The sequence below is a fragment of the Salvelinus alpinus genome, chromosome 7 (assembly GCF_045679555.1).
Source record: "Salvelinus alpinus chromosome 7, SLU_Salpinus.1, whole genome shotgun sequence".
Lineage (NCBI taxonomy): Eukaryota > Metazoa > Chordata > Actinopteri > Salmoniformes > Salmonidae > Salvelinus > Salvelinus alpinus.
The window spans coordinates 69,915,367-69,985,385 of NC_092092.1; the positions used below are offsets into that span (position 1 = coordinate 69,915,367).

Genomic DNA, 70,019 nt, shown 5'->3' on the forward strand with positions numbered 1-70,019 from the left:
GGAGAAAAGGCCACATGCATTTGCAATGTGCTTGTGCATTTGCAATATTATTTATTTTCCCTCTGGTGGGAATTTCCTAGACTGCGGAAAAATGACCAAAATGTGTTATTTTTATAAAACGGAAACCAAACGTCCGAGAGATTTAGTTTGATGACTTCCTGAAAGATCTCCCCCGCACACGGCCCGACGCCGTCTGCGAATTTTAGAAACGTTGCAGGACGTCTAGTAAGGGACCTTACATTTGCAATGTGCCGTTACTCACTAACCATATGGCGAGTGCTAAAATGTTCCCTTAAGGTATGGAAAGGCCATAAGTGTAAGCCAACATAATTCATTATTTTACATTAACATGTAATACATGCATTATGAAGAAAATGGTGTAATTTAGGCTCCACGAAATATGAAATGGGTTATGAAGAAAATCGTGTATGGTTGCCTACATGACAAAAAGGCGTTCTGATTACAAGTGCACCAGTATCCAAAGTATTAAGCGAAATCAAGCACAGAAAACAGCATTGGCATTAATAAAACAATATTTCCCACGAATTAAGTCGCAGGTAAATGTGCGTCTTTTCTCAAATTCTGTTCAGCAAGTCTAAAACAGTACATATAGGCATACAACGACACATTTTAAAACATGGTTAAACAAAGACAACATTTCTGTATATTCATGACGTTGAATTAGCCATTAAGAAGAACAAAAATGAAATACAAATTATCGCGTCTACATGGTTGTTGCAACGGCTTGTGTGTCACCTACTGGTTAAATTTGTGTCTTTTCGCACGAATTAAGTAGCACAGAAATTCGTGTATTTTCAAACGAATTGAACCACCCCAAAACACCCCAAAAATGCACAAAAACGCACGAAATCTGCTGAAATACATTTTGTACATATATGCGCGAATTGAATGTGAGACTGTGTTGGGCCATGGGTTAGTCTGAGAGCCTTAGCCATGACATCAATGATATTCTATGCTGCTGCGGTGCCACGGATGCAGAGATATGATTATTCAGTGAGGATTGGTAGACCTATAGGCTTACCTCGTCCGCAGGCTGGATTGGGAGAAAGTGTCTGGTGAACGAGATCCTTATAGGCTGTCATGTGGGCTATCATAGAATAATGATTCACAATTTTCTACAATAATGACTTGGCTAAACTGGTGCGTGGTGTACATTCATTGACATGATTTACATTCGTGTTTTAGCCTAACATTTAATGTAGCGTACGCCTTCACTTTATTCCATTCTATGAATAGCTACTTTATTCATTTGCTGTGCCAGTCTTAAATTGAGGCATTTCAGAGGGTGAGGTTTGGTGGAGGAATATTGGTTTGCAGACCAACGCGCCGTTTTCAGGCCCATTATTCATGCTGGTTAAATCCTCTTCAGGAGGGCAATGAAGGGGGAATGGTCTTTCTCCGCTGGATATTAATTGCGGGGGACGCTGCACAATGCGGTCTCCGCTGTGCTCTATCCACTTTTCATTGAAATAGAAATGGGGACCGGAGCTGCGGGGGTGCACGCTTTATGTGGGCGGGGACACACCCCTTTGCTCAAGCGCAATGCTACTAGTGCGGTTTGAATGAGATTCTTCCGGTTAACATCTGGTCGCATGGTCCGCTTGCCTGCCTCTGTAATTAGAGCAAATGTCTCGCTCCAGCAAACGACTCCCCACCCCGTTAATTCAAGTCGTGGCAAGAGCACCACGGGGTTCCTAAACACCTTTTAACGGGAGCAAGGCTAAATGTGTATCTTTAAACCAATGTGGGGTAAAAACTTGGAAAAGTATGTTATGGGAGAAATTACTTCAAAAATTATGTTGGGATGATATTATCAGAATGTAACTTGCCTAGCCCGGAATCCTGTGAAAGTAAACTGGCGTGTGTTGTGCATAGCCCATATTTGAATGACGCGTTACCTGTCTTAAAATTCATATATAATTTACTTTATGATCTGATTAAATAACATTTACGTATTATTTGCAACACAAACATCTGTCAGGGACCTGGCTCAATAGCTGTTAAGCCAACATTGGGTTTATCATTGTAGCAACTTCGAAGCTGAGGATGTTAGGGAGTCAATGGGATCAGTAGCGCCATCATGTGGTACAAAGTAGTGGTGTAGAACGCTAAAAAAGACAGACTTCCATTACATGGGCCTATATTATTTAGTGCTTTAACAGGCTGGGAAAACAATTTGTAAATATATGTTGTATAAGAATTATTCAGTGAATTTTCATCATTCACCATTAGTTTGATTTCTTTTGTCCCCAACTTCTAGACTAGCCATATTAAATAATTCATGGAATTTTAATAAGAGTTGCTGTGGCCTGAGGTAAGATTTTAGCCTGGTTGACACCAGACCACGTGGCAGAACTCAAGTTGTGTAATCACTGTTGTCTGAAATCATCCAGAGTCTGTCAATTTAGCCAGGAAAGTAACATTCTAGGCTTATGCATAAAATTAAAAAATATATAACACATCCCCCATGGCCCTGATAGCAATACATATTTCACTCACTCACTCATCCCAGTCACACTGGCTGGCTCATGGGGCACCAACAAAGTAATCACTTCTGTCGGTCTGTGGCCATCTTCCCCACAGTGCCCCAGCTCCAATACATGTATATGTTCCAAATAATGTCTAGAACATGCACTGTATTTCACTAGTGACCAGGAAAAAGATGGACAACAAAGCATTTAATCACAAAAAGAAAAACAATGTATTTATTCTAATAACAGCAACAGAAGTCACACTAACAAGCAGCTGCATACAATAAGTACAAAGGACAATAAGTCATTGGATTTATGGCGACATTGTTGGGTGAGTAGCAAAGCTCTGCGGCTGGATTCAGTGCTTTTCTTTCTCCCTGTATGTGTGTGCGTGTGCGTCCATGCCATCTGTTGGTCAGACCTTGCCCACAGCTAGGCCCTGAGCCCTCTGGTACTCTTGCTGCAGACTAGACAGGACCTCACGGTGCTGATCAGACTTCTTCTCCATGTCCTTTAGTAGAGTCTCATATCTTTGACTACAGTCCAAAACAGACAGAACAATGAGTTACACTTCTGGATGAAATACTTTATACTTTAGGCAATAAGCGGTTGTTATTTCAGACACCTTGTGCAGTTATTAAAATGAATAAACATTATCTTTCAGACTCACATCTCCCCATTTATGTATTCTAGCCTCTTTGCCACTGTGGCTTTGGCTTCCTCCAAGTCTTGCTTCACCAGAACTGGACCTATAAGCTTATAAACTGTGTTCTGGGTGTCCAACAAGTCCAACTCCTGAAAGACGGAAAGGAAGTGTATCATCAGCGGAATATATATTGGGATTCATTCATACTTACTGAACATCCCTTGTGAAACCTCAACGCCACTGTAGAAGGATAGAGATGTGTACTCACCTCTTTGACTATATTATTCTCTGTCACCTGAGCCTCCAGTTTCTGCCTGGCTGACATGCTCTTACTAACATCTAAAGGGAATAAAAGCAACGTTAGCAAATCAGTGTGGGTCTTGACATGCACATGTAAACAATGACAACTTTGGGTACACGAGGACCAGTGATACTGAGTGATGTAAATGGGACATAGCTAATATCCATGTCTATGGTAATATTATGCAATATAGGGTGTGCTGTATAGGGTGTAGCCAACTGTACAAACTATTGATCTTACGACGACCTATTATTGGGATGGAAGATCAGAGGGGTATACTACAAAGCAGGTTCGAGGTGTTAACCAGCTAGCTTGCTTGAATATTCTGAAACTGAAATAACATTTGTTTTTGTAAAGATACGCTTTAAATGGGTATGGAAGATCAGGTAGCAAAGGGCAGTTGTCTAACGTTAGATTTCAAGAAATAATGCACATTTTGCAAGTTACCTGTTACTTTACCTAATAGCTAGCTGTTACAGTATAACCAGACAGATGTCAATTTCTAGCTAGCTGCTGAGGTAACAATAAATGACCATGCCAGCAGAGATGTACCATGCATGTAACATTATAGCTATAGCTAACGTTAGCTAGTTAGCGAGCTAACGTTAGCTACATACCTTTTTGCATCTGCTGGTATTTTTCTAGCTCAGATTGTAATTTCTTCTGAATCGCCTCTGCCATGTCTACGGTGTTTCTTATCAAGGCTTTGTTTATTATAAACTGAAACAAAATCAGCTCCCTATATCTACCAGCAACAGAATATCGTGCGTGGCTAGCTCGAGAACAACCCTTCTTCTTCGATGAGATTTAGCGGCGATTGGCATCCAATAAATGTTGCATTACCGCCACCTACTAGATAGGAGTATAACTCCTTTATACTTGCTTGAAAATAAAAAATAAATAAACAAATACCTTACCATCTAACAGTACACTCACTAAAAACTCACCACCCTACTCCACTATTTACATCTATCTAGTCCTGCCTCAGGCCAAAAGACAGAAAGGACGGCATACCACTACTCTTCTGAAGTCAAGTCTCATACACCCAAATACCTCTCTGCAGCTGCCACCACAACCTCAATTTTCTGATACTTACGTACCATCCCTGCAGTACAGTAACCATTGCTATAAATATATCACTATCCTTCTGTACTGGTACATATCTACTACTCACACCACTCCTCTCAGGGTCCCTCCCCTTGACCCATCTTCCTCTACTTTCTTCACTGCCTCAGCATAAGACAACTTCTGCACTACTCTAACCCTGGAAACCTCAACCTGCCTCTCTCGCAGGTTGATCCCCAGCCCCATGAGCACCCCACCCCTACAACTAACATATACCACTACTTTCCCCATGCTACACATTCCTTTGTCTTCTGCACACTTCTCACACCTAGGAACCTCCCTCCTACACACTGCTGCCACATGCACATAAGCTTGACACCTGTAACAATGTAATGTATTCGGCAAAAAAGCTTGTACAGGATAATTTATATATCCTAACATCACTTTTTCGGGCAAGCATCCCTTCTTCTTCTTCTTCTTCTTTGTGATTGGGTTAGCGGTGGAACAACCCATTTTTGGAGAATAAAAGATTAAAGTAACTATTTCCAGGTAAAAATGTTTAAAGAAACTTTAGAATAGAAGTCCTTGTTTGAAAACTGTAAAGGAAGCAAAGATGATATGAAGTGAGGGTAGCATAATTCGATCCTAAATCAAACATATATTCAATGTATGCTCTGTAATGGACTAAAAAGGCTTTTAATTTCATAATCCATGAGATCAGAGAGGAAGAGGCGAAGGGTAAAGGTTTTACTCCGCCCAAAATCTTTCCACGAAAATAAATCCACGAAGTGAAGGATTTTTTAATGGAGGTCAATGAGAAAGTGTTGAATTTGGTCAACAAAAAATGGAATTGCTTATTTTCTATGTGAGGCTTATTTTGTCAAATAATAAGGTTGTTACGAATGAACTGATATAAGTAAACGCACGTGGCATTTTGGGCAAATAAAAAAAACTACTTCATATCTGAGTTGTGCCTGTTGTTAGAGAAAGATAGAGGACTCGTTTTAGTATGGACATTGCCATTGAAGGCTTCCACCATTTTAAAGTAGTCAACTGGGTGGGGATTCCTATGAGTTGGGAGAAATCAGCCAATAAAGAAGAAGGCATTTGACTACTTTGGGGAAATTATCAGGAGATGTAGTATTTAATTATGGATTTCATTTCCTTAGTGAGATTATAATATTGAGAACATTGGGTAGGTTTAGGCCTTCCGTCTCTGGTCTACACTCCAGTCCAGTTGGTTGCGGTAAAGCACCTTAAAGTTGGTTGCCATCCGACATTTAAAAAATCCCCAGAAGAAGAAGAAAAGCTCAATATCTCACTTCCGGGTTCATCTTCATCGCTTACGACATTTTGTAGCGACACTGTTCATTTCCTTTCTTTCCTCATGAAGATGGCTTCGTCTTTTTGGAAAGGTGTTGTATGTGTTGGTCTATTTGCCTTGGCTCATGCAGCTTTCTCCGCGGCGCAACGTAAGTGCGATATCAAAAAAGAAGATAAACATATCTGGGTTTTTATTTTGCTGTTTAGATCAAAATCCACATAGATATTAGCCATGCAGTGAACTGCGGCCTGTCAACTAGCGCGAGCTAGCTAGCTAATTTCCATTCCACATCAGCCAAAACAGTTTAGCAAGCAATGGAAATGAGTTAATATGCCAGACATGTCTAACTACTAACTAGCTATTTAGTTAGTTAGCTACTTAACATATCATATGATTGTCACTGCAAGCAGCTAAAGTAGCTAACAATGGGCTTTTCGACAGTGCAGGCGACTGCTGACTGATCTACAAATAAATAGTCATTGTTTGTAGATCAGTCAATGTCTGCTTGCCAACGCGATATGTTAGTACAATGTTAGCATAAAATATATATATTTTTTAAATTTACTAACTAAGCCTTCGTTAAAATGAAAACAAGGAAGCTATCCTCCCTAAGCCCAAGTAAGTTACTATCTAACAGTTATGCAAATTAGATTGCAACATCTGGGGTGTAATCATTAGTCCAAACAGTTCCGTTTTGCAAATAAAACTATTTGACAAATTCAGATAGGGGTCTCCCCATTTCGTTTGCTTCCGTTTAAGAAACGTTTAGCCACAAACCGCGGAGTGAATATACCCCTGTTATGGATGGAACTAGGCTACCAACTTGTTTTGGTCTTAACTGTAGCCACATTGCTTCGTGTGATAAATGTTATTCTCTTCTACCACCAGATCGATCCTACATGCGTCTGACAGAAAAAGAAAATGAAACCCTACCAGTAGATGTAAGTTATTTAATACTGTTGTAGCTAGTTACATTCTATTTATTTTATTCTTTGATGTTTATCTCTTGTATTCATTGTTCCGTTTGCTACATTGTTTTCATTTTGTTTTGCAGATTGTCTTACAGACTTTGTTAGCGTTTGTTCTGACCATTTATGGTATAGTCCACATCGCGGGAGAGTTCAAAGAAATGGATGCCTCCTCAGAGCTGAAAAACAAGTAAGCCACCATTTCATATTAGTCATAGACTTTCCTATATGGATAGCCCTATGTTATTGACCCATCTCACTGAAAACATAATGAGTATAGTTTAAACTTGACTCAATGCCCTCTTCCCGTTTCTCAGGACATTTGACACGTTGAGGAACCACCCATCTTTCTACATGTTCAATCATCGGGGTAGGGTGCTCTTCCGCTCCCCCGACCAAGAGGCTTCCGCTGTCCCGAACCCACAGGCCCTGCCCAACCCCCTGCGGCTTCGCAAGCTGGAGCATTTGCACTGAGACTGGCCTTCTCTGCCCACATGTCTTTATTTCTGTGCAGATGAGCTTATTGGTTAGATGGAGGGTAATTTATCCCACTTTTAATTTGTCTTTGTACATATATTAATATGCTGTACAAATTTGCATCTTTCCATAAATGTGGTTACCATATTTAACTCCTGACTGTGCCAACCAACCCCTCAGTTTTTCAGGCATATTTGTTTGTATATAATTGTTATTGCTTAGGAGTTGTAAGGATTTGACACCTCATCCCCTACCCCTTCCTAACAGCATGGGGGAAATGTTCCCCTTTGTTGGACAAGGGGCATAATAGAATGTTTTATGTTTGCCACACATATGTCTATCATGAGCAGCTGTCTGGAACTATTTATTTCATATTTTATCTGCAGATATGAGATTTGTTTTATGGAGTAAAAAGCCTTCACTTCAGTTAAAGAATTCATGACCATTCATTATGCCGATCTGTTGCAAAACGTTTCTTAAATGGAAGCAAATGAAGCGAGGAGGGACTAATCTGAATTTGTCCAATTGAAACACTCTTGTTTAAATGATTACACCCCTGATCTCCTGGAGTTTGAAATTAGGCTTTTGAGCTTATTCTGTATGCAATAAAGAGTTATTACAGTCAGAGTCACAAACGTCAAGCCTGAAGGGTGCAGCATGGAAAGCAGAGTAAGGCAGTGTTCCAGAAATGCTAATGATACTATGAACACTAAGTAGAGACTAATGGTACATTAATTTGAGGCAATGTATTTTTTTTCTTCATTTTACATTTTGGTTAAGATTAACTCCCTGTTTTTAAATTAATAAAATCATACTGAGATTTTATCAATGTCCGGCTGCATGTTCTTTTGATGCATTTTATTTCTGCATTTATTGGTCAAAGGGAACTAAATGCATGTAATGTCTTGCACATACACTACAGTTTATATATACAAAAGTATGTGGACACCCCTTTATATTAGTGGGTTTGGCTATTTCAGCCTCACCCATTGCATAAAATTGAGCACACAGCCATACAATCTCCATAGCCTAACATTGGCAGAACGGCCTTCCTGAAGAGCTCAGTGACTTTCAATGTGACACCGTCACAGGATGCCACCTTTCCAACAAGTCAGTTCGTCATATTTCTGCCCTGGTAGAGCTGCTCTGGTCAACTAAATTTTATTTGTCATGTGCCGAATACAACAAGTGTAAACGTATTTTAAATTTAACTAGGCAAGTCAGTTAAGAACAAATTCTTCCGAGGAACAGTGGGTTAACTGCCTCGTTCAGGGGCACAACGACAGATTTTTTACATTGTCAGCTCGGGGATTCGATCCAGCAACCTTCCTGTTACTGGTCCAATGCTCTAACCACTAGGATACCTGCTGCCTGACCATACAGTGAAATGCTTATTTTACAAGCCCTTCACCAACAATGCAGTTTTCATAAAAAATAATAATTAAAGAGCAGCAGTAAATAACACTAGCAGGGCTATATACAGGGGGTACTGGTACAGAGTCAATGTGGAGGCTATATACAGGGGGTACCGGTACAGAGTCAATGTGGAGGCTATATACAGGGGGCACTGGTACAGAGTCAATGTGGAGGCTATATACAGGGGGCACTGGTACAGAGTAAATGTGGAGGCTATATACAGGAGTACCGGTACAGAGTCAATGTGCGGAGGCACCGGTGTCGAGGTAATTGAGGTAATATGTACATGTAGGTAGAGTTATTAAATTGACTATGCATAGATAATAACAGAGAGTAGCAGCAGCGTAGAAGAGGGTGGGGGGAGGGCAATGCAAATAGTCCGGGTTGCCATTTGATTAGCTGTTCAGGAGTCTTATGGCTTGGGGGTAGAAGCTGTTTAGAAGCCTCTTGGACCTAGACTTGGCGCTCCGGTACCGCTTGCCATGCGGTAGCAGAGAGAACAGTCTATGACTAGGGTGGCTGGAGTCTTTGAGAATTTTTAGGGCCTTCCTCTGACACCGCCTGGTATAGAGGTCCTGGATGGCAGGAAGCTTGGCCCGGTGATGTACTGGGCCGTAGGCACTACTCTCTGTAGTGCCTCGCGGTCGGAGGCCGACAGGTTGCCATACCCCTTCAGGATGCTCTCGATGGTGCAGCTGTAAAACCTTTTGAAGATCTGAGGACCCATGCCAAATAATTTCAGTCTCCTGCGAGGGAATAGGTTTTGTCGTGCCCTCTTCACGACTGTCTGGTGTGCTTGGACTATGTTAGTTTGTTGGTGATGTGGACGCCAAGGAACTAGAAGCTCTCAACCTGCTCCACTACAGTCCCGTCGATGAGAATGGGGGCGTGCTTGTCCTCCTTTTCCTGTAGTCCACGATCATCCTTTGTCTTGATCATGTTGAGGGAGAGGTTGTTGTCCTTGCACCACACGGTCAGGTTTCTGACCTCCCTATAGGCTGTCTCATCGTTGACTGTGATCAGGCCTACCACTGTTTGTCAGAAAACTTAATGATGGTGTTGGAGTCGTGCCTGGCCGTGCAGTTATGAGTGAACAAGGAGTACATGAGGGGACTGAGCACGCACTCCTGAAGGGCCCCCGTGTTGAGGATCAGCGTGTCAGATGTGTTGTTACCTACCCTTATCACCTGGGGGCGGCCCGTCAGGAAGTCCAGGATCCAGTTGCAGAGGGAGGTGTTTAGTCCCAGGGTCCTTAGCTTAGTGATGAGCTTTGAGGGCACTATGGTGTTGAACACTAAGCTGTAGTCAATGAAAAGCATTCTCATATAGGTGTTCCTTTTGTCCAGGTGTGAAAGGGCAGTGTGGAGTGCAATAGAGATTGCATCATCTGTGGATCTGTTAGTACGGTATGCAAATTGGAGTGAGTCTACGGTTTCTGGGATAATGGTGTTGATGTGAGCCATGACCAGCCTTTCAAAGCATTTCATGGCTACAGACGTGAGTGCTATGGGTCGGGTAGTCATTTAGGCAGGTTACCTTAGTGTTCTTGGGCACAGGGACTATGGTGGTCTGCTTGAAACATGTTGGTATTACAGACTCACACAGTCGTCCGGGAACAGCTGATGCTCTCATGCATGTTTCAGTGTTACTTGCCTCGAAGAGAGCATAGAAGTTATTTAGCTCCTCTGGTAGGCTTGTGTCACTGAGCAGCTCTCGGCTGTGCTTCCCTTTGTAGTCTGTAATAGTTTGCAAGCCCTGCCACATCTGACGAGCGTCGGAGCCGGTGTAGTACGGTTCGATCTTAGTCCTGTACTGACACTTTGCCTGTTTTATGGTTCGTCGGAGGGCATAGCGGGATTTCTTATAAGCTTTCGGGTTAGAGTCCCACTCCTTGAAAGTAGCAGCTCTACGCTTTGTGAAGTGGAAATGTCTAGGAGCAACAACGGCTCAGCCGCAAAATGTAGGCCACACGAGCTGACAGAACGGGACCGTCGAACAGGACCACACGTAGCGCGTCAAAATCTTCTGTTGCGCTACCGAGTTCCAAACTGCCTCTGGAAGCAGCATCAGCACAATAACTGTTCATCGGGAGCTTCACAAAATGGGTTTCCATTGCTGAGCAGCCTAAGCCATGCTCAAAGCCAAGCGTCGGCTGGAATGGTGTAAAGCTCGCTGCCATTGGACTCTGGAGCAGTGGAAACACGATGACTCACACTTCACCATCTGGAAGTCCAACGGACAAATCTAGGTTTGGCAGATATTAGAAGAACGCTACCTGCCCCAATGCATAGTGCCAACTGTAAAGCTTGGTGGAGGAGGAATAATGGTCTGGGGCTGTTTTTCATGGTTTGGGCTAGGCCCCTTAGTTCCAGTGAAGAGAAATCCTAACGCTACAGCATACAATGACATTCTAGACGATTCTGTGCTTCCAACTTTGTGGCAACAGTTTGGGGAAGGCCCTTTCCTGTTTCAGCATGACAATGCCACCGTGCACCATGCGAGGTCCATACAGAAATGGTTGGTCGAGATCGGTGTGTGGAAGAACTTGACTGGCCTGCAGAGCCCTGACCTCAACTCCATCGAACACTTTTGGGATGAATTGGAACACCGACAGCGAGCCAGGCTTAATCGGCCAACATCAGTGCCTGACCTCACTAATGCTCTTGTGGCTGAATGGAAGCAAGTCCCCACAGTAATGTTCCAACATCTAGTGGAAAGCCTTCCCAGAAGAGTGGAGGCTGTTCTAGTAGGAAAGGGGGACCAACTCCATATGATTATGGAATGAGATGTTTGACGAGCAGGTGTCCACATACATTTAGTCATGTAGTGTATATCTGTGGGTCAGGATGCAGTAGTTAGGTTACAGATTGATACTTCAGGGCTCTCAGTCAAGGCTGTAATACATGTACGTCCCAATTGGCACCATTTTCCCTATATAGTGCAATACTTTAGACCAGAGCCGTATGGTCCCTTGACAAAAAGGGTGCCATTTTGAACGTAGACATGATTAGATGTACAAGTTTAAAATCAGAAACTTTCCCGACTGAAAGCTCAACGATAACCCAGACGACCGAACTTGTTACATTTTCAACAAGCAATTGGACATGACACAATTCCACTTACTAAGTGCACAACATATTTAATAATACACTTCATAGTACATTTTGTAATTTGTTTCTTTTATTTTTTGTTTATTTAAAAAAGAATTGTACATTTTCAATTTTATATATAACAGTTAACAAAATGGCCTTTATACAACTTCTACTCTCAAAATATTCTCTTTTTTTATGTTCTGGTATGAACACCATCCAAAAATAGTTTAGATTTATGAACAATAAAATACAATCTTTCATTTTAAAAAGAAACTTTGGGGGGGAAGACAAAAGAGAAATGGGTAGCTTGTGTTTGTTCTCTGAAATACAGAAGGTTGGTTGTTCCCCAGCTGTGCTAGTCCAGAAAAAGGTGACCGACGAACGGGGAGCAGAGAATCAATGGGGAGACTGTGACACTCGGGGCAGTTCCAGAATGGCACCCTATTCCGTATATAATGCACTAGAGTGCCGAGGAGAAGGCAGGGAGAGAGAGAGAGCGGAGACAGCAGGCCAGGCTCCAGTCCAGACCCTCAAGATGGACCCTAACAGCTGGCGTCCTCTCAGTGACTGCACCAATGTTTTATTGAACCAAGTCCACACGTTACTGAACATAGCCTACATGAAGTGTGCTATTGCTTTGAGGACAGCTCCCATGCTGGGACAGTTGATCCATGGAGGGCATCTTAGGTCAGTATGTCATTTGACATGGTATTATTTTCCTGCAGGCCCATGCAACACAAAATACCCACAGCACTCCAACACCTAGAAGACTTGAGGTAGATCAGATTTCTCATGTGAGCCACAACGCCTATGTAGTCAGTACACAGTGTGTTTCTTACATCAAATGTATATTTCTAGGCCAAACATAAATAGGCTAATGTTAAACCTTCTGATCAGTTGGCAGATATCCTTATTGCTCTAAACTGTAATGTGAGCACAGTTGTCCTACAGCTGTATTGTCAATAGTCATTACCAGTATTACTAGTAATTACACTACATGTAAAATTGCTGTAATAAGAGTTCCATTATTACATGCCTCACATGAAAAATCCTTCCTGTCCTATAATGACTAATCAGAACTGCACTACAGTGTGTGCAAGACCTGATTCAAAAGGTGTGTGTGTGTGTCAGAGATAAATAGAGAACTAGTTCCCAAAAGCCAGTTTGAGCATGGGCAGCGCCATTAAGGACTTTCACCATTTTGAAGTAGTCAACTGGGTGGGACTACCTATGGGTTAAGGAAGGATCACATGAAGGGACAAGCCAAATAATTACACTTGTGAGCAAAACGTTGGCTTTATACCTGTTCAAACAACACACTCTAGAGGACAGTATGCGCCCTTTCAGTTTGTTTACCAACTCATAGAAGTAGTAGAATAAGAAAATGGGCTACTTCAAAATGGAGATGGCCTCAATGGCACTGCCCATGCTCTCACAGACGGCATAAAGAGACAGATACAGTGATGCGATGTCTATCTAAGTCTATGGTGTGTGTGTGTGTGTGTGTGTGTGTGTGTGTGTGTGTGTGTGTGTTTTTGTGTGTGTGTGTGTGTGTGTGTGAATGAATCAATGTCTGTGGACAAACTGAATTAGCCATATGGTCAGCAATGGCATCAGTCACTAATGGAGTGGATTACATCCAGAGTCTCTTAACTTATCCCCACATTGGTCTGGCTCTGGCCCTACCCTCCTCCTCCCTCCCGAATTATAACCCCTGACCCTTCCATCTCCATGTGTGAGTGCTGTTGAGGCACAATGTCACAACACATAGATAGGGAGGGACCTCAGCTCTCTGTCGTCTCCTATATTGCCTCCTTCTTTCTCTCCATTCAACACCCAACTTTACATCCTATGGGGTGTTGTTGGACCATGTGTAAGTCATGTCTTGTGAAGGAGAGTACCCTGTTCCTGTCCATGTCTTGTGAAGGAGAGTACCCTGTTCTTGTACATGTCTTGTGAAGGAGAGTACCCTGTTCCTGTACATGTCTTGTGAAGGAGAGTACCCTGTTCCTGTCCATGTCTTGTGAAGGAGAGTACCCTGTTCCTGTACATGTCTTGTGAAGGAGAGTACCCTGTTCCTGTCCATGTCTTGTGAAGGAGAGTACCCTGTTCCTGTACATGTCTTGTGAAGGAGAGTACCCTGTTCCTGTACATGTCTTGTGAAGGAGAGTACCCTGTTCCTGTCCATGTCTTGTGAAGGAGAGTACCCTGTTCCTGTCCATGTCTTGTGAAGGAGAGTACCCTGTTCCTGTACATGTCTTGTGAAGGAGAGTACCCTGTTCCTGTACATGTCTTTGTGTTTCTGAGCAGGGACCTCTGCAGGCCACTTCTTCACTATCTACCATGGTCGTTGTAAAGGCGGACAGCAGGGAGCTGCAGCTCCTTCTCCTCAATCAACTCCAGAGCTGTCTCCAACTGCTGGATCAGCACCCGCTTCTTAAACCTGGGAGGAGAGGAAAGAGAGAGAGAGAGAGAAAGAGAGAGAAAGAGAGAGAAAGAGATAGGGGGGGAAAGGGATGGAAAGAAATAAGTACAGAGGAAAAATGGAAGGAAACAGAGGCCATGAGGTTTGCAACTGCATTGCAGTGGAGGTGTTATACGACCGGATGCAACGACTGCTTTGACGAAGCAGAATAATGACTGCAATGTACTTATGGCCCACAATTTATGTCTGCAGTGTACAGTGTACTGACAGCACTAAACCTGGGGAGGAATCGCAGATAGAGCTCTAAATGGGTAACAGCAGTGAAGTAAGTAGGTTACTATGCTTTCAAATCATTTTGAGCATACTTTCAAATTAAGAATTACTATGCTTTCTAATTAAGAATTACTATATGGTAAATTAATAATTATTATGCTGTCAAATTAAGAATTACTATGCTTTTAAATTAATAATTACTATGCTTTTAAATTCAGAACAGTGTCCTTATCTTAAGTTGGACACTAGCATTTTTTATTTCCAAATATCACACAGACCGATGTAACCACCCTTGCTGAAAATTAATATAATGAATGAATGATGAAAGCAAGATTGCAGCAATATTCTCCTACACAGTGGAGCTTAGTTACACTGTGTTGTTTTCATTGTTCTCAGTCTGTACTGTGGGTAGTCTGGTGTAGACAGACAGACGGTGGGTCAGTCTGTACTGTGGGTAGTCTGGTGTAGACAGACAGACGGTGGGTCAGTCTGTACTGTGGGTAGTCTGGTGTAGACAGACAGACGGTGGGTCAGTCTGTACTGTGGGTAGTCTGGTGTAGACAGACAGACGGTGGGTCAGTCTGTACTGTGGGTAGTCTGGTGTAAACAGAAAGACGGTGTGTCAGTCTGTACTGTGGGTAGTCTGGTGTAGACAGACAGACGGTGTGTCAGGTTGTACTGTGGGTATTCTGATGTAGACAGACAGACGGTGTGTCAGTCTGTACTGTGGGTAGTCTGGTGTAAACAGAAAGACGGTGTGTCAGTCTGTACTGTGGGTAGTCTGGTGTAGACAGACAGACGGTGGGTCAGTCTGTACTGTGGGTAGTCTGGTGTAGACAGACAGACGGTGGGTCAGTCTGTACTGTGGGTAGTCTGGTGTAGACAGACAGATGGTGGGTCAGTATGTACTGTGGGTAGTGTGTTGTGGACAGACAGACGGTGTGTCAGTCTGTACTGCGGGTAGTCTGGTGTGAACAGACAGATGGTGGGTCAGTCTGTACTGTGGGTAGTCTGGTGTAAACAGACAGACGGTGTGTCAGTCTGTACTGCGGGTAGTCTGGTGTGGACAGACAGATGGTGGGTCAGTCTGTACTGTGGGTAGTCTGGTATGAACAGACAGACAGACAGACAGTGGGTCTCACCTGGCAGCCTCCTTGATCGCGTGATGGATGAAGTACCTCTGGACCGTCACAGACCCCTTCACCTCCTCCAGCAGCCTGAATATGGTCTCATAGTCTGGGAACAAGGACAGGCACAGTCAGGGGTCAGTGGAGGTGGTCCAGCAGATGGAAGATAAGGGACTTCTCTACACTATAAAGGGAATAGGGTGCCCTTTGGGACACGACTCAGCACTCTTCTAAGTAGTATGTGTATCACGACTCAGCACTCTTCTAAGTAGTATGTGTATCACGACCCAGCACTCTTCTAAGTAGTATGTGTATCACGACTCAGCACTCTTCTAAGTAGTATGTGTATCACGACTCAGCACTCTTCTAAGTAGTATGTGTATCACGACTCAGTACTCTTCTAAGTAGTATGTGTATCACGACTCAGTACTCTTCTAAGTAGTATGTGTATCACGACTCAGTACTCTTCTAAGTAGTATGTGTATCACGACTCAGTACTCTTCTAAGTAGTATGTGTATCACGACTCAGCACGCTTCTAAGTAGTATGTGTATCACGACTCAGTACTCTTCTAAGTAGTATGTGTATCACGACTCAGTACTATTCTAAGTAGTATGTGTATCACGACTCAGTACTCTTCTAAGTAGTATGTGTATCACGACTCAGTACTCTTCTAAGTAGTATGTGTATCACGACTCAGTACTCTTCTAAGTAGTATGTGTATCACGACTCAGCACTCTTCTAAGTAGTATGTGTATCACGACTCAGTACTCTTCTAAGTAGTATGTGTATCACGACTCAGCACTCTTCTAAGTAGTATGTGTTTCACGATTCAGTACTCTTCTAAGTAGTATGTGTATCACGACTCAGTACTCTTCTAAGTAGTATGTGTATCACGACTCAGTACTCTTCTAAGTAGTATGTGTATCACTACTCAGTACTCTTCTAAGTAGTATGTGTATCACGACTCAGAACTCTTCTAAGTAGTATGTGTATCACGACTCAGCACTCTTCTAAGAGGTATGTGTATCACGACTCAGCACTCTTCTAAGTAGTATGTGTATCACGACTCAGTACTCTTCTAAGTAGTATGTGTATCACGACTCAGCACTCTTCTAAGTAGTATGTGTATCACGACTCAGCACTCTTCTAAGTAGTATGTGTATCACGACTCAGTACTCTTCTAAGTAGTATGTGTATCACGACTCAGCACTCTTCTAAGTAGTATGTGTATCACGACTCAGTACTCTTCTAAGTAGTATGTGTATCACGACTCAGCACTCTTCTAAGTAGTATGTGTATCACGACTCAGTACTCTTCTAAGTAGTATGTGTATCACTACTCACTGCGGCCAGGTTTGCGGACCTCCTTGATGACCCGTGTGCGCAGCTCAGCATTGCTGCCATCTAGTGGGGCTATGGTGACCGCCTCAGGCTCAGCTTGGTCTGCTCCATTTTCATCTCCCTCCAGCTCTCCCTCCTGGTCCCCCTCACAGCTTTGCTGCTGTCTCTCTGAGGGGGGAAGCTCATCCAGGCCACCCTCCCCCAACCTGTCCTCCTCCACGCCACTGTCCTCCCCACTGTCCCCCGCACACATCCCAGGCCTCTCACTCTCTTTCTCCTCCAGGATGAGTGCATTTGTGCCCCCTCCCACACCGTCCACCACCATTCCAGGCCAGCCGTCCCCTGATTCAGGCCCCACACCCCCCTCCCCGTTACTCTCTGTGCCCAGCACGTTGTTCCCCACTGCTCCTGTGGGGGGCAGAAGAGCACATTTCATGACATTATCAAGATGATGAACACCCTCAACAGGGAAACTGTTTTAAATGAAGATCCATTTTATATTGAGGTTAAAGTTTTATGTCTGCATGTCATTTTCTGACCACTAACTAACACTTTCAGTAGACTGAGATCTGCCATTTCCATACTGTATGTGTCCAGTTCTATTACACTCATATAGCAATCAATACAAACTGAAATCCATGAGCATACAACATATCATTAAAAACATTATTTAAACAAAAACAAATGTTTAAGTGTCAGTCAGGATGGAAGGGAATTTCTCTGGGAGTTGATGCAGTTCAGATGGTATCGAGAGAAGAAGAAGTGTTGATGGTCTCGGAGGGATCCAGTCAGTCGGCATCAGAGAGACAGTCAGGTCCGAAGCCTCAGCAACTCACCCCTACCTTTGTGCAGTGGGATGGGCTTGATGATGCCATCCTGGCCCTGGGCCCCGTTCCCATTGGACCCCTTCCCCACTACATGGTTGGTGATGATTGGTGGAGTCTGGGGCCGACGCAATAAAGGGGACATACTCCGCCTTCTCTTCAGAGCAGCCCCCGAGTTGGGGTCCCCCGTAATGCCTCTCTTCTTGCTTTGGGGACCCGTTACAAACTCATCTGCCTCATCAATCATCATCCCCTGGGATCAAGAACAAACAAACCAAGTGGTTGTAGAATGATGATGTCACACTATTATCACTGCTGTTTTTGCTGATCTCTGCTGTGTGTGTGTGTGTATGTTTGTACCTTCTTGTCCTGTTTGAATGGGTTGCCGAAGGTGTGCAGGCGTTTGGGTTGGTCAGGGTCGATCTCTCTCAGAGGAGACGGCATCATCTTTAGATACTCCTGATAGTTGCCCATCTGAACCATGGGTATACTGTGAAGGTAGTCTAACAACCAGCACATACTCAATGTCAAAACAAATTAATTTAATTTCAATCAGCATAAAAGCCCACTGTTGTATTCATTCATTTACCATATAAATACATTCTTAGGGTGGCTAGTATCAACAGTTCGTGACATTTTTCCACTTCTTACATAATCTTTTCATACTGTAGTCAATAGACTGACAAGAATAATCTAACTGATGATTCATTCTTTAGATTCTAAACCGTTGGGGGAGGGGGGGAGGGGCACTAAGCTGACATATGGAATTTTACTATGGATCATTTAGCTGTTTGATTTTGAATTTTAGGACCTCTTTAGGTATAAATAATAATATAAAACAATGTTTTGATAAAATATAGATGTTGGCCTTTACTACTATAGCCCATAGAAACACATTGAATAACACATTCATTCATTTCAAAATGACAGTCACAAAATAAATCATAAGAAGCAAGGTTTTGAAGTGTCTGTCCTAAATCTAAGGAGATATATATATATTTTTACACATATTTAACCCCTTTTTTTTGGGTAGGAACAAAACTACCGTCATACTTCCATTTCTTTTTTTTTTTAAATGTACCGGTTAATTTCAGACAAGTCCCATGACACTTGTGGGGGTCGTAGAGCAAAAACAGAGAACACCATCATGTTCATGAGAATCTCCCCTTTCCACAATGGGGTTTGTAGCCCAAATGGTTCGGACGCTACCAAACAGAAGGTGGCACATCGTCGGTACCGACAACTCTCCTGACACTTGGTGGGGGCCGTAGAGTAAAAGTTTGTAGGTCAAACCATTCAGACGTTTACATGAAAAGACTGATTTTCAGGATGTCTCATGGTCTGACAAACACCGCTCTAGCTCTGTCACCTTTCACCTCAGATGCAGAAGTGCGACACTGGCGGGCAGATGCGGTGGATTGAGAAGCATCCAATGCAAAAAAACTGATATCTCTAGCTTAAACTGACGGATTTTGATGGGGATTTTTTTGTTATGTAACTTAGATTGACGCACCAGTGCATCAACCGACTCTAGGGGGTTAAGCAGCTTTCAAGCCTGCCTACCTTCATCTTGTCCTCTGATAAGTTTCTGAGTAGTCCTCAGAAGGTTGGAGCGCATCCGTGTCAGCTGATCCAGAAGGTTCCGTCTTGGGATGTCATAGGCGTTCCGATACGCCTGAGGCTTTAGATCCTGAGGAGATCGGAAGTAATGAGATACAGAAACCCTGTCTGCCACTTCAATCTAGGAACATCGTCTGCGTCCCAAATGGAACCCTATTCACTGGGCTCTGGTCAAAAGTTGTGCACTATATACAGTGGGGAGAACAAGTATTTGATACACTGCCGATTTTGCAGGTTTTCCTACTTACAAAAATCCAGAAAATCACATTGTATGATTTTTAAGTAATTAATTAGCATTTTATTGCATGACATAAGTATTTGATCACCTACCAACCAGTAAGAATTCCGGCTCTCACAGACCTGTTAGTTTTCCTTTAAGAAGCCCTCCTGTTCTCCACTCATTACCTGTATTAACTGCACCTGTTTGAACTCGTTACCTGTATAAAAGACACCTGTACACACACTCAATCAAACAGACTCCAACCTCTCCACAATGGCCAAGACCAGAGAGCTGTGTAAGGACATCAGGGATAAAATTGTAGACCTGCACAAGGCTGGGATGGGCTACAGGACAATAGGCAAGCAGCTTGGTGAGAAGGCAACAACTGTTGGCGCAATTATTAGAAAATGGAAGAAGTTCAAGATGACGGTCAATCACCCTCGGTCTGGGGCTCCATGCAAGATCTCACCTCGTGGGGCATCAATGATCATGAGGAAGGTGTGAGGGATCAGCCCAAAACTACACGGCAGGACCTGGTCAATGACCTGAAGAGAGCTGGGACCACAGTCTCAAAGAAAACCATTAGTAACACACTACGCCGTCATGGATTAAAATCCTGCAGCGCACGCAAGGTCCCCCTGCTCAAGCCAGCGCATGTCCAGGCCCATCTGAAGTTTTCCAATGACCATCTGGATGATCCAGAGGAGGAATGGGAGAAGGTCATGTGGTCTGATGAGACAAAAATAGAGCTTTTTGGTCTAAACTCCACTCGCCGTGTTTGGAGGAAGAAGAAGGATGAGTACAACCCCAAGAACACCATCCCAACCGTGAAGCATGGAGGTGGAAACATCATTCTTTGGGGATGCTTTTCTGCAAAGGGGACAGCACGACTGCACCCTATTGAGGGGAGGATGGATGGGGACATGTATCGTGAGATCTTGGCCAACAACCTCCTTCCCTCAGTAAGAGCATTGAAGATGGGTCGTGGCTGGGTCTTCCAGCATGACAACGACCCGAAACACACAGCCAGGGCAACTAAGGAGTGGCTCCGTAAGAAGCATCTCAAGGTCCTGGAGTGGCCTAGCCAGTCTCCAGACCTGAACCCAATAGAAAATCTTTGGAGGGAGCTGAAAGTCCGTATTGCCCAGCGAAAGCCCCGAAACCTGAAAGATCTGGAGAAGGTCTGTATGGAGGAGTGGGCCAAAATCCCTGCTGCAGTGTGTGCAAACCTGGTCAAGAACTACAGGAAACGTAAGATCTCTGTAATTGCAAACAAAGGTTTCTGTACCAAATATTAAGTTCTGCTTTTCTGATGTATCAAATACTTATGTCATGCAATAAAATGCAAATGAATTACTTAAAAATCATACAATGTGATTTTCTGGATTTTTGTTTTAGATTCCGTCTCTCACAGTTGAAGTGTACCTATGATAAAAATTACAGACCTCTACATGCTTTGTAAGTAGGAAAACCTGCAAAATCGGCAGTGTATCAAATACTTGTTCTCCCCACTGTATGGCATAGGGTGCCATTTGGGATACAGTTATCCTCTCAGGCATCTCAGAGTTTCACCCTGCCGGTTCTGTACCTTGTTGAGCAGTGCAATCTGAAAGCCGGCAAACTCCTTGAAGTTGATGTCTGCAAGGCGGAGGGACATCTCTCCGGTGATACCCTGCAGCAGCTGCTTGAAGTCTTTGCGGTGGGCCAGGGACAGGGTGTTGGAGTGGTTCTTCACCTTTATCCCAGTCTCTTGGGGAGCCTTCTTCCCTACAGACACGATCAGGCGATCCGACTCCATCTTTGCCTGCAGACAGAGAAAGAGACAAAGACAGGTTCTTTATTCACTAATTCACACCAGCTGGGTGTGCTCCTAAAGTGTATTCAGACCTACATAAGTGACCCTTGTTAAACACGTATCACGTTGTATGTACAAACTTTGAAAGCTATAGATATATACTAAGTCTAGGTGTGCATCCCAAATGGGACCCTATTCCCTATATAGTGTACTACTTTGGGCCCTGGTCAAAGTAGTGCACTACATAGAGAATAGGGTGACCTTTAGGATGCTACCCAGGTGAAGGGAAGCCCCACCTGCTGGCTAAGCTTCTTTAGGTAGGAGATGACACTGTAGCTGAGGCCACAGTCCATGTTGTCGGAGATGAGGTTGGGCGCTCCCATCATTCTCAGTGCCTTCTTCAATGGCTGTATGGAAACACAGAGAGCCCATAGAGAAAGTGCATCACCATCAAACAAACATGAAATACATATAGCACATATGGATACAAATATATATTTACATATATGACATTGACCAAGAACAGTACATTACCAAGAGAAAGTAAGGAGGCATGGTCTTCAGGTAGATCTCAAAGGCCTGCCGCCACTTTAGGTTTGGCTTCAGTTTGTGCACTTTAAACAGGTCATCTGTGAAGACAGCAGGGTTGGGGGTTGGGAAGAGGAAAAAGACCTGAGACAAGCATAATCATCCAAGAACACCCAGAGATTGGCAATCAGAAAGTATCTTGTTACAAAATACCCTAAAGACCAATGTATCAGAATAATCTACACAAAACTGCGTATTTTTTATTTATTTAATTGAAATACATACATTTGCACGTAAAACAACCTGTGACCTTCGGTTTACATGCTATGAACAGTACCAATATCCCACTTCATATATTGTTAGTCTTCAGAGCTTTGTGGCCCCTATTACTCAACATACACTGCATTGGTGTCAGAAATGAGATTCCATGCCTTACCATGAGTATCATTTAATCAGAGGTGCAGATGGAGGCATAAAGGGGTTTGACATAAAGTTGAGGTACAGGAATCACTTCCCAAATGACAGAGAGTGTAGTGATAGTATGGCAATAACAAAAAACAAGAGTTCACTTCCACCTTTGGGACCATATTCACGGCACTATCCTCGCTCCTCCTCCACCAATACCTCTCAGGGCAACACGATAGTGACCTAACATTTCTTAAACCAATGCAGCAAATTTGGGGTGATATGGGGCATCAAAATTCTGAAGCATTATAATATATTTTGAAAATACAAAATACCATTCTCTGAAGTATGTTCTTCCAAATACATGGGGATTTTGGTCAGGTTACTCAGGCCTTCCAAATACATGGTGATTTTAGTCAGGTACTCAGGCCTTCCAAATACATGGTGATTTTAGTCAGGTTCTCAGGCCTTCCAAATACATGGGGATTTTATTCAGGTTCTCAGGCGTTCCAAATACATGGGGATTTTATTTAGGTACTCAGGCCTTCTAAATACATGGTGATTTTAGTCAGGTACTCAGACCTTCCAAATACATGGTGATTTTAGTCAGTTCTCAGGCCTTCCAAATACATGGGGATTTTAGTCAGGTACTCAGGCCTTCCAAATACATGGTGATTTTAGTCAGGTTCTCAGGCCTTCCAAATACATGGGGATTTTATTCAGGTTCTCAGGCGTTCCAAATACATGGGGATTTTATTTAGGTACTCAGGCCTTCTAAATACATGGTGATTTTAGTCAGGTACTCAGACCTTCCAAATACATGGTGATTTTGGTCAGGTACTCAGGCCTTCCAAATACATGGGGATTTTGGTCAGGTACTCAGGCCTTCCAAATACATGGTGATTTTGGTCAGGTACTCAGGCCTTCCAAATACATGGTGATTTTGGTCAGGTATTCAGGCCTTCCAAATACATGGGGATTTTATTTAGGTACTCAGGCCTTCTAAATACATGGTGATTTTAGTCAGGTACTCAGACCTTCCAAATACATGGTGATTTTAGTCAGTTCTCAGGCCTTCCAAATACATGGGGATTTTAGTCAGGTTCTCAGGCGTTCCAAATACATGGGGATTTTAGTCAGGTACTCAGGCCTTCCAAATACATGGGGATTTTAGTCAGGTTCTCAGGCCTTCCAAATACATGGGGATTTTAGTCAGGTTCTCAGGTGTTCCAAATACATGGGGATTTTAGTCAGGTACTCAGGCCTTCCAAATACATGGTGATTTTAGTCAGGTTCTCAGGCCTTCCAAATACATTGATGATTTTAGTCAGGTTCTCAGGCCTTCCAAATACATGGGGATTTTAGTCAGGTACTCAGGCCTTCCAAATACATGGTGATTTTAGTCAGGTTCTCAGGCCTTCCAAACACAAATGACAAAATACTCAAAAGTAATTTAAATACCTATTTCAAATACATATAACAGAAACACCCCACAAATGTCGCTAATGTATGGCTGTATACTGTTACAGCTTCAGCATAGAAGACATCCACAATCTCACTTACCAAGGAGTGGCAAAACAACTGGGTAGTTGTAAGGCATAACAAAGAGGTTGACACAGGAGAGAGTGGTGCTGGCCTTCAGGTACCCAAAGGGCTGGGCTAGGTCACTGTGCTTTCCACTACTGTTCACAAAGACCTGCAGGGAAAGAGACAGAGAGAGAGAGAATGGGGGGGGGACAGCGAGAGGGGAGAAACAGGAAGAAAGAGAGACAGAGAGACAGGGGGGGGGGGCAGTGAGGAGGGTAGAGAATGAGAGAGAGAAAGACAGAGAGACAGAGAGAGAGAGGGGAGCGAGAGACAGAGAGAAAGAGAGAGCATGAGAGAGAGAGGGGGGGAGCGAGAGACAGAGAGAGACAGAGAGAGAAAGAGAGCGTGAGAGAGAGAGAGAGAGAGAGAGAGAGAGAGAGAGAGAGAGAGAGAGAGAGAGAGAGAGAGAGAGAGAGAGAGAGAGAGAGAGAGAGAGAGAGAGAGAGAGAGAGAGAGAGAGAGAAAGATAGAAAGGGGGAGCGAGAGACAGAGAGAAACAGAGAAAGAAAAAGAGAGGGGCAGAGAGAGAGAAAGTGAGAGAGGGCTCAGCACAAACAACATCCCACAGCATAACTAGAAATACAAACACCATAACTCCTTGAGGTTGTGTGTGGGAGCATTTCTCCTACCTGCCAGCACATGTGTGGAGACTTCCTCTCCAGGATGTACTGGGTGAGTGGCGAGGGCTCCAGTTCGTACTTGTCAAAGGGTAGCTTGTCAATCACCATGGGCTCACAGTCCACACAGGTGAAACGCACCATGGGGTGAGCAGAGCGAGGAGGCTAGTGGTGGGCAAAGGGAGAGAATGACAGAGAACATTTAGAGCATTTCATACAATGCTGTCCTTGTTGAGGAGAAATAAACATCCTGAAACTATACCAATGCCATGCCGACACCACAGGAACTACTGTGTGTGTGTGTGTGGGGGGGGGGTTGAAAAAGAGAGTAGAGACAGAACATTAAACAGTAGGATGGAGCTGGCAGACTCTAGTCAGTCAGCATCCACCCTGACCCTCTGTCCTTGGCACTGCCCCAGTAACACTACAGATAGTCAATATACAGAGAGAAAGAAAAACACAGAGAGAGTCCTAAGCAAACTTCACCCCCAGTTCTTGGCAATAAAGACACAGTGAGGAGCAATCATTCACAGGATGCCAAGGGCCAGGACAACTATAGGTCTCAAAGGCCAGGTCTACAGGTCCCGGGGGACCAGGACAATGTCAGGTCTCAGAGGCCAGGACTACAGGTCCCAGAGGGCCATGACTACAGGTCCCAGAGGGCAGGACAACTACAGGTACCAGAGGGCCAGGACAACTAAAGGTCCCAGAGGGCAGGACAACTACAGGTCCCAGAGGGCAGGACAACTACAGGTCCCAGAGGGCCAGAACAACTATAGGTCCCAGAGGGCCAAGACAACTATAGGTCCCAGAGGCCAGGACAACTAAAGGTCCCAGAGGCCAGGACAACTAAAGGTCCCAGAGGGCCAGAAAAACTACAGGTCCCAGAGGGCCTGGACAACTACAGGTCCCAGAGGGCCTTGACAACTATAGGTCCCAGAGGGCCAGGACAACTATAGGTCCCAGAGGCCAGGACAACTAAATGTCCCAGAGGCCAGGACAACTAAAGGTCCCAGAGGCCAGGACAACTATAGGTCCCAGAGGGCCAGGACAACTATAGGTCCCAGAGGGCCAGGACAACTACAGGTCCCAGGGGGCAAGAGTGCAGAGCCACATTTAACACTAAGTACTGGATTTAAGAGGAGCATAATGCTTAACTCTCATCCTCTTTCACTTGACCCATTAACTGACTGCTTAATAATCACACAAACAATATCTTAGTATTTCAAAATGGAGGGACTAATGAGCTTGCGTTAGTGTTACTGCATCAGTAACTGTGGGGTTAATGGCATCCTCTCACCAGAGCGGGGGAGTTCTGGTCCGGCCAGAAGGACTCAGGGATGGGCCAGTGGCCTACAGGCACCCCTGTCTTGGGGTTGGGTCGCACGTAGATGAGCTTGTGGCAGCTGTGCCAGGGCTGTGGGCTGAAGGACAACACGGGCCGGCTCGGGTCAACCATACCATCTGTAGAAGCAAACAACATGAGGTGTCCATTTCTCAACCGAACACAAACAGAAGAACAGCCAGAAGCAGCTGTTTGGAACACATCAGTCAAGCGCTGTCAGAGAGAGTCACCTTGAGACCATCAGAGGACACTTCATCATTGACACGCATAGTCATACACAAGAAGTTAGAGCGCATTCCTGTTAGGACATACCTTCGCCTACCAGAGGCGGATCTGGCCCTGTCTTTTCAAAGTTAATGACGACACCACTCAGAACCTTCTGGACCAGAGAGTCCAGACACTGGTTCAGCATCCTCTGAGTCCGTACACAGTATGACCGACCTGGAGAAAGAAAGAGTGGGAGGGATGAAGAACAAAGACAGAGAGATGGAGAAGACCTGTTATTAAGGGCTATAATGATACCAGTATTGCAATATCTTTTCCATGACAAAAATTAAAACAAGAAGCAGTTATTTTGTCCTTTAAAAACCGTCTGTATGTAAATTATTGTGTGACTCTAGATGACAACATAACGATGTTTGTTTCCAACATTAGGGCTGTTTTCCTAAAGAGGTTAAAGCCACTTCGTGTTTTCTTTCCTTGCCATGATACTAAGGAGTATGGTGATACTGGTATCGTCCCGGCATTAGTGTTATTCTGCATGTACACTCTCAGTCAAAAGTTTGGACACCTAGTCATTCAAGGGTTTTTCTTTATTTTTACTATTTTCTACATTGTAGAATAATCGTGAAGACATCAAAACTATGAAATAACACATATGGAATCATGTAGTAACCAAAAAAGTGTTTAACAAATCAAAGTATATTTTAGATTCTTCAAAGTAGACACCCTTTGCCTTGATGACAGCTTTGCACACTCTTGGCATTCTCTCAACCAGCTTCACCTGGAATACTTTTCCAACAGTCTTGAAGGAGTTCCCACATATGCTGAGCACTTGTTGGCTGCTTTTCCTTCACTCTGCGGTCCAACTCATCCCAAACCATCTCAATTGGGTTGAGGTCGGGCGATTGCGGAGGCCAGGTCATCTGATGCAGCACTCCATCACTCTCCTTCTTGGTCAAATACCCCTTACACAGCCTGGAGGTGTGTTGGGTCATTGTCCTGTTGAAAAACAAATGATAGGCCCACTAAGCCCAAACCAGCTGGGATGGTGTATCGCTGCAGAATGCTGTGGTAGCCATACTGGTTAAGTGTGCCTTGAATTCTAAATAAGTCACAGACAGTGTCATCAGCAAAGCACCCCCACGCCATCACACCTCCTCCTCCATGCTTCACAGTGGGAACCACACATGCGGAGATCATCCGTTCACCTACTCTTGAGTCTCACAAAGACATCGGAACCAAAAATCTCAAATTTGGACGCATCAGACCAAACAAATCTCTTCTTATTATTGATGTCCTTTAGTAGTGGTTTCTTTGCAGCAATTCGACCATGAAGGCCTGATTCACGGAGTCTCCTCTGAATAGTTGATGTTGAGATGTGTCTCTTTCTTCAACTCTGTGAAACATTTATTTGGGCTGCAATCTCTGAGGCTGGTAACTCTAATGAACGTATCCTCTGCAGCAGAGGTAACTCTGGGTCTTCCTTTCCTGTAGCGGTCCTCATAAGAGGCAGTTTCATCATAGCACTTGATGGTTTTTGCGACTGCACTTGAAGAAACTTTCAAAGTTCTTTACATTTTCCGGATTGACTAACCTTCATGTCTTAAAGTAATGATGGACTGTTGTTTCTCTTTGCTTATTTGAGCTGTTCTTGCCATAATATGGACTTGGTCTTTTACCAAATAGGGCTATATTCTGTATACCAACCCTACCTTGTCACAACACAACTGACTGGCTCAAACGCATGAAGAATTAAATAAATTCCACAAATTAATTTTTAACAAGGCACACCTGTTAATTGAAATACATTCCAGGTGACTACCTCATGAAGCTGGTTGAGAGAATGCCAAGGGTGTGCAAAGCTGTCATCAAGGCAAAGGGTGGCTACTTTGAAGAATCTCAAATATAAAATATATTTTGATTTTAACACTTTTTGGTTACTACATGATTCCATGTGTGTTATTTCATAGTTCTGATGTCTTCACTATTATTCTACAATGTAGAAAATAGTAAAAAATAAAGAAAAACCCTGGAATGAGTAGGTGTTTCCAAACTTTTGACTGGTACTCTATATCTTCCAGAAAGTATTGACAATACATAGATAGTTGCAGATTTCATTTCCAGTCTCTGGAAACATTGCAAATGTTAAATGATACATAGCCTGGACCCTGAAGAAGGTACTCTGTGCCCAAATGTTGGTTGACCCATTAAATTGTTGAGAGCATATATAGACTGTGACCTTGTGTCTGTGTTTTTATACATTACACATTTTGACATCACAACAGACACAGTCCCACCCCAGAGCCAGTTAGAATGAGTAGAATGGGCATCTCCATTGAAGTCAATGGTGCCATAATGGGTGAACTGGCAGACATTTGTCAGTGTACACATAGGACTAGGGCAGGAAGTAAAAGCAGGACGTTAACTATTTCTATGGGGGGCATCCTACCTCCAGTGACCTCACACATCTGGGTGATGGCAGACTCGTCGTTGGGGACGCTGCCCAGCTGCTCGCTGTCGGGCGTGGCTGCCCCAGGGAGACGCAGCACCAGGGCGAAGAGACGCTGGTCCCACCGGAATGGCTCCTTGGTCAGCTCACTGCCTGGAAGTGGAGAGGTCAGGGGCAGGTGGAGCTGGAGACAGGGAGAGAGGAGCACAAAGGAGGGAGAGGGGCATGTTAGAGGTGGCAGCAATTAGCCTAGCAGTTATGAGCATTGGGCCAGTAACAGAAAGGTTGCTGTTTCAAATCCCTGAGCCGACTACAGTAGGCAACATCAAAAAAATGACAATGTGCCCTTGAGCAAGGCACTTAACCCTAATTGCTCCTGTAAGTTGCTCTGTATAAGAGCGTCTGCTAAATGACTAAAATGTCAAATGTAGAGGTGGGGAAGATGTGAAAATTGGATTAGCATTTAATTTGTCTTGTTACTGGACTTGTTACTGGACTTGTTAATTTGTCTTGTAATTGGGCCCAGGTGAGTTGGTTTCTTCTTATATAGTGTAATAACGATTTAGACAATGTGAGTCATCTGAATAACATACAGCTCATGAAGAATCATATGTCCTGGAATTCTCTGCCTGCTTCAAATGTGGGCTCTCTTTAACAGCCTCACTTACTAGCCAGGACCACAGTAGAACTCTACTAGCTGGAGAGTGAAACTGTTCCTTCTTCATTAGACCTCGCCAGGACCACAGTAGAACTCTACTGGCTGGAGAGTGAAACTGTTCCTTCTTCATTAGACCTCGCCAGGACCACAGTAGAACTCTACTGGCTGGAGAGTGAAACTGTTCCTTCTTCATTAGACCTAGCCAGGACCACAGTAGAACTCTACTGGCTGGAGAGTGAAACTGTTCCTTCTTCATTAGACCTAGCCAGGACCACAGTAGAACTCTACTGGCTGGAGAGTGAAACTGTTCCTTCTTCATTAGACCTAGCCAGGACCACAGTAGAACTCTACTGGCTGGAGAGTGAAACTGTTCCTTCTTCATTAGACCTCGCCAGGACCACAGTAGAACTCTACTGGCTGGAGAGTGAAACTGTTCCTTCTTCATTAGACCTCGCCAGGACCACAGTAGAACTCTACTGGCTGGAGAGTGAAACTGTTCCTTCTTCATTAGACCTCGCCAGGACCACAGTAGAACTCTACTGGCTGGAGAGTGAAACTGTTCCTTCTTCATTAGACCTAGCCAGGACCACAGTAGAACTCTACTGGCTGGAGAGTGAAACTGTTCCTTCTTCATTAGACCTAGCCAGGACCACAGTAGAACTCTACTGGCTGGAGAGTGAAACTGTTCCTTCTTCATTAGACCTAGCCAGGACCACAGTCCACTGCTTTTAAACCTGGGGCCATATGTATCAAGCTTCTCAGAGTAGAAGTGCTAACTTAGGATCAGTTTTTCCTTAATAAGATTACATGGACAGGGGGACCTGATCCTAGATCAGCACGTTTACTTTGAGACGCTTTATGAGCACGGCCTCTGACTTATATTTAACCAGTCAGAGGAACGGCCAGTGTCCTCGCTCACCTCATCCGGCACCCCAGAGGTGTGAGTCAGCTTGTTCCCATCCGTGATGGTGATGATCACCGACGGCTCCAGAAAGAACGGGTTACGGCCCTGAGGGTAGACAGGGAAGTTCATGGGTTAAAAAACGGTTTGCTGTTGGTCAGGCTGAGAGATGATTGTAGTTGTGGTACTCTGTGAGGACAGAGGGGAGGACAGCTAATACTAATGGCTTGAATGGAGCCAATGGAATGGCATCAAACACATGAAAACTATGCGTTTGATGTATTTGATACCATTCCACGAATTCCGCTCCAGCCATTACCACAAACCCGTCCTCCCCAATTAAGGTGCCATCAACCTCCTGTGATATACAATACAACTTTATTGTCCGGATGTTGCAGAGAACCACAAAATATTGTCTTGTGTTCTCAGCCCCCCACCGCCAGACACCAAACAGACAGTTGAGACGAGTACAGGGTTGTGGGGTTAAGGGCATTGCTCAAAGGCCCAACATTAGGGGAATGTCTTGAGGGTGTGAACCCAGAGTAGCCCTCAAGTTGCCAGATTAATTCCACCCTTTTTCTAGCGCCCGGCCCGGGAATCGAACCGGACACCTTTCGGCTACAGGTCCAACTCCTTAGCTGCTGAGCTTCCTACCGCCAGCATTCTCTTATTTACACACAAACACACACACTAACAGGGAGTTTTTTTTTTATTTTTTTTTATTATATATATTTTTATTTATTTAACCTTTATTTAATTAGGCAAGTCAGTTAAGAACAAATTCTTATTTACAATGACAGCCTACCGGGGAACAGTAGGTTAACTGCCTTGTTCAGGGGCAGAATGACAGATTTTTACCTTGTCAGCTCGGGGATTCGATCCAGCAACCTTTCGGGTAGTGGCCCACCGCTCTAACCACTATACTACCTGCCGAGAAACACTAAGAAGATTTACATACTCCCGATGCTCACCGCTAGCCTAGCCCGAATGGTCTAATGCTGCTCATATTGGCTGATATACACAAATACATACACAAACGGAATATTCCTCAAATCTATATGCACTGTATTGCATGCTATTGTACAAAATGCTTGTGCATAATAATATGTTTAAAAAAGTTAACTATTGCCTGATATTCCATATGATTTGTTGGGGGGAAAACATGCTATTTCTATGACCTGGGTGATGTACTTTATACTAAGGTATGTTATATTTAAAGGTGTAGAGGGGTGAGTGTCAGGAATACCTGTCCATAGTTGTCGATGCCAGAGACAAGGCGGTTTAGGTTGAGTAGGTCAAAGGCCGCGCGGAGAGCGTGACCCAGAGTGGTCAGTCCAGACGCCTGCAGGTTCTTCAGTTCACTCATAAATGTGGCATGGTTCTCCTTCCAGCCCGCCTGAAATACACACAGGGATAGTGTGTCACATACACACACACCATATGAAGGGAATGCAATACATTGCATACTCAGGCAGACAGAGGGAGTCTTGCGTCATCACAATACACTGCATGATCAACCCACATAAACACCAGTCATGAAAGTGGACACAACACACACACGCTCACTCTTACACACACATACACAGACAGTATTACATTACATTGACCCCAGAGCACAGAGGCATGTTTGCACGTACAAACAAACACACTGACTCATATTAAACATATTAGTGCTGGGTTAAAGACAACTACACACTGACTCACATTAAACATATTAGTGCTAGGTTAAAGACATACATTAACAGCTCCATACTCATATAGGCTAAAGAAAATATGTATTATCACAACAGATGAAAGATATTGATCATACATTAGGCTCTATATTAAAGGGTTAGTTCACCCAAATGGCAAAATACTAATTGGTTTCTTTACCCTGGAAGCAGTCTATGGACAAGGTATGACAGCAATACATGCTTTGGTTTAGTTTCGCTGGCACGGTTTCCACATGCTCACGTTTAAGCATTTGTGGCACAAATCCCATTCAAGTCATGGGACCAAAATTAGCATTTTTCACGGATCATGTTAAAATCATTTATAAGTGACTTTGCTGAGCTTCACAATCAATTTTAGATACTTTTAGCTAATTTGGATATGATGCGCAAAAAATGCTAATATCGGTCCCTTGACGTGAATGGGATTTGTGCCAAAAATGCTAAAACGTTAGCATGTGGAAACAGTGCCAGGGAAACTAAACCAAAGCATAGATTGCTGTCATACCTTGTCCATAGAATACTTACACAGTAAGGAAACCAGTGTGCAATTTTGTAATTTAGGTAAACTATCCCTTTAAATAATATGTTTATGATACTATGAAGCTACGAGATTACATCTTCCTTAGGTTATGCCTTTAGAGTGCTTGGTTTGAACATGGTAGGTCTATTTGTAATGTAGAAAATATCTCAGAAAACACTAAGTAATGGACACTATTGGCTCTTGCTGAAGCACTTCCTGAAGCTGCTCATCCCATGAGACCAGGGCTTTCCTATGAGACCAGAGCTTTCCTATGAGACCAGGGCTTTCCCACGAGACCAGGGCTTTCCCATGAGACCAGGGCCTTCCCACGAGACCAGGGCTTTCCCACGAGACCAGGGCTTTCCCGTAAGAGAGCAGCCTAGTAGGGGAGTGTGAGTGAGTGGCTGCTTTCGCTCTTTCCTCCACTGAGGTCAAGCACCTTACTGTTACAGCATTATGCTTAATCTACGGATGACCTGCAGGCTTACCAGCCCCACCGTAAGCGGTACCATGCTTCCTATAGAGAGAGAGGAGAAGGAGGAAGAGAGAAATAGAGGGTGGGAGTTTGGAGGTGACATGGACACTGAGCAGGAAAAATACAACAGGACAGAGTTGGCTTAACTTTTAAGTGTTTGTAGTCCTTGGATACAAGGCATGGGTTATTATATCTAACCTCTAGAATGTGTTTACTCCAATGTACTTATGAAGTAGTGAAAAATAGCATAAAACAATGCTAAAGCAATTGTATATGTGAAGTAGCATGTTGCATTCCTTCACTGTAGAAGAAATGCAATTGGCCCAGCGTCCTCCGGGTTTGGCCGCTGTAGGCCGTCATTGTAAATAAGAATTTGTTCTTAACAGACTTGCCTAGTTAAATAAAGGTTAAACAAAAAATAAATAAATAAAGAAGGCTGTAGAAGTTAAGACAAAACCCTACTGGCAGGCTCTAGAACTGAAGACAAAGCCCTACTGTCAGGCCGTAGAACTGAAGACAAAGCCCTACTGTCAGGCTGTAGAACTGAAGACAAAGCCCTACTGGCAGGCTGTAGAACTGAAGACAAAGCCCTACTGTCAGGCCGTAGAACTGAAGACAAATCCCTACTGGCAGGCTGTAGAACTGAAGACAAAGCCCTACTGTCAGGCCGTAGAACTGAAGACAAATCCCTACTGGCAGGCTGTAGAACTGAAGACAAAGCCCTACTGGCAGGCTGTAGAACTGAAGACAAAGCCCTACTGTCAGGCCGTAGAACTGAAGACAAAGCCCTACTGTCAGGCTGTAGAACTGAAGACAAAGCCCTACTGGCAGGCTGTAGAACTGAAGACAAAGCCCTACTGGCAGGCTGTAGAACTGAAGACAAAGCCCTACTGGCAGGCTGTAGAACTGAAGACAAAGCCCCACTGGCAGGCTGTAGAACTGAAGACAAAGCCCTACTGGCAGGCTGTAGAACTGAAGACAAAGCCCTACTGGCAGGCTGTAGAACTGAAGACAAAGCCCTACTGGCAGGCTGTAGAACTGAAGACAAAGCCCTACTGACAGGCGGTAGAACTGAAGACAAAGCCCTACTGGCAGGCTGTAGAACTGAAGACAAAGCCCTACTGGCAGGCTGTAGAACTGAAGACAAAGCCTTACTGGAAGGCTGTAGAACTGAAGACAAAGCCCTACTGGCAGGCTGTAGAACTGAAGACAAAGCCCTACTGGCAGGCTGTAGAACTGAAGACAAAGCCCTACTGGCAGGCTGTAGAACTCTTAACTCACACTCAATAATTCAAACGAAAGAGTAATTCAATTTTACCCGCCCAACCTTCTTTCCCCCCCCTCCAAATCAACAATTCATTAAAGGCTGTATAAGTGTGCAACCAGAGTCCCTTGTTTTAACACAACCTTGTCTGGTGGGTGGGGTGGGAAAGGGAGGGAAAACAGGTGGAGGGAGACATGAAAAAGAGTGAAAAGAGGGTCAAGGATGTATGCATTAGAAAGAAATGTGCTCCACTATGCTGATGTTGTGACGTTTGGGGAAGGGTTAGGATATTGAGACTGGATTGTCAACATTATATTGTGGTAGGTGATTTATTTGTGGGCTGTGCTTCATGCCATGTGGTGAAACAGGAATACAACATGACACAAGCCATAGAGCTAGCCTACATCCTGAATGTAGCACTGACATCATCGTCTTCAAATGTCTCTCGGCAACCCAGACACCAAGTTAGAGTGCCAAGAAAAAGACAACATCAAATTCACAATGAAAAAAGTGATTACGTCATCATGAATGATTTATTATCAAACATTTTTATATGTACTTGTGTCTGTATATAGCTAAGCCCCCCCACCCCCAATTTAACAGTGGTAGTCTATGAGCCAGGGTATAGCAGCTGAATATAGCTAGGTCCCCCCACCCCCGATAGAACAGTGGCAGTCTATGAGCCAGGATACAGCAGCTGGGGCCTAGGCTAAGTCATGCTGGGTTCCTGCACACACTGACTGCAGGACAAGAGACCGCTTTCCATAAACAGACAGATAACAACTTGTTCCACGCAAAAGCCCCACTTATGAGAAAGCAGACTCCTATAAATAAAAAACATTAAGTTCCCATTATCTTTTAGTTAAGGAGCAGAACCAAAATGTGCCAGGTTGAAGGCACGTGATGCATCATGTCATTGTGCATTTCTGACTCAGAAGGGTGGTGATGAACTAACTGGTCATGAGAGCAGGAGATGAGAGCACCGTGAGCATGGTAGAAATCAGAACTATCACTGCAGTGAAAGCTAGGCTGCTTAACAAGCCCAAAGAGCTGTGATCATATGGAAGGCAAAGGGAAGGGGTCACAGACTCACAGCCAGTGAAGCGGAGTAGGTTTCAGACACGAGTACAGACCCCGCTACAGGTCCCGCTACAGACCCCGCTACAGGCCCCGCTACAGACCCCGCTACAGGCCCCGCTACAGACCCCGCTACAGACCCCGCTACAGGCCCCGCTACAGACCCCGCTACAGGTCCCGCTACAGGCCCAGCTACAGCAGGCCCCGCTACAGACCCCAGTGGGAGTCAAGTCCTTAGTAGACAGGGTCAAGGAATGACTGTTAGGATGTGTGGCCCTAAACCAGAATCCCATAAGAAGAGGGCAGAAGTATACCTTATATGCACATTATATTACTGAATGACAACCCTGGATGTACCGGTCAGACATGTGAATGACAGCCCTGGATGTACCGGTCAGGCATGTGAATGACAGCCCTGGATGTACCGGTCAGGCATGTGAATGACAGCCCTGGATGTACAGGTTAGGCATGTGAATGACAGCCCTGGATGTACCGGTCAAACATGTGAATGACAGCCCTGGATGTACCGGTCAGGCATGTGAATGACAGCCCTGGATGTACCGGTCAGACATGTGAATGACAGCCCTGGATGTACCGGTCAGACATGTGAATGATAGCCCTGGATGTACTGGTCAGACATGTGAATGATAGCCCTGGATGTACTGGTCAGACATGTGAACGACAGCCCTGGATGTACAGGTCAGACATGTGAATGACAGCCCTGGATGTACTGGTCAGGCATGTGAATGACAGCCCTGGATGTACCGGTCAGACATGTGAATGATAGCCCTGGATGTACTGGTCAGACATGTGAATGACAGCCCTGGATGTACAGGTCAGACATGTGAATGACAGCCCTGGATGTACCGGTCAGGCATGTGAATGACAGCCCTGGATGTACTGGTCAGACATGTGAACGACAGCCCTGGATGTACCGGTCAGACATGTGAATGACAGCCCTGGATGTACTGGTTAGGCATGTGAATGACGCCCTGGATGTACAGGTCAGACATGTGAATGATAGCCCTGGATGTACTGGTCAGACATGTGAATGATAGCCCTGGATGTACTGGTCAGACATGTGAATGACAGCCCTGGATGTACAGGTCAGACATGTGAATGACAGCCCTGGATGTACCGGTCAGGCATGTGAATGACAGCCCTGGATGTACTGGTCAGACATGTGAACGACAGCCCTGGATGTACCGGTCAGACATGTGAATGATAGCCCTGGATGTACAGGTCAGACATGTGAATGACAGCCCTGGATGTACCGGTCAAACATGTGAATGACAGCCCTGGATGTACCGGTCAGACATGTGAATGATAGCCCTGGATGTACTGGTCAGACATGTGAATGACAGCCCTGGATGTACAGGTCAGACATGTGAACGACAGCCCTGGATGTACCGGTCAGACATGTGAATGACAGCCCTGGATGTACCGGTCAGACATGTGAATGACAACCCTGGATGTACCGGTCAGACATGTGAATGATAGCCCTGGATGTACAGGTCAGACATGTGAATGACAGCCCTGGATGTACCGGTCAGGCATGTGAACGACAGCCCTGGATGTACTGGTCAGACATGTGAACGACAGCCCTGGATGTACCGGTCAGACATGTGAATGGCAGCCCTGGATGTACCGGTCAGACATGTGTAAACACAAGCCTGAATGATTATAACACAATGTTAAACATTTGGAGTCATTCCACAAAAAGACTGCCTTTTGCATCCCTTTGTTATTTTAAGTATAAATTGTGCAAAAATATTTCATTTTAAAAGCCTGTTATATTAAATGAAGTGCCCTGTAATATAGACCACATGGATTATTCAATTAATCCGATTTTTTTATATGAATAACGACTTGCTAAAATGCCAAAATTCTGCATATTGGCATGTCCCCCCATGCACCTTCTGTGACTTCCAGGAAAATTGTAACCCACTTAACCCCAACATTTCCAAAAGTTTTCACTATCATTATAAAGCCCTAGTTATCTTGCTTTGACAAAGTCTTTCCTGAACATTATTATCTATTTCATGTGATTAGTGATTCATTTGCGTCTGTGCTATTACATGAAGTGAACTCTCGTTTTAATGTGGTGAAACTATTCCTTTTACTAAATGTTTTTTCAAAAGAAACATTGAACATCTAATAGTCAAATCATAGTGTAAAAGCAGGTACTTTTTTTGGCCATTTTGTGATGGAAAACTGAGTGGGTTGAGCATAACACGTCAACCCTGTTACCCATAGATAGACAGGCTAGAAATGTTTTAAAAATGAACTCAATTGCCACTCCTTGTTGAACACAACAAGACTCCATTCCTCCTGTAAGAAGGGGATTTATAGCTGATTTAAGATGAAATTGTCAACCCTTTTACGGTCAACCCTGTCACGTTTTTTTATGAAGTTGAACATGTGCTCTTTATGACAGAACGTGGATGAACTGCTTCAGCATGCATAGCGTACACACAGTACACATCTTCTGCCTAATAACATGTCATTCTAGAGAGGAAAGGAGTGTGAAAGAGAAAAACAAAATCAAAGTGAGAAAAAAAATGTCAGCGCTGGGGCAGGAGGAGGAAGAGAAGAATGACCTTCCCCTCGACGGTCCAGGAACGGGACAACAAGTGAAGTCAGAGTGAGGAGGAAAAGACAGCATTGTCTTTATCCAGCAGCATCTCCATGGAACTCCTCTCTTATTGGCGGCTGAATAGCTTATGAATAATAAAACAGGGCTAAACAGCCACACTGCTCAGTAGAGGTGCAGAAGTTCAGTAGTCAGATTCCATCTCTCACCAGGCAAGGTAGGCAAGACATTACAGGCTGGGTTATTGTTGGGCAAACTCTGTTCGTCTGGTTGTCAAAACCTAACACAGGGAGGAGCTTTCTCTCCAAAGTGCCTAGAACAAACAAGGGACATTTCAGTAGCCATGCAGTTAGCTAGTTATTTCCCAGAACGCTTAGCACTTCTGCTTTTGAATAGTTTCATCAAAAGTCCCTTGATAATAATCCATTAATACGCAACAAATCAGGAAAAATGCCCTCAAGGAAAATTCTGAAGACAAGTAAGGTTTATAGGCCTATCTGGTAATTTAATACAGAAACAGAAACTGAACAAGCTCTGACACCAAGGAATGTGAAATGGAATAGCTAATGAACCACCACCTATCCTTGGATGGAGAGGAAGAAGACCTGGAGAAGGAGGAGGGGATATGTGTATGCATTGGAGGGAGGTGTAGAAAAGCCCTGGGAGGATGTCTGGCCACCTGCCAGAGAGACAAAGCTAATGAAGTGCCAGGGAATAAGCCACTCTACAGTACTGTCACTGTCAAACCACACAACTACAGCAGCATACACTGATGCAGGCACACCTTCCGCACCTCGGCAACGTTGCACATGAAAGAAGCAACAATGCAGTTTCATACACTTGGCCTTTACACATTCATTATAACATAGGCTACATGCAATGCACTTCAGCACTACTCATTTGACTACTATACAAAATATGTGCCCATCCCCCAACAAGAGTGCATGAATAGACATGTGACAGGGAATTCATACAGGATTAATACATGGTTATCTTAAGATGAATGCACTAACTGTAAGTCACTCTGGATAAGAGTGTCTGCTAAAAGACTAAAATGTAAAAATGCTGTCAGATACTTGACAGCAAGTTAGCCCCAACTGCTTATTCATGTTCCTAAGTCTGGTGTAATGTTACACTGACATCCCGATGATAAAGCTAGCTGCTGCTGTGACTGCAGGATTCATATGGGTTCATTCGAACAGTCACATCTAATTGTTTTGTAAACTGAGATAACTTTGTCATTGAAATATTATTTCCATGTTTGAGAGCTTTGGTGTTAGCTGCCTCTCACATACTCTAAAATGGAGAACATATTTCACTCCATCTTTTCCTGCTTTGGGGCAGAGTTGAATGGGATATCAAAACAAAGCAAATTGTATTTGTCACATGCCTTATAAACAACATGTGTAAACTAACAGTGAAATGCTCATTTACGGGCCCTTCCCAAATTGCAGAGAGAAAAAAAATCAGAAATAATAGAAAAGGTAAAACATGTAATAATAAAAGTTATAATAAATACACAATGAGTAACGATAACTTGGTTATATACACGGGGTACCAGCGCCAAGTCAATGTGCAGGGGTACGAGGTAATTGAGGTAGATATGTACATATAGGTAGGGATATAGTAACAAGGCAACAAGATAGATAACAAACAGTAGTAACAGCAGCATATGTGATGAGTCAAAAAGAGTTAGAGCAAAAAGAGTCAATGCAGATAGTCTGGGTAGCTATTGGTCAACTATTTTAGGCCATGCAGCCGAAACGCGTCGGTTTTTAAACAACTTTGTTTCTATTGAACATGCCATACTAATAAAGGCATTTTAATTAATTATATGAAGAGTGCCTTGGTCCTCCTTTCTTTTTGATGACCAATTTACACCTTTTACCAAAGAGCACCTTCTATCTACCAAAATATACTATAGTGTACCTTAGTAGCGCTTCCCTTCCTCCTCTTTCTATTTTTACAAACTATTTAGCAGTCTTATGGGGGTAGAAGCTGTTCAGGGTCCTGTTGGTTACCAGACTTGGTGCACCGGTACTGCTTGCATGGTGGTGGCAGAAAGAACAGTCGATAACTACCCATAAGGCAGAAGTCTTATGCGCTTATGTGCCTATGCCACATTATTACATGAAATTTGATTTGATAAAATTCGATTTGGTAAACATTACATCCTGCTGCCTCTGCTTGTTGCTTAATTATTGGCATGGGTTAGGGTGTTTTATTCCATTTGAGAAGGCCCTGTTTATAGCAAGAAAAGGGACCCTGTTTATACTATGAGTGCAAGGCCGAGGGTGGGGGCATTGGGAAATGGTCATCTCTATCCTGATCCTTGAGACCTCCCTATCCTAACCTTTAACCTTCACATTAACCATTTTAATGATGATGGTGTGTATAGAGACTGGGGGAGGTTATGATGTTGACACTTTACAAGGGCATTTGATCATTATGAAATTATGATAGTGTAAACTACAGAATGGGCACCTTACGGTATAAACTCAGATTTAGATGAAAATATTGAGTGTCGTGTGAAATTATCATGTTCTATGATAAAGGGGGTTTTATCAAATCAAATAAGTTTGAGTCGCCCAGTCCACATTGGCCAATGCGAGTGCATAGAGTTCAGCCACAGAACGAATGCAACAGGAGGACTCGTGAAGAGGTGCAGGCCAGTTGACCAATCCAGGATGAGTTAGCCCACATAAATAGAGACGTCACGATAGATAATATATCTCTCCGCCTCCATCTCAGCGCCCGAGAGCTCTCCCAACACAAAAGCAAAATGTCCGCCATGTTCAGAGGCAGCGCTGCACCGGTCTGCGGGTATTTTTTACAAAAATTTGCCGTTTTCGCCACCGGGAGGCCGCCCAACCCGCAGCTACAAACCAGAGGGACAGTACAGTCTCACTGTCAGCAAAATATCCGCGCCTTAATCACATATAAAACAATTGAACAGTATTTATTTACCTTAACTCCGTATGGTGGATCATCGAATGTAACTAGCATGTACCTGTCGCCTCTACTAGCCGGGTCTCGGGCACGCAGCTGTTAAAGAAAACGAAACAATACATGTTAATTTCGACTGAATATGTCAAAGGGACCCTCAACACTATCAAGGCAAATAGTAAGCTGAAAAAAATTGGGGTAAAATTATTCTTTACCTTCATAAAGATCTCAACCGCGCCTTTAGCAATGTCCAGATACGTCGTACCCAAATAAGTGCGCTGATTCATAGAAGCGGACGTGTCTATCAGGAAAAGTAAAATAGGCATCTTAAATGTATAGATATATAGCTATATGCTTTCTAAAATAACTATTATCGTCATATGACCTATCTTGCGGCCGGGGCATGCATATATGTGTGTATATTTTTTTTGTAATAATCAGACCCCCCCAAAAGAGGGTCGTACAGCCACCCCTTGCCGCTGCCTGACTCTATCTGTCTTTCCTAAACACTGCTGGGTTAGCGCTGTTAGAGAAGTTATCTTCCGAACAGAGTGAAACGCCTTCCTTTCACCGCTGCGATCGTATTGGTTGAGCCTGACCACAGTGGCCACTCCCTGTCGTGCATAAATATGTAATAATAAGGTCGAGATGATTTCTCGCTTCTGTTCTGCTAAACAGAGGATCATTCAGAGAGGGGATCCATGTACTTTTGCAAGAAGATACATTAATACAAATATTGATGATATGGCCATTCTATTCTGCATAGTATAACGTTGTAATGACTTCACATACATACAACATATACTCAAAAAGCAATATGACCTCATAATTTGCGAGTATGAATTAGTGGTATGGGATAGTTGAACATAAAGGACGACGACCCCCCATCCCTCGTTCCCGTTTTACTGTCTTGGTGGGGGAGGGTGCGAGAGAGTCGCATCACCGTACGATTTTGATAATAATCGTGCCTTCCCTCACCTTCCCCTCCATGTTAATCTCTGTGCAAGCAGCACCTCGAAGCGCCATATTGCAAAATGCAAAATCTCCAGTGCGAATGCGTGCTTGCACGAAGGTGAATGTTCTGCTGCTGCCTCATCATGGCTCCTTATCTTATGTTTCTGCTACTTGGGAATCGTTGTGTAATTTCTGTAGAACACGTTTTAAAGACAGTAGGAGCACACTGTTTACCAAAACCTTTTAGTTTTTTGGGTCAGGGACATATGCAGCGACCGCCCCTCTGCCTGTTTGGGTCGTCACTAGTTAACACAGCCACAAAGTCCTAATTATGGCTAAACCCCGCCCATTTCTACCATTTATCTTCTTACAATTCGATTTATCTAACCATACCACACTGCTAATAAGCTTATTTTGTCGTTGCCAATTTTGACTTTGTGGCTGTCTTAACTAGAGACTCGTGTACTTGGCTGAATATGACGGAGAGGGAGGGTTGTCGACTTGCTGTCCTTAACCTAAACGTAGCAGGCAGTAAAATAAACTGCTGTGATAGCTGCCAGTACATTTACATGCAGATTTACGGTAGATCCTTTTATCGGTTACAGGAAGTGAGCAATCTTGCATAATAATCACTGATGACACAACACACAAACATCACTTTATGGGCTACAGAGTTTATGAACAGTGTATGCATTTTGCAAGCCTGATGTTTCAATAAGTCTCAATTAATAAAAATGTTGACATTTGTTGACTCTCTATATTGTTCAACACAAATGTTGAATGTTTTCAACCCTGGCCTATAAAACGTTTACATATCAATGCAGGCACATTGACAGGTGCATGGACCTGTCACCTGTTCAGAATCATTTGTGCACTACACAAGTGGTCTAGAGTGTAATAACCAATATATATATATAAAGGTTGTTATTAAAGCAAATAATATGTGACTTTAAGATACCATTATTAGTAGTATTAGTATTATAATTGCACCAGTACTGAGTAAGCTTTCAGACTTTGTCAAGAGTTAACTGAATCTAGGCCTGCTCTGAGGCTCTAAGTAGACCATGTGGTCCAGCCACATGACAGCATGCAACAAAATAATGCAATGAACTAACTCAATCAAGAAAAATAGTGCTTGACAAGGAATCAAGTCTTGCCCAGTTGACACATTTTATTTAATGTGGCTTTAACAGCAGGTAAATACAGTGTGTCCATACTCCATATTATAATGTCATGGTAGGAACACTGATGACGTAATTAATCTACTCTGGCGGAATTCCTTCTCCCTCCGATATCCCAGAATTCACAGCGTGACCTGCAGTATTGACAAAGAAAAGAACGACAGAAAACAGGGTGGGCTCTGCAAAACAATACCCCCACAAATTGACGACAATAAGGTAAAACACTACTATTTGCAACAGTTCCTATGAATTATTCAGATACAGATGCCATTTTTGGAATGACATTGCTTGTGTCAGCTAGCCTGTCACCAAAATAGCTACGGTTGCCAGTGTGGTTCGCTTGCTAGCTAACGTTAATGCGTCTTTGTTTTGATGGCTAACGACGTTATTTGGCAGATCATGGTGTACGTAACATTAGCTATATAAACATCTGGTGTACAGTCAAGTTGGAAAGCGTTCACCCCCCCAATCACTCAACTAGCTACCTAACTACTGTGTTATGTTGATAGCTAACTATCTTGTTATTGTTATGAAATCCGTGTAGCTAGTTAGCAAGCCAAACATAATTTGGCATTAATCAGCAACACGTCACTAGCATGGATTGACTAGAGTGCAATATATTTAGTCTCGGCTATTTAGCTAGATCGTATAATGTCGTATGTAACGTTACCTTTGGATTTGTAAAGCAACTAGTGAACTAGCTAAGATTACTGTTTAAAATGTTGCTATTCAGCTAACATATTTTGGAACAAAAAGTGCCTAGCTACAGTAAAGTTTTCAGTGTTAGTAATTTAATTAATCACTTCGTCGATATATTGTCCTCTGGTGCGTTATTCAAAGTTCACAAAACTATTGCGAAACAATTTCACACAGGAATGTGTTTCGTCCAGTTCTGAAATTCTCCAAGTAAACAAAACATGTTCACGTGATTAGCCATGTTGATGCAGACTTTAAAGCATTTGTGGTGTGGTCACAAACGTATTTTCATTTGATTTGAAATGGCAAGAGTCTGTAAATATTAGTCAGACTGTATGTAAATAGTATCTTAATAATAGCCTATTGATGGGGGTGGGTGTTGGGGGTGATACAGTAGCTTAAAATCTGCAGTAGGTCCATATGGATTCTCTCTTTCAATAACATAGCTAGTTAACCTGTTTTCCCATTGTATTGTACACAGGTCCTGGCATTGGTACAATGGAATAACCTCCAACTCTAAATTAATACAGTCTCCCTTATCATATTACATGAAAAGTTAATGAAGGGATGAAATATGGATTATAAATATTTACCATAATCATATACAGTACCAGTCAAAATTTTGCACACACCTACTTATTCCAGGGTTTTTCTTTATTTTTACTATTTTCTAAATTGTTGAATAATAGTGAAGACATCACAACTATGAAATAACACATGTGGAATCATGTAGTAACCAAAAAAGTGTTAAACAAATAAAAAAATATTTTATATTTGAGGTTCTTCAAAGTAGCCACCCTTTGCCTTGATTCCTTCCTTCTTGGCATTCCTTCAACCAGCTTCATGAGGTAGTCACCTGGAATGTATTTCAATTAACAGGTGTGCCTTGTTAAAAGTTAATTTGTGGAATTTCTTTCCTTCTTAATACATTTGAGTCAATCAGTTGTGTTGTGATAAGGGTATTTTTTTATTTAATTTTTTTATTTCACCTTTATTTAACCAAGTAGGCCAGTTGAGAACAAGTTCTCATTTACAACTGCAACCTGGCCAAAATAAAGCAAAGCAGTGTGACACAAACAACACAGAGTTACACATGGGATAAACAAAAGTACAGTCAATAACACAATAGAAATGTCTATATACAGTGTGTGCAAATGTAGTAAGATTAGGGAGGTAAGGCAATAAATAGGCCATAGTGGCGAAATAATAGGGGTGGTATACAGAAGATAGCCCTATTTGGTAAAATACTAAGTCCATATTATGGCAAGAACATCTCAAATAAGCAAAGAGAAACAACAGTCCATCATTACATTAAGACATGAAGGTCAGTCAATGCGGAATATTTCAAGAACTTTGAAAGTTTCAAGTGCAGTCGCAAAAACCATCAAGCGCTATGATGAAACTGGCTCTCATGAGGTCCGCCACAGGAAAGGAAGACTCAGAATTACCTCTGCTGCAGAGGATAAGTTCATTAGAGTTAACTGCACCTCAGATTGCAGCCCAAATAAATACTTCACAGTGTTCAAGTAACAGGCACATCTCAACATCAACTATTCAGAGGAGACTGAGTGAATCAGGCCTTTATGGTCGAATGCTGCAAAGAAACCACTACTAAAGGACGCCAATAAGAAGAAGAGACTTGCTTGGGCCAAGAAACACGAGCAATGGACATTATACCGGTGGAAATCTGTCCTTTGCTGGTGACACTGTCTGATTTATTTAGAATTCAAGGCATACTTAACCAGGATGGCTACCACAGCATTCTGCAGCTATATGCCATCCCATCTGGTTTGCGCTTAGTGGAACTATCATTTTGTTTTTCAACAGGACAATGACCCAACACACCTCCAGGCTGTGTAAGGGCTATTTGACCAAGAAGGAGAGTGATGGAGTGGTGCATCAGATGACCTGGCCTCCACAATCACCCGACCTCAACCCAGTTGAGATGGTTTGGGATGAGTTGGACCGCAGAGTGAAGGAAAAGCAGCCAACAAGTGCTCAGCATATGTGGGAACTCCTTCAAGACTGTTGGAAAGCATTCCACATGAAGCTGGTTGATAGAATGCCAAGAGTGTGCAAAGCTGTCAAGGCAAAGGGTGGCTACTTTGAAGAGTCTCAAATATAAAATATATATATATATTTTTTTGGTTACTACATGATTTCATATTTGTTATTTCATAGTTTTGACGTCTTCACTATTATTCTACAATGTAGAAAATAGTAAAAAATAAAGAAAAACCCTAGAATGAGTAGGTGTGTCCAAACTTTTGACTGCTACTTTATAACTATACACAATTAGTCATTAATCTGTGGTGTACTTGGTTGGAATGAAGTCTCACCACTGAGACTGTTGTTGTTTACCAGGGTGCAGCCCTACGTTATGCTGCTAAGGAGCTGAGGGTGAGTGGGAAGGGCCATCTGCACGTGAGGGGAGGTTACAAATCTGCAGAGCTTCCAGGGAGAGGGCCCTGCCAGACACATCTGCAGAGCTTCCAGAGAGAGGGCCCTGCCAGACACATCTGCAGAGCTTCCAGAGAGAGGGCCCTGCCAGACACATCTGCAGAGCTTCCAGAGAGAGGGCCCTGCCAGACACATCTGCAGAGCTTCCAGAGAGGGCCCTGCCAGACACACCTGCAGAGCTTCCAGAGAGAGGGCCCTGCCAGACACATAGGACGAGAGAAAGGGACTGGGGAGTGAGCTCAGCTGGAGCCAATGCAGCAGCAGAGTGGACAGCCTGAGCTAGTGGAAGGAAGCCTTCCCGTGTTCGTGTTCCCCACAGAGCTTGTCTTCTACGCGGACGAGCAGACCTCCCACAAGCAGGTTCTCACCCTCTACAACCCCTATGAGTTCGCCCTCAAGTTCAAAGGTAAATAAAACATTGGGTTTCAAGATAACAAGGTATTGATATAAGAACCATTTTAGCCATCAATTAAGGATTCAAGAGAACCACATTGATACTGTAGAGTATACACTACTCATTCACATTTTATTTTCTCGGTCAGTGCTATGCACAGCGCCCAACAAATATACCGTGGTGGATGCCACCGGAGCCGTCAAACCACAGTGCTGTGTTGACATGTGAGTAATAAGCTTACTATTACATGTCATAACTAGGACTATCAGTTACCCTCCTTTAAGGCATATTAATGAAGGACATGATGTGCCCCTGCAAGCCTGAGTGCAACTTATGAAATAGCAAGCAATAATAGAGAATTATTTAATTGGAAGCAAGCTTCTGCTTAGAAAATGCAGTCATTCCAGTCAAATATTCTTATCGTTCCTTTGTATTTTCCTCTGTGTGTCTGTCTGTTCTCAGAGTGATTCGACACAAAGATGTGCGGGCATGTCACTATGGGGTGTCTGATAAGTTCCGGCTGCAGGTGTCTGAGCAGAGCCAGAGGAAGGCCCTGGGCCGGAAGGAAGTGACGGCCACTCTGAGGCCCTCGGCTGCCCAGGAGCCCCCCGGCCCCCGGCCCCAGGAGGAAGAGCGACAGATGAGGGAACAGCTAGCAGACAGCGTCTTCTTTGAGCAGACCACCTTCCAGACAGGTAGGAGTATGACTCGCTGCTGAAAAGGGATATCTCGCCCAAACATAGCTATCAATACCTATTAAGTGTGTTATGTACCCTGAGACCAAAAATATATTAGCCAACATTATGCAGGCTACATTTGTTGTTTAGGTGAACTAACTCAAATGGAGGCACTGCATGTCATTATATTGTCCTGACACTTGGTGGTGCCAGACACCAATACAAGACAGGAGTGATCAAGTGAGAGCAGTGGATTGTTATGGTGTGTGGGTGTGTGTGTTGTACAGAGAGCCGCTCTCAGTCTGGGGGCCCAAGCCTGCTGACGGTGCTGTTGGGGTTGGTGTGTATGGCTGCCCTCATGCTGCCCACACTGGGGGAGCAAGAATCCACCGTGCCTGTCTACCTCCACTTAAGTGTTACCAAGAAACTTGTAGCTGCTTACGTTCTAGGTGAGCAAACCCTTGATGAACAATTGCATGCTCGCTATGTTTCATTCTATCACCAATTTCAATGGATATGAATTGATAATACTTCATGGGAGTCACTCAGCACACACACGTTGTCTTCTACGTCCCAAATGGCACCCTATTCCCTATATAGTGCACTACTTTTGACCAGAGGCCTATAAGCCCTGGTCAAAAGCAGTACACTAAACTATGGGGTTTGCTTTGATTACTCTTATTCTATCCATTCTGTCTGCACGATACTGCTGGAGCATAATCCTGCTGAGAATTGATTGTTTATCTATGTTACAGGTCTTCTTACAATGGTTATCCTGCGTACATGAAGTGCTATGGGGGCTGGAAAGAGAGAACGAGGAGAAGAGGATACAAAAGAGAAGAGAACATTCATTCACCCAAGGCAACTACATGCTTGAAAGGGTAGTGTTGAGGGGGAGGGGGTATCCGGTCAATTCCCCCTTCCTCTGTCCCAAAAACATACATTTAATTGTTTTGAAATAAAAACATAATACTGACTGATGCAGCGGGCACAGAAATAACATTGTGGATGGAGGGCATTGTGTGGGTCTGCAGCCGTGGGAGGAAGCGTTTGTATAAAAACATGGGGGTCATTAAATTGTGTTTGACTTCATATCCTGTGTCGAGTTCCATGGCCATTAAGTAACAGATAATGGTAAAGTTGTTAAGTTGGCGATTTGCTGTTACACATTAGGGCAATTTGAAGTTGTGATTTCATGTACATAAAGGTGCAATATGTAGAAATCGCTCTGCCATTTCCTGGTTGCTGAAATTCAAATCGTTTGCCTAATTTGTTTGTGACAAAACAAACCATGTTTAGTGTAGAGAATCATTGTTCCATTGAAACCGCTGTGAAATATATTTTCAGCTGTTTGAAGCTGGTGTATAAAACCTAAATTAAGACAAACTTACCGGGAAGCATAGAAATAGTGCACATAGAACAGATCTACCGCTTCAGACTTTCAGTGAGTGACAGCTATAACTCACATTTCAATGTGAATTTGGTTAGGTCACCTAAAAAGTTACATATTGCAGCTTTGTCATTAAAAAGCTTTTATGGTCTTCACCTGAAACCACATCTTAATATTGTCTGCTTAGAATAAAACAATGTACTCTTTTGTAGCTAGTATTGACTGAATCTGACTAAATGCAGTTACATGCACGTGTGGATACTTATCTGAACGGAAGTGTTACTTTTCCAGACGCAATATACAAAACAAAAAGATTTCAAATGTGACCAAAGGAAATGTCCTCTTCCGATGAAAGACATGTTTACTTGCTGTACAATGTCAATGTTGTTCCATCAAATGCCTAATAAAAAATCTTGAATCAGCACAAGATAGTAAGGCGATCTCTTTATACAAGTCTGATCAGTTCACCCACTCAGCACTTGTGAGCCAGTGATGAGGGGTCCACAAGTGACTGGAAGCTTGGGACATGGCTACAAGGCCAAACACATTATGAAGAAATGGGCAGCAACAACTCCCTCCTGCATAGACTTCCACCATACGTCATTAACTCAAATACGTTTTTTTTGCACCTTACTCTGAAATTTGATGAATCGGTGCTGCTAGAGCAGGGAGCATCAACTTGATTCAGCCGCGGGCCAATTTTTTTCTTGAACAAATTGCAGATTGACCGCAAGAACCCCAAACAGTTGTTTGACTAAAACAATAATTTCAAACCTTGCTTACACATTTATCTGATATTTTTTGCTCAACTTAAACCAAAAAGCCTTTTTACTGAATGTTTTTCTTTGATTGCGTTGCTTTGTGTACACAGGGCTCATCTGCAAAATAGACTTGTCTCAGCAGGACTCCAGTAAATAGGTTAAATTGAAAAAAAACTCCATTGTTCTGAAAAAAAAATTGTCAATTATGAAGAGGCCAAAGAGATGAGCAAAACATTTAAACATTGCCAACAACCAGAAGTCATTGAATGGAAATAGACAATTTATTTACCCTTGTGTTCAAATTAAAATTAAAAGGCTCAGGGGGGAAAACTTTGGCAAGCAGTCTAACAACTCTCCCACCTGCCCATATACACTTAATTTACTTTGCCGATCTCATGCCCTAGACATTCAGACAAATTGAAAAATGAACAGGATATAATCAAAAATATATTTTTTAAAAACACCAATTACATTGACAGCAGTGCAAGCATACCTGATCGACCAGCTTGCAGTTTCTTTAAAGACACTCAGTATTCATAACGCTGTTTCATTTACATATATCAATGAAAATGTATAATCACTTTTGTACATGAAGTCTCCCACTCCCTTTGTAAAGACACCATACCCCGAACGAGGGGAAAATATCAAATTTAAGAGTTGAACTGAAATTACTGAACCCAAATGTTTTACAGCGGCCTTAAAATGAATTTGTGAATCAGTGTATAACTGAAGTTTGCCTTCACAGTTCCCCTGATAACTCTTTGGTATTGCTTATGAATGTTCATTGCAAATGTTATTCATAACCAACCAATCCAGTGACACACTCGGCACAAAGCTTTTAGGACAAATGTTGACCACAGTAGACCGACATAAGCCCACTCACTGAATCCCTTTTGAAATGCCACCATGTTCTGTCCTCTACCTCAGTGTGCTCATCCTAAACCAATCTATTGATTTAATTGCAGAGTATTGAGAATAGGGTGAGCTATTCTAATGTTCAATATAAAATGCAATAATGTAGCCTAAAAAAAAAAGTCTGTTACATTTACAAAGTGGCTTCAAACAAGAAAACAAATTATTTCCCTAAAAGCTTCAGAAGTAAAAACAATTTTGTTGCACATCCTGCAGGTCTACAGATATATCCAGGCAGTAGGATTCAGAGACCCGAGTCTGTAGTGTTCAAATCCAGACTGTGTGCCCCCCCCCGCTTACTTCCCTTCAGAGTAAAATCTGCAGGGATGGGTAGACATGACCCAAACCACTGGCAACTGTAGTTACCTAATACCAGAGGGGGGCCAGATTAAGTGCCAAATTTAGAAAATTAACCAGAATGATACCCCACATCTTGGTGACTATAAACTAAAAACTGTTCTTTCAGGATAAATGACAAGTAGTAAGAACATTTCCAATCCCCTCGAGAGAATTGTTAGTTCACTGTTGAAGCCCTGTGCCCGCAGTCATCACTCAGCCAATCACAAAACATAAAACTAATGACACATTGACATGAAAAATTATATACATACTTACAAATGGGAACAAAAAGTTATATCCTTTCATTCATACAAGACCTGCGGACAGTTTTGTGCACACCAAAAACACCTGGAGAATTAGTTTTCTATAAAGAAAACAGGAAAACTGACTTAGTGAGCGACTTTCTCCATCCAGTGCTCAGTCCCTCCAGTGTGAAGCTGGAAAAGGATGTAGGGGATGGGGCTGGAAGCTGACAGTGATGTGATGCAGGGTTGACAACTTGGCTTTTCTGGTCACTGTGGGGCTAAGCAGCACCATGTAAAGGATCCATATCTAACTACTGTTCTCATAGCATCGCACTAGTCTACTACAGCATGGTGTGTCCACAGCTCACATCCAGGGCTTTGGTTTCCTTTCAATGCAAATACCTAGACTCTCCTCCCCTAGCAAAAGCAAACAGCATGGGAAGGGATTCCCACATTAGCTAAAGCAAAGTGATTTGGGGGGGGATGTCGTACAGTTGAGGTGGCTTTCGTGCCTTCACTCTTGTTTAGAGTCTCATGTTCCCTTGTTCATTTTGGGGAGTGGTCCTGGAGGGGGTTGAAGGGAGAGTTACTGGAGGAAGGAGACTCAGAGATGCCCTCCATCTTAGATGGCGAGCCAGTGGAAGAACCCACACTGCTGAGGCTGCCGTCCAGCACATCCGGCGGAGAGAGACTGGCGAGAGGAAAATACCCATTTCATCAAGCAAACTGTTAGATATTCAATGACAATGGGTCACATTGTGATAATGTTCATCATATGGAGGTGCAAAGTCTAGCCTAATGGCAGAGAGGGAACTGAAGCTGTTCAACTTGTGAGACAAATAGTCTTGTCAAGAGACCATTGGCAGCCAATGCTAAACAGTTGTAAAATGTGTTTGCAGGGGTAGCTTTGATCAAGTCTGAGGAACACTCACCTGGAGGTGAAGTCTGGCAGTTGGACTTGGGGCACGAGTACATCAGAGGACAGAATTGTGGTGGTCCCCTGGAAGAGCCTCTTTGGCTGGCTCTCAGTCTCCATCATCTCCCCTACAGAAGACAGGTCATCAATAGAGAACCAACATCCATAGGACATAACACCAACTCACAAAATGCCCTCACACCTTAAGCTCCAAACTTCCAACAGTTAAAGGGGCTGATGTATGCATGTACAGTGCATTCGGAAAAGTATTCAGACCTTGACTTTTCCCACATTTTGTTAAGTTACAGCCTTATTCTACAATTGATTAAATTGTCCCCCCCAATCTACATACAATACCCCATAATGATAACGCAAAAACAGGTTTAGAAATGGCATCACATTCACATAAGTATCGAGACCCTTTACTCAGTACTTTGTTGAAACGCCTTCGGCAGCAATTACAGCCTCATCTTTTCGGTGTGACGCTTCAAGCTTGGCAAGTCTGTATTTTTTTACTTTCTCCCATTCTTCTATGCAGATCCTCTCAAGCTCGGTCAGGTTGGATGGGGAACGTCGCAACACAGCTATTTTCAGGTCTCTCCAGAGATGTTCGATCAGGTTCAAGCCCGGTCTCTGGCTGGACCACTCAAGGACATTCAGAGACCAGTCCCAAAGCCACTTCTGCGTTGTGTTGGCTGTTGGAAGATGAACCGTTGCCCAACTCTTAGGTCCTGAGCATGTTTTCGTCAAGGATCTCTGTACTTTGCTCCGTTCATCTTTCCCTTGATCCTGACTAGTCTCCCAGTCCTTGCCGGTGAAAAACATCCACAGCATGATGCTGCTACCACCATAGGAATGGTGCAAGGTTTCCTCCAGATGTGACGCTTGGCATTCAGGCCAAAGAGTTCAATCTTTGTTTCGATCAGACCAGAGAACCTTTTTTGGGAGCTCTAGGTAGTCTCGGTGGTTCCAAACTTCTTCCATTTAAGAATGATGGAGGCCATTGTGTTCTTGGGGAACTTCAACGCTACGGAATTGTTTTGGTACCCTTCCTCAGATCTGTGCCTTGACACAATCCTGTCTCGGAGCTCTAGGGACAGTTCCTTCGACCTCATGGCTTGGTTTTTGCATTGACATGCACCGTCAACTGTGGGACCTTAGACAGGTGTGTCCCTTTCCAAATCATGTCCAATCAATAGAATTTACTACAGGTGGACTCCAATCAAGTTGTAGAAACATCTCAAGGACAATCAATGGAAACAGGATGCACCGGAGCTCAAATTTGAGTCTCATAGCAAAGGGTCTGAATCTATTTTTTTAATACATTTGCAAAAAAAAAAATCTAAACTTGTTTTCAGTTTGTCATTATGGGGTATTGTGCGTAGATTGAAGAAAAAAATATCTTAAATACATTTTAGAAGGCTGTAACACCACAATAGGTGGAAAAAGGGAATACTCTCCGAATGCACTGTATGCTTGCATGAGACATACCAAGTATACAAAACATTAAGAAACCCTACCTGATACTGAGTTGGGCGCAATTCCATTGATCGAAGCCACAATATTAAAGCTAGAAAAGGAGCAGGTGTCCTTAATGTTTTGTACACTCCATGTATGGATGTGGCATTAACAATGCTTTTTGACCTGTGAAAGCATACATACGGGTTGACCCACCTTTACGTTTGATGGGCCCCAGGATGCTGGGCCTGATGCAGTGAATGGGGCTTTGGCTCCGCCGGCTAGAGACAAGAGAAGACCGCCAACGAGACAACATTTATAGCAGTGACTCACTAATCAAACTGATGAATAGTGTAATGACAATCAAATTTTTTTTTTTTTTTTTTTTTTTTTTTGTGGTGTATGTGGACAATGTGGTGTATGACTATGAATGGCAGTTGTCAGTGATAAGAGCTAGCCCTAGTCAGAGCACTCACCTGAAGCGTCGCGTTGGGCTAGGTATAGGGCTGGGGGATAGGCCGTGGCTGCTCACCAGGATTTGCAATGAAGGGGAGAAGCACTGCTGCTCATTGGAGAGGAAAATATTATGATTAGCCAGGACTCTGCCAGAGATACATTTCTGGTTCCATCTGCCAGGCATCAGTACTAGAGTTGCAGTGGATGCACATACCTTTTTCCCTATCCCTCTAGTAGGGGATGGGGCAGGGGACACGGGCATAAAGTCGATCCGCTTTGGAGACGACGATGCAGATTTCTCAAAGTCATTGTCGCTCTGTGGGGGGGGGGGGGGGGGTTGCACAAGGAAGATTGTAATCTGGGTAAATGTAACAATTCATTATACTATACGGTGGTTGGAAGAGTATTATACTACCAACTGATTCTGTTCTTCAGAGAACATTGGCTGAAGCATGTTATTGGTCACACCCCCTACAAGGAGAGGAGCTCTCACTGGCCCAGGGCAACAGTGGGGAGGTAGCCCATCAAACCAAATGCACAAACAGTACTATTCTTAATTTTGTGCACTACTTTAGTTGACCAGGGCCCATAGGGTTCTGGTCAAAAGTAGTTCACTACTTAGGCAATAGGATGCCATTTGGGATGAAGCCAAATTTATCTTACATGCTAGTGCTCTGCCTAAATACATGAACGCTGAAGTGGTGAGAGCCTCAAATGGTGGAGTGCATATGCCTATTCGTGGAAGAGGAAATCTCCTTGTTACCATGGGAGCGTCATCATTTCTCACCAGGCTCAGACTCTCCTCCCAGGACTGGCTCATCTGCATGGCTGCTTGAACCTCCCTATGGTAGACAAGAAATGCATCCAAACTTTTTTCCTGAAAGGGTTGAGCCAATGACAATCAACCACAGTTATTGACAAAGTATACAATATCATATTACAGAGTGGTACATAAATAGCTTAATGTCTTGAAGGCCAATCAACTGAATTCCATCACCAACTAGCTAGCCTCAATGCATGAGTCTTACCGTTCATGGGCAGTCTCTCTATTCATCAAATCCACACCTTCCTCCTGTAAGAAGCATAGACAGGAGGTTGGTGAGTGATATTATGGTGTCTTACCTACGGCTCAAACAGGCTGACAGACAAGTCCAGTCAACAGTTGTTGGAGAATATTACAAAATCAGACTGCCGAGACCATGAGTTCTGAAATAGTGCACTATGTAGGGAATAGGGTGCCACTTAGACATTGAAATGACAAACCAAATCTAAACTATAGAAATGTATTTAGTCTCTTCACTCTGTCCAGCTTGCTAACAGTAATTAAAAGCATCAAATTGCAAAAATGGATAGAAGACCTTTTTGCACATTTTGACAGCGAGGAAATATAATACATTTTAAGTGTTGTTTTGAAGTCACAGACACTCCCTATGGATAAGGGGCTGACATGCAGAGCAGCTAAAATAATAGCTTGGGCTAATGAGCATGCAATGCAGTCGTACTTACCTGTTTGAGCTGATGAAGCCTAGTGCTGGGGACACGAATGGGTGATGAAGGGACCTGCGAGATGGACTTCAATGAATCACCCAGTCTATAAGATATTACTTAGTAAGAGTACAAGCAGATTATTTTGATTATACTCTTCATTTCCATACTATATTAGGGCGGTTGACAACAGTGGTGCTGTTTCTCCTGCTGCATAGAATCTCACTCTGGAACACCTGGGAATGTTCACTAGAAAAGGACAGACACATTAACACCACCATGTTGGTGTCCTAAATGGCACCCTATATAGTGCACTACTTTTGACCAAAGTAGTGCAATGTAAGGAATAGGGTGCCATAGGGCTCTGGTCAAAAGTTGAGCACTATATAGGAAATAAGATGCCATTTGGGACATATACATTGACTACAATGCGCCGAGTGTCAGAGTATTATACTACCAACTCAGCCTGATCGAGAGACTGGTGGCCTTGTTAACTCTGCTGGTTTTCTGTTGCATGACTGAATTGTCCACACGCCTCACAGCAGAGAAGGTAGTTGAATGATGACTAGATCGCAAGTCTGAAGGTATGTGACGTGCAGAGTGATACAAGTAAGATGAAATTTTCTAAAAACCTTAGGCCATTTATCATTGGGGCACTGTTGGAACGTCTCAGTTGTCCATCACTCTGAACTAGTGAAGATGGGATTTCGAGGTCCAATTCCATCTTCTCTTGATTGCTCATCCTGGTGTCCTCTTTTAGCTGATTCAAGATGTCTTCAGAAACGCCTGCGACGTTCCAGGCCACCCATGCGAAGCTACATGGTGATGCAAAGCAACGTTCTATGTAGGCAACTACACCAATGCTGATTGATGGATCTGAAAAACACCGACATGAATAGAGCAAACATAGCCCACCTGTGGAGTTAACCAGCAACAAGTTTCATGTTTGTTTAGGCTCGTACAATTTTCTATTGGTTTAAGTTCCAGCAAGTGACACTCGTGAATATTTTTCCGGTTATCTTTGGCTAAGGCAACTTCTAGTACTTGTTGCTGCTAGCTAGCAAGCTAATCAGAACTCACACAGAACCCTGGCCTGTGCTAGTTAGCCTAGCTATCTACAGACAATGCCAAGTTGCTTGCTAACTACGGTACTTGCTAATTAAACTAGCTAGTGAGTTAACGTTAGCTAGGGCATGGTTTCCCAAACATGGTTTCCCCCCACCGACAGAGTTTGGGAAACCCTCCTCACCGCACTTCGATACAAAGTGATTTTCGTAGCAGGTAAGGAGAGCATTTTCGCTAGATAACCGTTTCCCTAGCCGTAATCTCAGTCTCATCTGTTACAGTAATTCTCAACCTGTTAAGGGGGGGAACTATTTCGATAAAGTGCGTGAAAATAGTGGTTCCCAGTTAACGTTAGCTAGTCTCGAGGAGCAAGCAAGTGATATGTAGCCAACTGTTTAGAAAGACAGGTTAACGTTAGCCAAATGAATCCATGTCGACAATTGAAACGATACAATCCAAAATGACTGTAGTTTGTATAACGACGTCTCGTTATCAGCTTGTATATAGAACGGCAAAAGCTATTTAACGTGAGTTAGCTCGAAGATAATAGGATATCAAACCAACTGGCTAACGTTAGTTAACGGTAACGTCGTTAGCTAAATCAAATGGTGATGTGATGATGAAGCTATGCTAGTTTGAAAGTTACATTACCATGTTCAGAGGTTCATCAACCTACATAACTTGTATAGTTCTCCCTCAGCCATATATCGAGCATTTCCCTTCACAATACTCTGAAAAAGTGTAGCTAGCTGCTATAGTCGATGACCAATTTTGTTAATCAATCTGCTACTGGAACAGCCGAGAACGCTCCACCAGTACCAAATTTCCCGCCCCTTTTGGTGCTTTCAGGCTGACCGACAGCAGAAGGATCCAATAAAAAGTCTTTAATGTGCCCGTTTGAAAAGCAGACAATTGACCAATGGCTGCAGCGATTGTGAGTTATATCCTGGAGACTTCATACAGTCCAACAGCCCAATTTTCTACTTATATGAATTTACGGTGTTGATCAATTGTTATGACGGGTCACCCCTCCAGACACTTGATCTATGTAATGTGTGCAACATGTCAACTTCAAACGTTTGTTACATATTGCTGACGATAGAAGGGCAGCCATGGCCTTACTGCATAATCTTCTGGAAGAGTAGGCTTGGGCCTATGTAAAAAATATACAGTGGATAAAATTGTACGTAAATGTTCATCAATCAATTACATTCTAGAAATATGTAATAACTACTACTTGTGAAATGAAAAATCATTATGAAATCTTTATGGAACATAATGTACCCCCCCAAATCCTATTCTGTAAAATCATTTTTAAAATGCTGGGAAATAAAATAAACTCTAATACACTCTTGTGGTGTGTGTGTGTGTGGCTCTAGTAGTCTGTAACATCCTTCTGAACACTTCCCTCTGTAACTGGATCCTGGACTTCCTGATGACCCACCCCCAGGTGGTAAGGTAGGCAACAATGTATCCACCACGCTGACCCTCAACACGGGGCCCCTCAGGGGTGAGTGATTAGACCCCTCGGGTACTCCCTGTTTCACCCATGACTGCGTGGCCACGCACGACTACAACAGCATAATTAAGTTTGCCACGACACAGCGGTGGAAGGCCTGATCACCGACGACAATGAGACAGCCTATAGGAAGGAAGTCAGATACCTGGCAATGTGGTGCCAGGACAACAACCTCTCTCTCAACGTGAGCAAGACAAAGGAGCTGATCGTGGACTACAGGAAAAGGAGGGCCGAGCACGTCCCAATTCACATCGACAGGGCTGTCGTGGAGAAAGTTGAGAGCTTCAAGTTCCTTGGTGTCCACATCACTAAGGACATATCATGGTTCAAACACAATGCCTCTTCCCCCTCAGGAGGCTGAAAAGATTTGGCATTGGCCCTCAGATCCTCAAAAAGTTATACAGTTGCACCACAGGAAGCTGCTGAGGGGAGGACGGCTCATAATAATGGCTGGAATGGAGTGAATGGAATGGTATTGGAATGGAGGAGCGGGGCATCATCCGAAAGTCCAGTAGTGAGTGGGCCTCCCCCTTGTCCTGGTTTGGAAGCCGTCAGGAGAGTTGAGAATTTGCACTGATTTCAGATGGTTGAACCAGAGGACAGAGAAAGATGCATACCCATTGCCCCATCAAGCCGATGCTCTCGCTCCTCCATTTCCTCTAACGTCTGCCTCAGTTTCTGGTAGTCGGATGGAGAGACCCTCCTGTACGGCAGCCTGAAAGGCTTTTCATCTTTGAGTCGGATACGGTGGATGACGTTCTTCGCTTCTCCACAGTTAAGTCGGTCCCTGGAGAAGATGCCTTCATACTGAGCAATAAGGTCCACTAGTTTTCCTTTCCACATATCAGACACTTCACAGGACTCTGTCAACTTCTGTTAAGCCCAACTCTTCCAACTTTTGTAGATACTCCTTTACCCTTTTTCCACTAACTGAACATTCTTCCCCAGCTTGGGTGACATTCTGAAGAGCAGACTGGACCTTACTGGGGTTCTCAGCATGGCTGGAATAGAGCTCTAGGTCTTCTAGGGCTAGGCATGGGTGCACATCAGCCAACTTGGTGTTACGGCGGAGAACAATAGGGTGGTCCAACATGTTGATCACTTTCATGGGGACCCACTTGTCACCCCTCAAAGGACATACAGTGCATCCTACTAGGACATTTCTTGGTGTAGATCGTGCTGTAGTGGCCTCTATGACTACAGTACTACCAACTGATAGCGGCACCTTTTCTTTCAGTTTTCCCCAGACCAAATGTTAATGTTGAGGCATGAGAGTCACACTCTGCTTGAGCATTACGGTTCCCACTTTGTCTGCTATTTTGTCACCGTGCCAGCGGTTCACGTTGGCTAGCATGCTGAGTAAAAGTCCATGTGAATTTCCTTTGGCAGGTTTGGAGAGGCTGTCCCAATACCACTTTGTTTTCTTAACCTGTTGCATTATGTGTTTTATGGCGTTCGATCCAACTATCATATCGTCTGTCTGGCCAGGTACAACTAAAACAGACACTGCCATCTTGCAATCTAAAAGATCAATGTTCAAGTCATATTCATACTTAGGCTGTGCCTGGTTGCCCCCACAGCCTACAAGTACTACTTGAGTTGGCTTTCTAGACTCTGGTTTTATCACATTACATCTCAGAAGTGTGTCTTCAGCTGACTCACTTAAAGTGCAGGTCATAGACCTACTATCTATCAGAGCTTGAAGTTCTACAATTTCTTGCACCATTACTGGAACATAGAAAAGACTGTCTTTACTCTCTATTTTCGGATAAATCGCCTCGGTTTTCATTGTGTTTCCAGTACGTATATCTGTGATGTTCTGTGGGGGTGTAACATGTTCGCCCACACTGCCCCCCTCTTGGCGTGAGCATGTTAGTTTAGCGGGCCCAGGGGGAGCCTCGGCAGTTGCCTCTCCAACTTGTTTTCTTGCTGGACATTCAAAGCCTCTGTGGTCTGTCCTGTGACACTTGAAGCATAAACCCTCCTTAAAGCAGTGCGACTGAGTTGAATGGTCTGAGGCCTTACAAATTCTACAGGCACCAGCAGCTGTATTAGTTTGTGGCGTTCTGGCCGAAGTTCTCCTTTGATTCTATCCCTGGGTTGACAGGAGCTTTTCCAGGAGAGAAATCACTTTGTTCAATGGAGCCTGATCACTGTTAATGGGTGTGGCTGAATTATCATGACCGACTGCTTGTTGTTGAGTCATACACCAAGCGTCGGGCGTCATCACAACTTCTACCTTGGCAGTACTTTGCGCCCTGTGTCTGGCTGACTGTTTGTCTCTGTGATGGCTGTCAATCATTGCCTGCAAATCTCAAACGGTCCAATTTTCAATAGGCCTGCACCTAAGAGCGGCAAATAGTGCTGGATCAGGGTAGTGCTCAACAAACATCATGGTCACCTCATGACCTGGATCATCCACTCTTTTTCCCTGTCTTTGCAACCACTCATTGGCAAGGTCAATTGCTTTGTTCAGTCTAACCCAATAATCCAAGCAGCTCTCTGACTGTCTTGGTAATGTTTCATAGAAGTATCCTAATGGAATTGTGGACGAGATTGCTTCTCCAAAGTGCTGCCTCAAGATATTGTATATGGCTTCAGGGTCTCTGCTTATGTTAACAAGAGGGTTTCCACTGAGCCCAATTCTGACTATGTCTTTAGCCCGCCCCATCAGTCTATCCTGTATCTCTTGCCCCTGTTCTGATATACTGCATCCCTTCTTTTTCAAGTAAGCTTGCATAAGTTCTTGCCATTCAGTCACTGTGCACCTGTCTGTGCTATCAACCCGAAAGTGGGGTGGTTCTCTGTCTGACTTCAGAATTAGGTTGACCTTTGACCAATCAGGTACTTCTACTATTGGTGGGGGAGGGGGAGTGCTTGCACCAGCCCCTGCTAGACTAGCGGCAACTTGATTTCCTATTTCACTGCCCAGTTGTTTGACTAACTCTGCTAGGGCTTGAAATTGGGTTCGGTTTTAATTTTCATCCCCTATGGCTTTCTGGGACTCTTCACTGTTATCGTTGCCTGGTTGGCTACTGCTAACATGCTCTGGTTGGCTACTGCTAACACTTGGCACTCTAGTATCGACTGCTGGGTATCTAAGAGGACTGGCTCTAGCACTATGTTCCACCATAATGGCCAACTGAGCCCCCCGCCCCACCCCAGTGGCAATACCTTGTGGACCTCTCACAGTAACACCAACCGGAGTAACATGCACATTGTTATCACCAACACCTGATATGTCTTCTCTCTCCTGTTCTGTAGTCTCATACAACTGAGGTGTACGCAACATATTGTCCAAAGTTCACCTTGCCCTCAAATGTTCTAAACGTGTGATGTCGATCCAGTTCTGTGTAGGGGTCCCCCGGCGATCTGCTGCAGCTGATATGTTGATCCGGGTCACGGCATCAATGTAACAGTATAGGTTCCGGCCCTCTCCTCGCCCCAACCTGAGCTCGAACCAGGGACCGTCTGCACACATCAACCACAGTCACTCACGAAGCATCGTTACCCCTCGCGCCACAAAAGCCGCAGCCCTTGCAGAGCAAGGGGAACAACTACTTCTAGGTCTCAGAGCGAGTGACGTCACCGATTGAAACACTATTAGCGCGCACCACCTCTAACTAGCTAGCCATTTCACATCGGCCACACTATCAAACACATGGAAACAATGTGTTTGATGTGTTTAATACCATTCCATATAGTCCGTTCCAGACATTACTATGAGCCCGACCTCCCCAATTAAGGTGCCACCAGCCGCCTGTGTGCTGCACCATCGAGATAATTTCAACATATTACCTCAATTAGCTTGACTACCGTGTACCCCTGCACATTGACTCGGTACCTGTACCCCCTGTATATAGCCTTGTTATTGTTATGTTAATTGTGTTACTATTTTTCCGTTTATTTAGCACATTTGTCTCACTTACTTTTTTAAAACTCTGTAAGGTTTTGTTGTATTCGGCGCATATGACAAAAACAATTTAATTTCATTCTGAATAGACGCTGCTCTCAACCATCTATGACCCCTTTACCAAACCTCATAGCTTCACATAGTTGCATCTCTCTTTACCGAGACCAGACCATGTTACGTCCCAAATGGCACCAATTCCATATGTAGTGCATGGGGCTCTGATCAAAACTAGTGCACTATAAATCAAATCAAATCAAATCAAATTTTATTAGTCACATACACATGGTTAGCAGATGTTAATGCGAGAGTAGCGAAATGCTTGTGCTTCTAGTTCCGACAATGCAGTAATAACGTAATCTAAGTAATCTAACCTAACAATTCCACAACTACTACCTTATACACACAAGTGTAAAGGGATAAAGAATATGTACATAAAGATATATGAATGAGTGATGGTACAGAACGGCATAGGCAAGATGCAGTAGATGGTATAGAGTACGGTATATACATATGAGATGAGTACTGTAGGGTATGTAAACATAAAGTGGCATAGTTTAAAGTGGCTAGTGGTACATGTATTACATAAAGATGGCAAGATGCAGTAGATGATATAGAGTACAGTATATACATATACATATGAGATGGGTAATGTAGGGTATGTAGACATTATATTAAGTGGCATTGTTTAAAGTGGCTAGTGGTACATTTTTACATAATTTCCATCAATTCCCATTTTTAAAGTGGCTGGAGTTGAGTCAGTATGTTGGCAGCGGCCGCTAAATGTTAGTGGTGGCTGTTTAACAGTCTGATGGCCTTGAGATAGAAGCTGTTTTTCAGTCTCTCGGTCCCTGCTTTGATGCACCTGTACTGACCTCGCCTTCTGGATGATAGCGGGGTGAACAGGCAGTGGCTTGGGTGGTTGTTGTCCTTGATGATCTTTATGGCCTTCCTGTGACATCGGGTGGTGTAGGTGTCCTGGAGGGCAGGTAGTTTGCCCCCGGTGATGCGTTCTGCAGACCTCACTACCCTCTGGAGAGCCTTACGGTTGTGGGCGGAGCAGTTGCCGTACCAGGCGGTGATACAGCCCGACAGGATGCTCTCGATTGTGCATCTGTAGAAGTTTGTGAGTGCTTTTGGTGACAAGCCGAATTTCTTCAGCCTCCTGAGGTTGAAGAGGCGCTGCTGCGCCTTCTTCACAACGCTGTCTGTGTGGGTGGACCAATTCAGTTTGTCCGTGATGTGTACACCGAGGAACTTAAAACTTTCCACCTTCTCCACTACTGACCCGTCGATGTGGATAGGGGGGTGCTCCCTCTGCTGTTTCCTGAAGTCCACAATCATCTCCTTTGTTTTGTTGACGTTGAGTGTGAGGTTATTTTCCTGACACCACACTCCGAGGGCCCTCACCTCCTCCCTGTAGGCCGTCTCGTCGTTGTTGGTAATCAAGCCTACCACTGTAGTGTCATCCGCAAACTTGATGATTGAGTTGGAGGCGTGCATGGCCACGCAGTCGTGGGTGAACAGGGAGTACAGGAGAGGGCTCAGAACGCACCCTTGTGGGGCCCCAGTGTTGAGGATCAGCAGGGTGGAGATGTTGTTACCTACCCTCACCACCTGGGGGCGGCCCGTCAGGAAGTCCAGGACCCAGTTGCTATAGCATATAGGGTTAGGGTACTATTTGGGACAAACTTAGCCCAGGAATATGCTTCCGCAGGGTCACATGTTCACTACAGCTCTTTCTTGGCTCTCTGTCTTGCAGTGAAACAGACAATGTGTCTCCAAATCAAATCGTATTTGTCACATGCGCCGAATACAGTGAAATGCTTACTTACAAGCCCTTAACCAACAATGCAGTTTTAAGAAGAATTCCTCCCAAAAAGTAAGAAATAAAAGTAACAAATAATTAAAGAGCAGCAGTAAATTAACAATAGCGAGGCTATATACAGTGGGTACTGGTACAGAGTCAATGTGCGGGGGCACCGGTTATTTGAGGTAATTGAGGGAGTATGTACATGTACAGTTTAAGTCGGAAGTTTACATAGACTTAGATTGGAGTCATTAAAACTCGTTTTTCAACCACTCCACAAATGTCTTGTTAACAAACTATAGTTTTGGCAAGTCGGTTAGGACATATACTTTGTGCATGACACAAGTCATTTTTCCAACAATTGTTTACAGACAGATTATTTCACTTAAAATCATTGTATCACAATTCCAGTGGGTAAGAAGTTTACATACACTAAGTTGACTGTGCATTTAAACAGCTTGAAAAATTCCAGAAAAGGATGACATGGCTTTAGAAGCTTCTGATAGGCTTATTGACATCATTTGAGTCAATTGGAGGTGTACCTGTGGATGTATTTCAAGGCTTACCTTTAAACTCAGTGCCTCTTTGCTAGACATCATGGGAAAATCAAAAGAAATCAGCCAAGACCTCAGAAAAAAATTATAGACCTCCGCAAGTCTGGTTCATCCTTGGGAGCAATTTCCAAACACCTGAAGGTACCACGTTCATCTGTACAAACAATAATACGCAAGAATAAACACCATGAGACCACTCAGCTGTCATACCGCTCAGGAAGGAGACGCGTTCTGTCTCCTAGAGATGAACATACTTTGAAGGCAAATCAATCCCAGAAAAACAGCAGGACCTTGTGAAGATGCTGGAGGAAACAGGTACAAAAGTATCTATATCCACAGTAAAATGAGTCCTATATCGACATAACCTGTGTGGCCGCTCAGCAAGGAAGAAGCCACTGCTCCAAAACCACCATAAAAAAGCCAGACTACGGTTTGCAACTGCACATGCGGACAAAGATCATACTTTTTGGAGAAATGTCCTCTGGTCTGATGAAACAGAAATTGAACTGTTTGGCCATAATGACCATTGTTATGTTTGGAGGAAAAAGGGGGAGGCTTGTAAGCCGAAGAACACATTCCCAACCGTGAAGCACGGGGGTGGCAGCATCATGTTGTGGGGTGCTTTGCTGCAGGAAGTGGTGCACTTCACAAAATAGATGGCATCACGAGGAAGGAAAATTATGTGGATATATTGAAGCAACATCTCAAGACATCAGTCAGGAAGTTAAAGCTTGGTCGCAACTGGGTCTTCCAAATGGACAATGACCACAAGCATACTTCCAAAGTTGTGGCAAAATGGCTTAAGGACAACAAAGTCAAGGTATTGGAGTGGCCATCACAAAGCCCTGACCTCAATCTTATAGAAAATGTGTGGGCAGAACTGGAAAAAGTGTGTGAGAGCAAGGAGGCCTACAAACCTGACTCAGTTACATCTGCTCTGTCAGGAGGAATGGACCAAAATTTACCCAACTTATTGTGGGAAGCTTGTGGAAGGCTATCCAAAACGTTTGACCCAAGTTAAACAATTTAAAGGCAATGCTACCAAATACTAATTGAGTGTATGCAAACATCTGACCCACTGGGAATGTGATGAAAGAAATAAAAGCTGAAATAAATCATTCTCTCTACTATTATTGTTACGCTCGTCGAAAGGAGTGGACCAAAGCGCAGCGTGGAAAGTGTTCATGATTTTTATTATCAAAAAACACTCAAACAAAATAACAAAGCGAAAACAAAAGCGAACAGTTCTGTCAGGTACAGACACTAAACAGAAAACAAGATCCCACAATCTAATGGTGGGAAAAAGGGCTGCCTAAGTATGATCCCCAATCAGAGACAACGATAGACAGCTGCCTCTGATTGGGAACCACACTTGGCCAAAAACAAAGAAATAGAAAACATAGAATTTCCCAACCGAGTCACACCCTGACCTAACCAAACATAGAGAATAATAAGGATCTCTAAGGGAGTATGTACATGTACAGTTTAAGTCGGAAGTTTACATAGACTTAGATTGGAGTCATTAAAACTCGTTTTTCAACCACTCCACAAATGTCTTGTTAACAAACTATAGTTTTGGCAAGTCGGTTAGGACATATACTTTGTGCATGACACAAGTCATTTTTCCAACAATTGTTTACAGACAGATTATTTCACTTAAAATCATTGTATCACAATTCCAGTGGGTAAGAAGTTTACATACACTAAGTTGACTGTGCATTTAAACAGCTTGAAAAAGCTGCCTCTGATTGGGAACCACACTTGGCCAAAAACAAAGAAATAGAAAACATAGAATTTCCCAACCGAGTCACACCCTGACCTAACCAAACATAGAGAATAATAAGGATCTCTAAGGTCAAGGCGTGACAATTATTCTGACATTTCACATTCGTAAAATAAAGTAGTGATCCTAACTGACCTAAGACAGGGAATTTTTACTAGGATTAAATGTCAGGAATTGTGAAAAACTGAGTTTAAATGTATTTGTGTCACAACTTCCGCCGAAGTTGGTCCCTCTCCTTGTTCGGGCGGCGTTCGAAGTCACCGACCTTCTAGCCATCGCTGATCCACTTTTCATTGGTTTTGTCTTGTCTTCTCTTCTCTCTCAGCACTCGGGTACGCTACCGAAGCTCCGCCCCTGTGCCTTTTTCTTGAAGAAGCTCAGCCCGGCGGAGCGAAACTATGACGTGGGAGACCGGGAGTTGTTGGCTGTCGTCAAGGCCTTGAAGGCGTGGAGACATTGGCTTGAGGGGGCTAGACACCCTTTTCTCATCTGGACTGACCACCGCAATCTGGAGTACATCCGGGCAGCGAGGAGACTGAACCCTCGCCAGGCAAGGTGGGCCATGTTTTTCACCCGTTTTGTGTTTACCCTTTCCTACAGACCAGGCTCCCAGAACGTGAAGGCAGACGCATTGTCCCAGCTGTATGACACAGAGGAGCGGCCCATGGATCCCACTCCCATACTCCCCGCCTCCTGCCTGGTGGAGCTGGTAGTGTGGGAGCTGGACACGGACATTGAGCAGGCATTACGTGCAGAGCCCGCTCCCGTCCAGTGTCCCGCTGGGTGCCTGTACGTCCCGTCTGCTGTTTGTGACCAGTTGATCTATTGGGCCCACACGTCACCCTCCTCTGGTCATCCTGGGATCAGTCGGACAGTGCGCTGTTTGTGCGGGAGGTACTGGTGGCCTACCTTGGCTAAGGACGTGAGGGTTTATGTTTCCTCCTGCTCTGTGTGCGCCCAGTGTAAGGCTCCTAGGCACCTGCCCAGAGGTAAGCTACACCCCTTACCCGTTCCACAGCTGCCTTGGTCGCACCTGTCGGTGGATTTTCTGACTGATCTTCCATCCTCACAGGGTAACACTGCGATCCTGGTCGTTGTGGATCGTTTCTCTAAGTCCTGTCGTCTCCTCCCTCTGCCCGGTCTCCCTACGGCCCTACAGACTGCGGAGGCCTTGTTTACACACGTCTTCTGGCACTACGGGGTACCTGAGGATATAGTGTCTGATCGGGGTCCCCAGTTCACGTCTAGGGTCTGGAAGGCGTTCATGGAACGTCTGGGGGTCTCGGTCAGCCTTACTTCAGGGTTTCACCCCAAGAGTAATGGGCCGAGATGGCCGCTTCGCCACTCCTCCACTAACGTCTCTCCCTTCCAGTGCGTACTGGGGTACCAGCCGGTTCTGGCGCCTTGGCATCAGAGTCAGACCGAGGTTCCTGCGGTAGACGACTGGTTCAGGCCCGCGGAGGAGACATGGGAAGCTGTCCGTGTTCACCTTCAGCAGGCCGTGAGGCGCCAAAAGGAGAACGCAGATCGCCACCGCAGTGAGGTCCCGGTGTTTGCACCGGGGGACCGGGTCTGGCTCTTGACCCGAAACCTGCCCCTCCGCCTGCCGGAAGCTGGGTCCACGGTTTGTGGGGCCATTTAAAGTCCTGAGGAGAGTGAACAAGGTTTGTTATAGGTTACAGCTTCCACCCGATTACCGTATTAACCCCTCGTTCCATGTGTCTCTCCTCAGGACGGTGGTGGCTGGCCCGCTCCAGGAGTCTGAGGTGCGGGAGGTTCCTCCGCCCCCTCTGTACATCGGGGGGGCCCCGGCGTACTCCGTTCACTCCATACTGGATTCGAAGCGTCGGGCGAGGGGCCTTCAGTATCTCGTGGAGTGGGAGAGGTACGGTTCGGAGGAGAGGTGCTGGGTTCCAGTCGAGGACGTGTTGGACCTTTTAATGCTGCAGGAGTTCCACCGTCTTCGTCCGGATCGCCCTGCGCCTCGCCATCCGGGTCATCCCAAAGGCCGGTGTCGACGAGCTGCTGGCCAGTGGTAGCGTCAAGGGGGGGTACTGTCACGACTTCCGCCGAAGTTGGTCCCTCTCCTTGTTCGGGCGGCGTTCGGCGGTCGATGTCACTGACCTTCTAGCCATCGCTGATCCACTTTTCATTTTCCATTGGTTTTGTCTTGTCTTCCATCACACCTGGTTCCAATTCCATCAATTACATGTTGTGTATTTAACCCTCTGTTTTCCCGCCATGTCCTTGTCCGTAATTGTTTTCTCGTAGTGCTTGTGCACGGTATGCTGGTATTACCGGGTTTTGTTTGACCCATTTATTTGTATTGTTCTGTTGACGGTGGTTTATGGATATTAAACGACACTGTTGTAAATCAGTTTTCGCTCTCCTGCGCCTGACTTCTCTGCCACCAGTACGCACCTCACTACAATTTGGCTAAGGTGTATGTAAACTCCCGACTTCAAATGTAGGTAGAGTTATTAAAGTGACTATGCATAGATAATAACAGAGTAGCAGCAGCGTAAATGAGGGGGGCAATGCAAATAGTCTGGGTAGTTATTTGATTAGCTGTTCAGAAGTCTTATGGCTTGGGGTTAGAAGCTGTTTAGAAGCCTCTTGGACCTAGACTTGGCACTCCGGTACCGCATGCCGTGCGGTAGCAGAGAGAACAGTCTATGACTAGGGTGGCTGGAGTCTTTGACAATTTCTAGGGCCTTCCTCTGACACCGCCTGGTATAGAGGTTCTGGATGGTAGGAAGCTTGGGCCCGGTGATGTAGTACCCTCTGTAGTGCCTTGCGGTCGGAGGCTGAGCAATTGCCATACCAGGCAGTGATGCAACCAGTCAGGATGCTCTCGATGGTGCAGCTGTAGAACCTTTTGAGGATCTGAGGACCCATGACAAATCTTTTCAGTCTCCTGAGGGGGAATAGGTTTTGTCGTGCCCTCTTCACGACTGTCTTGGTGCGCTTGGACCATATTAGTTTGTTGATGATGTGGATGCCAAGGAGCTTGAAGCTCTTAACCTGCTCCAATACAGCCCTGTATTCTTTTTTTTTTTTTTTTTTTTTTTTTTTTTTTATCCCCTTTTCTCCCCAATTTTTCGTGGTATCCAATCGCTAGTAATTACTATCTTGTCTCATCGCTACAACTCCCGTACGGGCTCGGGAGAGACGAAGGTCGAAAGTCATGCGTCCTCCGAAGCACAACCCAACCTAGCCGCACTGCTTCTTAACACAGCGCGCCTCCAACCCGGAAGCCAGCCGCACCAATGTGTCGGAGGAAACACCGTGCACCCGCCCCCTCGGTTAGCGCGCACTGCGCCCGGCCCGCCACAGGAGTCGCTGGAGCGCGATGAGACAAGGATATCCCTACCGGCCAAACCCTCCCTAACCCGGACGACGCTAAGCCAATTGTGCGTCGCCCCACGGACCTCCCGGTCGCGGCCGGCTGCGACAGAGCCTGGGCGCGAACCCAGACTCTGGTGGCGCAGCATAGCACTGCGATGCAGTGCTCTAGACCACTGCGCCACCCGGGAGGCCAGAGCCCTGTATTCTTAATAACAGACACAAGCTGTTGGGCCAAGAGACTAGGACGTCATTAGCTGTTAGGCCAGGAGACAAGAAGGCCATTACTAGGGTCAGGTGATACCAACAACAAAAAAAGTGCTAAAATCTGAGGGAGTCTGAGTAGGCTAGACTTGGGTAGTCCTTTAGAAATATTTTTCATGGTTCAAAATATAATTCCATGAATTGGAAAAACCTCTCCTTTGTGTTGTGTATTTGAATATCCACATACTCCATTTTTTATTTTTTATTATTATACCACAGATAAATCAAATCAAACTTTTTGTCACGTGCGCCGAATACGACCTTACCGTGAAATGCTTACTTAAATGCCCTTAACCAACAATGCAGTTCAAGAAAGAGTTAAGAAAATATTTACCAAATAAACTTAAGTAAAAAAAAATTATGTCACGCCTTGACCTTAGAGATCTATTTTATTTTTATAATTTTTTTATTCAAAAAATGAATCCCATTTTCTCCCCAATTTTCGTGGTATCCAATCGCTAGTAATTACTATCTTGTCTCATCGCTACAACTCCCGTACGGGCTCGGGAGAGACAAAGGTCGAAAGCCATGCGTCCTCCGAAGCACAACCCAACCAAGCCGCACTGCTTCTTAACACAGCGCGCCTCCAACCCGGAAGCCAGCCGCACCAATGTGTCGGAGGAAACACCGTGTACCTGGGCCCCTTGGTTAGCGCGCACTGCGCCCGGCCCGCCACAGGAGTCGCTGGAGCGCGATGAGACAAGGATATCCCTACCGGCCAAACCCTCCCTAACCCGGA

General features: G+C 44.1%; 5 protein-coding genes across 13 annotated transcripts; 2 read left to right on the forward strand and 3 right to left on the reverse strand.

Annotated features, from left to right (window-relative positions):
* Window positions 1-2,698: 2,698 nt before the first annotated feature.
* Window positions 2,699-4,290, reverse strand: pfdn6 (prefoldin subunit 6). Its single transcript, XM_071411467.1, has 4 exons — window positions 4,057-4,290; window positions 3,407-3,477; window positions 3,163-3,287; window positions 2,699-3,028 (listed from the first exon to the last, which is right to left on the reverse strand). The coding sequence occupies exons 1-4, from the start codon at window positions 4,118-4,120 to the stop codon at window positions 2,908-2,910; spliced, it is 381 nt and encodes a 126-aa protein (XP_071267568.1). The 5' UTR covers window positions 4,121-4,290; the 3' UTR covers window positions 2,699-2,907.
* Window positions 4,291-5,575: 1,285 nt separating this feature from the next.
* Window positions 5,576-8,098, forward strand: mmgt1 (membrane magnesium transporter 1). Its single transcript, XM_071411468.1, has 4 exons — window positions 5,576-5,976; window positions 6,717-6,769; window positions 6,883-6,986; window positions 7,114-8,098. The coding sequence occupies exons 1-4, from the start codon at window positions 5,892-5,894 to the stop codon at window positions 7,268-7,270; spliced, it is 399 nt and encodes a 132-aa protein (XP_071267569.1). The 5' UTR covers window positions 5,576-5,891; the 3' UTR covers window positions 7,271-8,098.
* Window positions 8,099-11,802: 3,704 nt separating this feature from the next.
* ints6l (integrator complex subunit 6 like) lies at window positions 11,803-41,219 on the reverse strand. 4 transcript variants are annotated; one of them, XM_071411538.1, is made up of 18 exons: window positions 40,922-41,219; window positions 40,728-40,805; window positions 31,366-31,515; window positions 30,138-30,227; window positions 28,561-28,744; window positions 26,202-26,330; window positions 25,845-26,008; window positions 24,557-24,709; window positions 23,904-24,036; window positions 21,942-22,036; window positions 21,704-21,814; window positions 21,201-21,416; window positions 19,336-19,462; window positions 18,133-18,275; window positions 17,785-18,025; window positions 16,952-17,356; window positions 15,622-15,715; window positions 11,803-14,224 (listed from the first exon to the last, which is right to left on the reverse strand). In XM_071411538.1, exons 1-18 carry the CDS (start codon window positions 41,030-41,032, stop codon window positions 14,116-14,118), a joined length of 2,733 nt encoding a protein of 910 aa, XP_071267639.1. In that variant the 5' UTR covers window positions 41,033-41,219; the 3' UTR covers window positions 11,803-14,115. The 4 variants fall into 4 exon arrangements, 3 of the variants coding, with proteins under 3 accessions (XP_071267639.1, XP_071267640.1, XP_071267641.1); XM_071411539.1 differs by having other exon boundaries at window positions 17,791-18,025; window positions 40,922-41,218; XM_071411540.1 differs by lacking the exons at window positions 31,366-31,515; window positions 40,728-40,805; window positions 40,922-41,219 and adding an exon at window positions 30,978-31,019.
* Window positions 41,220-42,910: 1,691 nt separating this feature from the next.
* On the forward strand, window positions 42,911-48,885 carry mospd1 (motile sperm domain containing 1). Of its 2 annotated transcripts, none has more exons than XM_071411547.1 (6): window positions 42,911-43,057; window positions 45,902-46,403; window positions 46,540-46,615; window positions 46,854-47,086; window positions 47,356-47,517; window positions 47,824-48,885. In XM_071411547.1, exons 2-6 carry the CDS (start codon window positions 46,250-46,252, stop codon window positions 47,853-47,855), a joined length of 657 nt encoding a protein of 218 aa, XP_071267648.1. In that variant the 5' UTR covers window positions 42,911-43,057; window positions 45,902-46,249; the 3' UTR covers window positions 47,856-48,885. The 2 variants fall into 2 exon arrangements, with proteins under 2 accessions (XP_071267648.1, XP_071267649.1); XM_071411548.1 differs by having other exon boundaries at window positions 42,962-43,057; window positions 45,871-46,403.
* A 596-nt stretch (window positions 48,886-49,481) lies between these two features.
* On the reverse strand, window positions 49,482-56,945 carry pabir2 (PABIR family member 2). 5 transcript variants are annotated; one of them, XM_071411545.1, is made up of 11 exons: window positions 56,747-56,945; window positions 55,663-55,906; window positions 55,201-55,279; window positions 55,052-55,105; window positions 54,574-54,617; window positions 54,333-54,387; window positions 53,760-53,861; window positions 53,566-53,651; window positions 53,306-53,370; window positions 51,648-51,759; window positions 49,482-51,406 (listed from the first exon to the last, which is right to left on the reverse strand). In XM_071411545.1, exons 2-11 carry the CDS (start codon window positions 55,770-55,772, stop codon window positions 51,262-51,264), a joined length of 852 nt encoding a protein of 283 aa, XP_071267646.1. In that variant the 5' UTR covers window positions 55,773-55,906; window positions 56,747-56,945; the 3' UTR covers window positions 49,482-51,261. The 5 variants fall into 5 exon arrangements, with proteins under 5 accessions (XP_071267646.1, XP_071267645.1, XP_071267643.1 ...); XM_071411544.1 differs by having other exon boundaries at window positions 54,309-54,387; window positions 55,663-55,845; window positions 56,747-56,941; XM_071411542.1 differs by having other exon boundaries at window positions 54,309-54,387; window positions 56,747-56,941.
* Window positions 56,946-70,019: the final 13,074 nt, after the last annotated feature.

Excerpts from the sequence above, each read along its gene's own strand:
- pfdn6 (XM_071411467.1), bottom strand. The coding sequence starts at position 4,120 with ATGGCAGAGGCGATTCAGAAGAAATTACAATCTGAGCTAGAAAAATAC. Across the intron at positions 3,288-3,406 it reads AGAATAATATAGTCAAAGAG|GAGTTGGACTTGTTGGACAC; the intron begins GTGAGTACACAT and ends TCCGTCTTTCAG. Across the intron at positions 3,029-3,162 it reads GAATACATAAATGGGGAGAT|TCAAAGATATGAGACTCTAC; the intron begins GTGAGTCTGAAA and ends TTTGGACTGTAG.
- mmgt1 (XM_071411468.1), top strand. The coding sequence starts at position 5,892 with ATGAAGATGGCTTCGTCTTTTTGGAAAGGTGTTGTATGTGTTGGTCTA. Across the intron at positions 5,977-6,716 it reads AGCTTTCTCCGCGGCGCAAC|ATCGATCCTACATGCGTCTG; the intron begins GTAAGTGCGATA and ends TTCTACCACCAG. Across the intron at positions 6,987-7,113 it reads TCCTCAGAGCTGAAAAACAA|GACATTTGACACGTTGAGGA; the intron begins GTAAGCCACCAT and ends CCCGTTTCTCAG.
- ints6l (XM_071411538.1), bottom strand. The coding sequence starts at position 41,032 with ATGCCTATTTTACTTTTCCTGATAGACACGTCCGCTTCTATGAATCAG. Across the intron at positions 40,806-40,921 it reads CGGTTGAGATCTTTATGAAG|CTGCGTGCCCGAGACCCGGC; the intron begins GTAAAGAATAAT and ends TTTCTTTAACAG. Across the intron at positions 26,009-26,201 it reads TCCGCCTCTGGTAGGCGAAG|ATGGTATGGTTGACCCGAGC; the intron begins GTATGTCCTAAC and ends TTGCTTCTACAG.
- mospd1 (XM_071411547.1), top strand. The coding sequence starts at position 46,250 with ATGCAGCAGCAGAGTGGACAGCCTGAGCTAGTGGAAGGAAGCCTTCCC. Across the intron at positions 46,616-46,853 it reads CCACAGTGCTGTGTTGACAT|AGTGATTCGACACAAAGATG; the intron begins GTGAGTAATAAG and ends GTCTGTTCTCAG. Across the intron at positions 47,518-47,823 it reads TGTAGCTGCTTACGTTCTAG|GTCTTCTTACAATGGTTATC; the intron begins GTGAGCAAACCC and ends TCTATGTTACAG.
- pabir2 (XM_071411544.1), bottom strand. The coding sequence starts at position 55,772 with ATGAGCAATCAAGAGAAGATGGAATTGGACCTCGAAATCCCATCTTCA. Across the intron at positions 55,106-55,200 it reads TTGTCAACCGCCCTAATATA|GTCCCTTCATCACCCATTCG; the intron begins GTATGGAAATGA and ends TCCATCTCGCAG. Across the intron at positions 53,652-53,759 it reads CTAGAGGGATAGGGAAAAAG|CAGTGCTTCTCCCCTTCATT; the intron begins GTATGTGCATCC and ends TCCAATGAGCAG.